General features: G+C 44.8%; 1 protein-coding gene across 2 annotated transcripts; it reads right to left on the bottom strand.

Annotated features, from left to right (window-relative positions):
• Positions 1–19168: 19168 nt before the first annotated feature.
• Positions 19169–54271, bottom strand: Gosr1 (golgi SNAP receptor complex member 1). 2 transcript variants are annotated; one of them, XM_021177314.2, is made up of 9 exons: positions 54210–54271; positions 51967–52087; positions 45550–45637; positions 45174–45281; positions 41774–41865; positions 39388–39462; positions 28595–28624; positions 25356–25438; positions 19169–21022 (listed from the first exon to the last, which is right to left on the bottom strand). In XM_021177314.2, exons 1-9 carry the CDS (start codon positions 54238–54240, stop codon positions 20898–20900), a joined length of 753 nt encoding a protein of 250 aa, XP_021032973.1. In that variant the 5' UTR covers positions 54241–54271; the 3' UTR covers positions 19169–20897. The 2 variants fall into 2 exon arrangements, with proteins under 2 accessions (XP_021032973.1, XP_021032974.1); XM_021177315.3 differs by having other exon boundaries at positions 51973–52087.
• Between the last annotated feature and the right edge of the window lie 243 nt (positions 54272–54514).

Here is a 54514-nt window from a genome sequence, read left to right as displayed (position 1 = left end):
AAGCCTGTTGTGAGTGGGGCTATTCCTTGGCTGGTAGTCCTGGGCTCTATAAAACAGCAGGCTCTGTAAGCCATGGAAGCAGGACAGTAAGTGGCACACCCTCATGGCCTCTGTATCAGCTCCTGCCTCCAGGTTCCTGCCCTGCTTGAGTTCCTGGCCTCGCTGATTTTGATGATGAACTGTTGTGCAGAACTGTGAGTGAAATAAAGCCCTTTCCTCCTGTCTTAGTCACTGTTCTCTTGATGTGAGGAGATAATATTACCAAGGCAGCTCAGATAAAAGAAAGCATTTAGTTGGGGGCTTGCTTACAATTTCAGGGATAGTCCATTATCGTTATGGGCAGGGTGGGGATGTGGCAAGGCATCACTCATGGTGCTAGAGCAGTAGCTGAGAGCCTGATCTGCAGGTAGAGGGAGAGAGGGAGAGAGAGAGAAACTGCAAAGCCCAGTCCCAGTGACAAACTTTCTCCAACAAGGCCACACCTCCTCCAACAAGGCCACACCTCCTCCAACAAGGCCACACCTCCTCCAACAAGGCCACACCTCCTAATCCTAATCCTTTAAAAACAGTTCCATTCTCTGGTGACTAAGAATTCAAATATATGAGCCTATGGGACCATTCTTATTCAAACCACTACATTTCCCCGAGTTGTTTTGGTCATGGTTTCATCACAGCAATAGAAACCCTAACTAAGATACTTCCTTTCTACACTATCTCACTCAGTGGTCAAGTTGGCTGCAAGCTTGTAATCCTCTTGTCTGGGCCTCCCATTTGCTGGGGGTCACAGGTCACACCTAGATTCCCACACTGACTTCTTTTAGTTTTTTTGTAATTTGTTATATTGGGGGCGGGGCATGTGTGCCATGGTGCACATGTAGAGGTCAGAGAACAACTTTGTGGAGTCACTCAGTTCTCTTCCTACCCTTTCGTAGGTCTCAGTTCGACAGGCTAGTGTGGGAAGTGCCAAGCCATATCATCAACCCCTATACTAATGTCTGTAACTGAAATGTCCCTGGGTTCTTCACCTCAGGTGGGATGGGGCTGAGGTCAGACCCAGGATGCTGGCCTGGGATCAGGGTAGACAGGGCACAGAGAACTGCCAGAAGTTACTAAGAACCCCACTGAGAGGAGTCCCTGCCTTGTGGGGCCTCCATCTCTTGGTACCCCTTCTCGGTTTGACTGCCCTGTGGGATCTTTGTCTCCAGGCACTTGGTAGCTCTGTGCATGTATCATGGAGGACCACTGGACTTGCTGGAGATCTCACAGCGGGTCAGCAGTGGAGTTGAATGGAAGCTGCAAACACAGTAAGAAAAGCCACTGCTCAGGGAAAACATCAAACCAGAAATCTAGGCTGGGTTTTAATGAGGCTTTCAATTACGAAGAAACTGTGAAGCCGGTGCAGAGAGCTAAGAGCCCTTTACACTTAGACTCTACTCTGTGGAAAGCCTGCGTCTGTGCTGGGGAGGAAATGGATTTCATCAGACGGACTTCAGCGGCCAGAGCTGGCCAGCTGATTCATTAACTGAGGCAAAGTTCCCAGGAACATTAAGATGGGGTGACTCTTGTATAACCCATGAAGATGAGGACTCTCGCCGTCTGGGATTGTGTTTGTCTGTTTTGCCCAACCGAACTTCAAAACTCTATAAAACACAAGTAATCATAAAAACACGCCATTAAGGCAGGGGGGACCAATGTCCCTCAATTACAGACTTTTAGCACTTCATTCAGACCAAATTTTAATTATGCTTACTAACTCAAAAGGAACTTTCCATAACTTGGTATTTCAAGGCTACAAATTCTCAGTGGCTTCAGAGATGGCCACTGAAATGGGCAGGCCCCACTAAAAGGTGACCATACTCCAACAGAGAACCCCTGAGAGGTTCTAATTTTAAACCCACAGGTCAGGGGCTGGAGGACGCTTAGCAATGTCACTGATCTTGCAGAAGACCCAAGTTTTAAATCCCTATGTATGTGTATAAGTGTTTTGCCTGCATGTATGCATGTGCACCGAGTATGTGCATGTGTAGTGTCTGTAGAGGTTAGAAGAGAGCATTGGATCCCCAGTAACTGGAGCTATGGATGCTTAAAATGGAACCCGGGTCCTCTGTAAGAGCTGTAAGTGCTCTTAACTGCTGAGCCATCTCTACAGCCCATAGATAGATAGATAGATAGATAGATAGATAGATAGATAGATGATCGGTAGATGATAGAGATAGATAGAAGATAGATAGATAGATAGATAGATAGATAGATAGATAGATAGATGATCGGTAGATGATAGAAATAGATAGAAGATAGATAGATAGATAGATAGATAGATAGATAGATAGATAGATAGATGATCGGTAGATGATAGAGATAGATAGAAGATAGATAGAAGATAGATAGATGATTGATAGATGATAGAGATAGATGGTAGAGATAGGTAGATAGAAGATAGATAGATAGATAGATAGATAGATAGATAGATAGATAGATAGATGATAGGTAGATGATAGAGATAGGTAGATAGATAGAAGATAGATGATAGAGACAGACAGACAGATCTTAAAAAGAAATGCACAGGTAGGTCTTTTAACCCCCCTTTCTTGTTACCTGCAGCCATTTGTTACCTACTCAAAGCTGGATTGGGCAGGATTTAATTCCACAGACCACACCATCACTTTGTTTTACTGTTTGGTTCTGGTTGCTAAGTGCAGGGTTTTATACTTGCTAGGCACAGGCTTCTGTACTGACTTATACATCATCCCAATTCTATTTTGTTTTGTTTTATTTAATTTTTTTTAAAGATAAAGTCTTCTATTCTCCTGCCTCAGCCTCCTGAGAACTGAGATTCCAGGCTTGTGCCAGCAAAAGCCAGTTCCCAACTTTACCGAGAAGCCTAAGTGTTCTCATCCCTGAATTCCCGCTTGCTCACTCCTCTTCTGAGCATCAAGGAGCTCCGGGCCCAAGCTGTGGCCCTGAGTGGTCCATTTACATCAGGGGCAGAGTCCTGGCTGCTCAAAGCTGTCCCTGAGGAACGTGTGACGCAGCAGGTGGTGCTCCAGAGTCCTCTGCTCTGCCTCTCTCACCCTGAGGCTTCTCCCTAGGCAGATGATGGGGAAGCCGGCCCTGGAGGCTCATCCTCTAATTGACATGTGGTCCTTCAGGGGCAGGAAGAAGTCTCCTTGGAGTCTTCTTCCCTGGTGGGAGGAAGGGTTCAGTGACACAGACATCCAGGAGCTCCCAGGATAGAGGCATGGCAGGACGTGTGGTCGGAGAGCAGAGATGAACTGATCCTCACTCACACTAGTACACAGGGAGGAGAAGGGAGCGGGACAGGGAGCCCCGCCCCCAGTAAGCTGAGGTTCATTTCCCCAACCATCTTTCAGTTAGTGCTGTTCTATCCAGGAGCTCTGATTTTCTTTATTTTTATATTTTACATTTATCTGTTTATCTGTTATTGTGGTTGTGGTTGTTGTTGTTGGTGGTGGTGGTGGTGTGTGTGTGTGTTTGTGCATTTGGGTGAGTATGGCATGTTGTATACTAGGAGGTCAGAGGACAACTTGCAAGACTCAGTTTACTGAGTTACTCACTGAGCTATCTCACTGGCTCCCTGATTTTCTTTGAGAGTTACATATGTCAGGTGTGGTGGCATCAGCCTTTAGTCCCAGAATTTAGGAGGCAGAATGGGTCTCTGTGAGTTCAAGGCCACTCTGGTCTCCATAGTGAGTTTTTAGGTCAGCCAAGATTAGACAAGGAAACTGTCTCAAAAAACCAGAGAGAGGGAAGAAGGGAGGGAGGGAGGGAGGGAAGGAGAGAGAGAGAGAGAGAGAGAGAGAGAGAGAGAGAGAGAGAGAGAGAACTTTGTGTTTGTGTTTTCCAAGACAGGGTTTTTCTATGTAGTCCTGGCTGCCCCTGAACTAGCTCTGTAGACCAGGATTGCCTCCAAGTCAGAGATCTGCCTGCCTCCGCCTCCAGAGCACTGGGATTGAAGGCATGTACCATTATCACCTGGCTAAGACAAACAACTTTTAATGACAATCTATTATATACTGCTTACGTTCACATACCTTTCATTTGAGCCTGTCTTAGGGTTTTATTGCTATGGAGAGACACCATGACCAAGGGATCTTTTATAAAGGACAACATTTAATACCAGATGGCTTACAGTTTCAGAGGTTCAGTCCATTATCACCATGGCAGAGTCCAGGTAGAGTCATGGCTCTAGAGAAGGAGGTGAGAGTTCTGTGTCCTGATCTGAAGGCAGACAGTTAGGAGTAGGATCTCTTCTATACTGGGTGGAGCTTGAGCATAGGACCTCAAAGTCCACACACACAGTGACACACTTCCTCCAATAAGGCCACACCTCCTATTAGTGCCACTTCCCATGGACCAAGGGTATCCAAACCACCACAGAGCCTCATGACTATGTATTTCCTTTAATTATAATATTTTAAAATACTCAAAAAATTTATTAGTATGTGTCACACACACACACTGTGCCCTGAGTATGGAGGTGAGAGAACAACTTTTGGGAGTTGGTTCTCTTTCATCTGACTGAGGCAGGGTCTGGTCCCTCATTTCTGTCACGTTTCACATTCCAGGTGGTAAACTTCTGTCTTTCCCTCCCACCCCCTGTAGAAGTGCTCGGGTAACAGATGCATGCCACACAATAGGGCTGTTTCAGTCCCAGGCTTTGAACTCAGGTCATCTGGCTTGTGCGGCTGTGCTTTTATCTACTGAGCCACCTCTAATCAATTTGGCTAATTTATTTATTCTCATCAGTTTTTGCAGCATTCAGATGGAATCCAGGACCATGTCCATTTGAGGCGAGTTAGATCCCCCACCAACAATGTCATCTGTTTGATTTTGTCTATGTTGAGAAAGTGTTACACTCTGTGATCTTGACTATCCTGGAACTATGTTGACCAGACTGGCCTTGAATTCACAGAAATCTGGCATTCAAGGGCTTTTAGTTTGTCCCCATTGTTACCTGCACTTGGCGCGTATCTCTTTTGTGAACAGCCATCCTAATGAGTGTGAACTGTAAGCCCATGATTTTATGTCCTGTCTACTGTCCCCAGGCACAGGCAGAATATTAAAGGACTGGGCATGAACACTGTCAGACAGACAACAAGATCAACCAATGAAAGGCAATGAAGTATTAACAAGACCTAGGGAAATGAAGAGAAATACCATGTATGTAGCATGTCAGTGGTCAAATGGCAGAAAGTGTGCTCTTACTGATTCGTATATTCAGGCAGACACAAACAAGAATACAGGAAGGTTCTCTAGGGACCTAAGATGTTCTGAAATGTATATAAAACTGCAAAGAACCAAGAAATAGCCCAGACATCCCTGAGGAAGATGAAGGGTATCTGTAGGATTTATGTCCCCACATGTCAAGATGCATCATAAAATTTTAGTAATTATGGTAATATGATGCTGACTCAAGAATAGAAAAATAGGCCACTGGCAAAGATGGAACCATCTAGAAGGAGACCAGGATAGAGTTGCTGGAGTCACAGCACAGTGGGTGGGCCAGTGCAAGTGAGCAGAGGAGGGCTCAGGTAGGAAAGTGAATCTTGCCAACTGCCTCAGAATACACAGAAGTCAACGGCAGAAAAAGTACACGCCTAACCGTGGACAGCAAAACAGTACAAGTCTGCAAGAAACCCCTGGGGCATGCTAGAGCTGGAATGTTCACTCACTGATGGTCAAATGGAGATTGGAACAGCCACTTAAAAATTATGTTTAATAGCCAGGCAGTGGTGAGGAACACCTTTGATCCCAGCACTAGGGAGGCGGAGGCGGAGGCGGAGGCGGAGGCGGAGGCGGAGGCGGAGGCGGAGGCGGAGGCGGAGGCGGAGGCGGAGGCGGAGGCGGAGGCGGAGGCGGAGGCGGAGGCGGAGGCGGAGGCGGAGGCGGAGGCGGAGGCAGATGGATCTTTGTGAGTTTGGGTTTGGCCTGGTCTACAGAGCAAATTGTAGAACAGCCAGAGCTACATAGTGAGACCCTGTCTCAAAACAAACAAACACACAAACAAACAAAACCAAAAGCCTGTTTAATGCTATATACTGAGGCTGGATATTTACATAACGCTTCTCTAGAAAGTCTGGAGCAGTATGGCTTCTAACAGTTCTGATCTGAGAGTAAAGTCTGCCTAAGCTCTGCATGGTGGCTCATACCTTAAATTCAGTACTTGGGAGGCAGAGGCAGGAGGATTGCTACAAATTTGAGCCCAGCCTTGTCTACATAATAATACTCTTTTTTTTTTCTCTCTCCCTCCCTCTCCTCCCTTTCCCCACTCTCTCACTAATACACACACAACAAACAACCCCTCAAACAGCCAACCAATCAATAAAGTTCCCAAACTCCTGCTCCTCCTGCCTCCATTTCCCAAGTGCTAAGATTACAGGCACAGGCGGTACTGGGTAGAACTCAGAGCTCCACATGCATTGGGCACATTAGCAGAGTTAACTGTTGGTCTTTTATTTTTATTTATTTATCTATTTTTGTGACAGGCCTCACTATGTAGCCCAGGCTGGGCTTGAACTGACAGCAGTCCCCCTGTTTCAACTTCCCAAATGCTGGTGGTTTTGAGTTGAAAAGGAGCCTATCCCTTTAAACTGTTACTGTAACAAAGATCCCTTGTCCAATCAATTAATTAACCAGTTGATTAATCGACAGTCTTGCTGTGCAGGGAAGATTCAATTTGAATTCACTATGTAGCCTAGGTTGTCCTTGAACTCAAGACACACTTCCTGCCTCTGCCTCCCAGGTGCTGGGCATCTGACTTTCTGGTCTACTTAAAAAAGAGGGGGGGGACATGCTCATCTTTCCATTTTAGGGTCTCCTTCTCCTTGGCCTTTGTCAGTATATCCTCAAGTTAAAAAAAATAGTTTATCATTCATTAGTAAACTGGAGATTGCCCCTCAGTCCAATTCATAAAACAGACAGAAAAGTACACGGCTGCACTAGGGGAGGAGGGTGCTGCACTAGGGGAGGAGGGTGCTGCACTAGGGGAGGAGGGTGCTGCACTAGGGGAGGAGGGTGCTGCACTAGGGGAGGAGGGTGCTGCACTAGGGGAGGAGGGTGCTGCACTAGGGGAGGAGTGTGCAGAGCAATCTGCTTTGGGGATTTTTAAAAGGAAAAGCCAATGTGGCTTACTTATTTATAATGGGCTAAAACTTGGCAACCATAGTTTAAAAGTTAGGGCTTGTCGATTTGAAAAATTAATCGGGTTCAGCCATCTGCAGAAGGAAACTCAGTGCAGCTTTTGCAAAGCATGATGCAGATGAAGAATTAATGGCTTGGAAAGTTGTGGGCACCAAGTTATCTGAAGAAACTGGCCACAAGGCAGTGCGCAGCCGGGGATTCTCAGTGACTGAGAGATGAGTTACTCTGTGAGGTTGATACTCAGCACTGGAGGGGGGGGGGGGGCAGGGAGGGGAGGGGAGGGGGAGAGAGAGGGAGGAGGAGGGAGGGAGGGAGGGAGAGAGGGAGAGGGAGGTGGGAAGGGAGGGGGAGAGAGGGAGGGAGGGGGAGAGAGAGAGAGAGAGGGAGAGAGAAACAGAGAGGGAGAGAAGGAAGTGAGAGGAAAAGATACTGTTTTTGTGATACACAATCCAATTTTGTAAAAGAAGGGAGGGCTAGAGAGATGGCTCAATGGTTAAGAGTGCTGGATTTTGCCAGGCAGTGGTGGCACATGTGTTTAATTCCAGCACTTGGAAGTCAGAGGCAAGGAGAGCTTTGTGAGTTTGAGGCCAGCCTGGTCTAGAGAGCTGGTTCCAAGACAGTCAAGGCTACACAGAAAAGTTCTCTCTCAAAAACCAGCAGAGCTGGCCCTGCTCCTCATCTGCTGCAGCAGTCAGGAGAGTGGGCCCTGCACCTTCCCTGGGCAGGGTAGAGCTGGCCCTGGTTGCAGGGAGGCGGGGATGATTGTGGGTGAGTCTGCTGGGGATGTGAGAGCAGAAGAGCTGACCCAGCCCCTTACCCACTTTGCTTAGTGCACAGTAGCGCTAGCCCCAAGGGCATGAGAACCAGGGAACTGGCTCTGGCACTTGCTGGCTGTGGCATTAGATGGGCCAGCCAGAGCAGGGCAGGCGCGCTCATGCTGGTGGTGTGGGTGCAGGGGCACTGGCCAGCTGACCGACTCAGATGCCTCTCAGGCCCAGATCTAGGACTTTGAATTGGTCCACCCCAACACTACCCCATGGATGATCTGCTGGAGTTCATGAAGCGGGGCAAGGACAGACTATCCAAGAGGAGTCGCAGTGAGAATCTAATGTTGATAGTGTAGCAGAAGCCAGAAGCCTCATACCTCAACAACTCATTGCAATGAACTTTTGCAAGCAAAGAAGTGTGGGATACATTGTGACAATGAGATTATTTTTTCTCTGTCAGGGGTGGTGACAAGAGTGGGGGTGGGGCACTAGGGGAGGGGAGATGTGTGGGATTAGGGTGCATGATGGGAAATTAACAAAGAACCACTAAAAAGTTGAAACAAAACAAACAGCACTGGCTGCTGTCCCAGAGGAATCAGATGGTTCCCAGCACTCACAAGGTGACTGATACCCGTCTGTGACCTCAGTTCCAGGAGATCCAGTGCCCTTCTTCTGGCTTCTTTGGGCACCAGGCCTGCACTTGGTGTACAGACATGCATGCAGGCAAAATGCCTATACACATAAAATAAAATTTAGAAGGTGATGACAGCCATTACAAAATGTTTGGAAATATGTCTTTATGTTTTTTTAATGTATTTTTCTATTTATTGTATGTATTCTGCCATGAATAAACATTTTTTTGTGAGGAAAAATGTAAATTTAAAATAGGAGTTGAAGAGTGGTGTGGTCCTTAAGAACTCGCCGTTCTCAATGGATTGCAGGAAGCTTTTGGTGGAGGTTAAATTTCATCCTCAACTCAATGTTGGCCACAGAGCCGAGCAGCACAGCACTGCCTCGGAGAGAGCGTCTTTCAGAAGAGTACTTCCTCAGAGCTAAGTATGAATTTGACTGAATTCCCTCTAGTGAGCAGGAGATGTACAGTTGGTAGAGGGTCTGCCTAGGCTTCCGGAGGCTCTGGGTTCGAGCCCCAGCACTACATAAACTGGGCATGGCGGGGCACACTGCAGTCCCAGCTCTAGGATGGGTGGCAGCAGGATCAGGAGCCAAGGCTTTACAGTGAGTTCCAAGTCAGCCTGCCTCAAGGAATAAAAAAAAAAAAAAAAAAGGACTCAGTCTAGGAGATGAATTTTAATTTATGTGAAAATTTTATGAACTAATTAATTAATGCATTGGATCAAAGAACAGGGCCAGAGTAGAATCACAAGGAGATCTAAGATGAGCAAACGTTCCTTGTCAGTTCTTGCTGCTGCTTCTTCTCCACCCCCCCCCCACCCCCCACCCCCCTGTTTTTTGAGACAAGATTTCTCTGTGTAGCCCTGGCTATCCTGGACTTGTTTTGTAGACCAGGCTGGCCTGGAACTCACAGAGATCTGCTGTGCTCTCTGCCTCCTGAATGCTCGCTTTCTTTCTTTCTTTCTTTCTTTCTTTCTTTCTTTCTTTCTTTCTTTCTTTTTTTCTTTCTTTCTTTTTTCATGACAGGGTTTCTCTGTGTAGCCCTGGCTGTCCTGGAACTCACTCTGTTGACCAGGCTGGCCTCAAACTCAGAAATCCACCTGCCTCTGCCTCCCGAGTGCTGGGATTAAAGGCGTGCGCCACCACGCCTGGCCCCAATGCTTTCTTAAAAGGCTATGATGACCTTGGATTAGCTGCTCATCTATTCCGGGGTTTCTCACACACCCAGTTCTGTCTCCCCTGCAAATCTGCATCAATGCCCCAGGCAGGAAGCAGAAGGAAAACAACCCAACCTTTATTTTATTTTATTTTATTTTATTTTAAAGCCAAAGCAATCTGGATCTCTGCATTTTCGGAGGTCATCCCAGCAGGAGCAGCATTCCCTTCAGTATAAACACCGCGTCCTGCTTAGAGGAACCCTAGCCCAGACATCTGCCAACTGTGCACCGCCATAAATGATTGAAAACAATCGGATGTAAGACGCTCACGGTTCCATTAACGGCTCAGTGCTCCAATTTCCTACCAGCGACGAGTTTCTGAAGCGTTCTTGGCTAAGCAGGCAGCCTCTATACATCCATTAAGAGACACGCCTTCAATACGGATGTTTTCAAAGCAGTCTTATTTCTTTTTATAAAATATAATTTAGAAGGTGCGGGGGAGGGAGGGAGGGAGGGAGGGAGGGAGGGAGAGAGAGAGAGAGAGAGAGAGAGAGAGAGAGAGAGAGAGAGAGAGAGAGAGAGAGAGAGAGAGAAAACGTGACCGAGCTCAGTGGTTAAGAGCAGTTACTGCTCCTGCACTGGACCTGAATTCAGTTCCCAGTACCCAGATGGTGGCCCAGAACGCTCTGTAACTCCATTTCTAGGGATGTCACACCCTCTTCTGACATCTGCAGGCATTGCAGGAACATGGCACACGTAAAGAAATGCAGGTAGGATACCCATACACAAAATAAAAAAAAATTAAAGTTATAAAATATATAATTCAGATTATTAAAAAAATACTATCAGTCAGGTGGTGGCAGTATACATCTCTAATCCCTGCACTACAGAGTCCAAGGCAGGCAGATCTCTGAGTTCGAGGCCAGCCTGGTCTATAGATCAAGTTCCAGGACAGCCAGGGGTATACAGAGAAACCCTGTCCTATAGAAACAAACAAAATAAACAAGCCAAAACAAACTATCTGTGCCATGTGTGGCGTTAAGTCCTCCTGTCTTTCTGGGACCTCCAGTTTGTCATTCTTTTCTCCCAGGCCACTTTGCAACCATTTTCTTGAATATCTTTCTCAATATTCTACACATAAAAAAGAATCTATGAAAATAAGTAAATTTTTGAACAGTCAAGTGGGCACTGATGGCACACATCTTTAATCAAGGCAAGTCTGATCTACATACTTGATTAGTTATTTACCAAAAAAAAAAAAAAGGTATATGGTGATAAATTTGTGAGAAGACTCAACAGTCACAACAACTAGGGAAATGCAGGCAAAGGCACGATGGGCTGTCCCGATGCATCTCACACAATGTCTCAAATGTAAGATCAGACTTGATGAGGACGGGGGTGAACCCGAGCTCTCTATATGAAATGGTTAAGGATGGAGAACAGTTTGGAATTTTCTTAGCCAGCATGTTTGCCACCATGACCCAGATGTCCCATTCAGACATGTATCAGAGCAAAGAAAGTCATTGTCCCTGAGCCCCACCATCATGGTGGCAGCTTTCTGTGCAGTAATGGCTTCAGCCAGGGAACAATCCCACTGCTGGACAAGAGCACTGAAGGGCAACGCTGAGAGGAGGCCATTAGTAATGGAGAGGAAGGGGTGTCAGTCTCCATTGCACTTTCGGGTACAGCTGGATCCTTCCGTTTCTTTCTCCCTTTCCCATATTTATTGAGCACAGACTAATGTTCACTGTCTTGGGGAATAGAAAGATGGCTTAGAACAGACCCTGAGGGGGAGACCAAGCAGCACCCAATGAATAGAACAGGATGGGACTGAGCACTATGTTGGGGGTGGGGAGTCCAGGGAACAGGAAGGAAATCAAAAAGTGTGGGGGAGGGGCAGGCCAGGAGCCTTCTGTGAATGGCCATCCAGATGTGTCTATACTGGTGTTTCCTAACCATCGCTCCTACACTGAGATTAGACCGTTCAACATGATGGTATTAAGAGGTGAGAGCTTTTAGGCAGTTAGTCAGGTGGAAGGTGTCTCCACAAGCAGTGTCCTTGTAAAAAGAGACAGGACGCTTGCTCTCCCTGTCAGGTGAGGGTACAGTGGCCTTCAGCAGGCTGGAAGGTGGCTCCTCCTTCTTGAAATGCCCATCCTTTAGAAATTGTTTAACCCACTTCATGGTAATTTGTTTTAACAGCTGAGAATGAGACACAAAGCCTTTGAAATTGAGCAGACATTCACATCAGAAAACAAATCACTTCTAAATGAGGGTATGATTCTTGTCCATTTAGAACATATCCATTATCCCCAAATGAGTGCCCATTGAGCGCATGTATCTTGTGGATGGTTTTAAAATCAAGATGCATTTCATAGGCAGGCTTGGGAAGAACATGCTGGGACCAAGGATACTGAGATTTCCATCTTATGAGTGAAGGAAAGAGAGAGCGAGGCGGGACAGAGAACGGGACAGTGGCAGAGGAGACCGCACATGACACCTCTGTCACGAAGAGTGAGGCTGGAGGACAGACCTGGGCCCACGTGAGGAATCTCATCCCTAGGAGACTGTCAGCTTCCACATGAACACATCTTGTGGCTAAGGGTCTCGTGTGGACCTGGTGTCTGCCCCAAATAGTCAGGGCTGCTCTTCACTGCCCAAGAAGCAAAGTCAAACATGTTCAAAGATGCAGAACAGAGTTACTTTGAGATGAGGCCCTGGCATAGAGACCAGGCGGCTCTGTGTAGACTCTCCGGCAGGCCAATGGCAGCTACTGCTCTGTAGGTGCTGGAGGAGAGCTGTGGATTTGAATCCAGCGTTTAATCTCATATTGTCTCCTCCTCTGTAGGAGAAAGCAACCCCACTGAACACAGACCTGTGTGTATTTGAAGCAGGTGTTAGCTCACACTAAGTGTTAGCTCTGGTCATACCATCTGCTCTGCCAGCCCAGTTACTGCCATCTTCAGGAGTTCAGCTGGGCCAGCTCGCAGACGATCCTCAGAGCTGGGCTTGTTGACTGTTGTTGTTTCCTCATAGAAGGAGAGGGTTGTGGGACCCTCACCAGGGTATTAAGTCACCCCTCCCAATCAGTATGTATGCAATTCTTGGGGTGTCAGGTATGTAGCTAGAGTGTATAGGCAGGGAGGAGTGAGGAGTCACTATCCTTGCTGTGTGTGGATCTTCCAGCATGGCTGCCTTAGGGTCACACCCACTTCTGCTCATAAACTCTCTCATTACTTTGCAAATGAGCCTGATAAAGTTCTTAGTTTTCCAGAGTGAACATCACTGGGCTCCTACCTGGGTTTGACTTTAGAGTCCAGAAGGAGGGGTACACATTGCTTTTGGTCTCTTTCAGGGAAGACATTTTAGCAATACTTGGCACGTAGCTGGCAGGAGCCAACAAAACTGAGGCTGAGTTTGGGCAGAGCAATGGTGGTGCCCCTGACAAGAGAGTGACACAGACAGCCCAAGTAATGTTTGCAGAGGAAATTCTGACATAGTCTGTCCCTGTAGTGGGGGTAGTGGCAGGCCACTTGGGTGGGGGGACGTATACGTGAGAAATCCCTGGGTGGCAGTCTTCTTCCAGATGGTGTGGAGTGGCACAGCTGTCTGATGGGTGGAGTATACCCCAAGAATATGGAGATATTTCAAAAATGGCTAAAGGCCTAGAGCAAACAGGCCAGGCCCTGGTAGTGGAGCATCGAGGGCAGAAGCCTGCACCACAGAGGTAGCCTGGTTGCTGCTATGGATACTAAGAGGCCTATCCGAGGCAGAGGTGGCTATCCAGAGGACAGATATCAGACTGTGTCTGAACTAGCAGGAAATTGAGTAAAAGAGGACGAAATGAAGGTTTGGCTTACTCAAGACTGGAAGGCAAAGGGTAAAAAGAGACCTTTGTATCTGTATTATCTGTATCAATGAGCCCTCCCAAGACCTTCCAAACCTGGAACCCATGGGAAGAGGGGAGCAACAGAGATGGATGGACAGAGCCCTCTGGTCCAGCCTTCGGTACAGAGAAAGGGAAAAATCCAAGAGCAAGCATGTAGCCAGGGTCTTCAGTGTGGCCTGGTGTGAGAGCTCATGGTCACCAGAGAATAGTCAAAGCTGGAGGTGTGCAAGTTAGGAGGAGAGCTTTGAACAAGCAGTGGCTGACTCTCTCACAGGCTGTGGGATAAGAGAAGGATGGAGTCCCTTTGGCGCTATGGACACAGAGTAGTGAACAATACAACCACACGCCTGTTCTCGACACAAGCTGTGAAGCCCGAGATTAAAACCAGGACAACTGATGGACCGGCTCATAGGAGCCATTCGATATGCTTGGTTGTTAGCAGTCGAGGTTCCCATGGATATCAGGGCTGGAGGACAACAGAGAAGGGACAGGTGACATTTCTGAGCTAGGGATGAGGGAAAGGATGCATGCTGCCCAGGTTACAGGCCTGAGAGGACGGCGTTCTCTACGGACTTCAGGAAGAGCTGGACTGGGGCTGGAGCTTTAGCAGCTTTTCCCGGCTCCTTTGGTAGGGCGGGATCTTTAAGAATAGCAAAGACTGCAGACCTAAGTGACTGAGCAGTCTGTCTGTAAGATGAGTGAACAAGGTAGAGTTGATAAGAAAGGTCTGTCTGGGTTACTTGAAGGTAAATGTGGCAAGAAGTGCATGGAGCCCCAAGTTCCTTAAGAAAACAAAACAAACAAAAAGTGGACAGAAAAGCTACGCTAAGGTGCTGCTGGAACACTAAAGCTGTCAGAACGGCTCACAGGGGCATCCAGGGACAATAACATAAGACAAGTGCAGTAGATCAAGCCTGTCCCAGGGCTGGCAATTATCCCACCAGACTAAGCCATTTCTCCTGCAGAAGGCTATCAAAGGGGCAGAGACACTGCTGAGACAGGGGCTCCTCAGTAGCCACGTGTGATGGATAGAGAGGCACCGGTTGGGGGTACCACAGTTCTAATGAGAGCACCTTCTGCCCCAGGAACCAGCCTGACCTGAGCGGCAGGGGTGGCAGGGCCTCATTCACCTCATTCGCCTGCGAGTGTGCGCTAGAGCATGCTAGAAGCAGATGACAGTGGGTTTTTAGAGTGCTTCGTCAAGGCTATCTGTGTAGTTTACTGTTCTTTATGGGATGAGGTTCAGGATCTATCTACCCCCTCCTGCCCCCCTTAAGGAAGTTCTGCTATATAGGTAGTGGTGTAATGCTAACTTTAGAGGGCTGTTCAGGAAGCTAAGTTGAGTTGCTACTTGCAGGGTTCCAGGAGAGGTTCAACAGAGAAAGGCAGGACACCTGGCCGCAGCAGCTACTGAAGTCAGGCCATGAGGACCAGGTCCAGTTTGTGAGACAGAGAATGGAGGATGTATTTATTCTAGGGTGAAGAAATGGACAATACCACCCTCATATGGAGGCCTTTAATTTTTAGGAGACAATTGTTTAAATCTTACCCTCTTGGCACTGGGTTAAAAGCAGGTACCAACCATATTCATGTGTTCCTCAAGATGTAAGCAATTTCTGCAAAAGGCTGGGTGTTTGAAAATTTCTAAAAAAAAAAAAAAAAAAAAAAAATTGGTTAAGTCGCCACCTGCTAAGAGTCACATCTCCAAAGGAGGCAAATGGAAAACCACACAGATGTCAGGACCAGTGATCAAAGGATCATTGCGGGAGAAGTAAAGTCTTCCAGTCACCATGGTAATTCATCTAAGCAGAAGGTTAAGATGTCCACACCTGGTCTTTTAGAGTCTAGTGTCTTCTGGGTTAGCATAGGAAAGAGCTTTGCCCACTGAGCAGGTCTGCTGAGCTGGGGACTGTAGCCACAGTGAAGAATCCTGTTGGCCCAGCTCAGCCACACAAATCTGTGCACAGGAGGAGGCTTGTTTTTCTCTTGGCTTTCATGCTAAGGCAAATGGCCTCAGCTTCCAGCAACAGAATCGCCACCTCTAGCCATCTCTTCTGTGAGACCTGGGCCTTTTGTGAGGAAAGGGCTGAGCAAGTGGTCACAGCAGTCGTCACTAGCAGCCACTAGTTACACACCCACAGAAGGCTCACCTTTAGAAAGGCACGACTGATGCCTTTGCTTGGATGGCCATGTTCCTGGCCAGGGGGAACCAAGGGCTATAAGAGCGTGAGTGAGGGCAGAGGGAAGCTGCGCTCTAAGTCAGTGACCTAAGCATTTCCTTTGCTGCCACTGCAGCTCACCAGATGCACAAGCCAAGGCAACAGATGGGACCTTTTGGTCAAGCTTTTGGTTAACGGCCTGCCTTTGAAATAAAAAGGCTATACAATCCTAACTGATTACTTTGAAGCAAAGCCAGTGATTTTTATTTTCCTTATTTCTTTATCTGAAAGCTAGAGTGAAAAGATTTTGTGAAACTAGTGTTAAGATTTGACTTTACTGAGCCCTCAAGAGCAGGGGACACAGCTCAGTGGTAGAACGCCTTTAATCCCAGCACTCGGGAGGCAGAGGCAGGCGGATTTTTGAGTTTGAGGCCAGCCTGGTCTACAGAGTGAGTTCCAGGACGGCCATGGATATACAGAGAAACCCTGTCTCTAAAAAAACAAAAAACAAAACAAAACAAAACAAAAAAAAAACAAACAAAAAACACTTGTCTAACATGCACAAAATCAGGGGTTCCATCCCAGCCAGGGAAAAACAAGCCCCCAACACTCAAACCCTTTTACAGCTCACTCAGTGGCTGAGCAATGCTCCAGTTTTGTTTCCAATCTGAGAACTGGAAAGGCTACCCACAGGAAAGTGCTGGGTGCTGTTTGTGTCCACATGGGAACGCGCACACAGTGGGTCACTCGAAAGTCAGGATCCCCGAGGAAGAGGTCACATGTCGGTCAGTCGGGGGGAATGACTATATGCCAAGGAAGAAAGGAGAATCTGGTCAGATAGAGACCAGAGCGGGGTGTGGGCTGCTGTATGGAGCAAGGTTTCCCTCTGCAGCGAGGCACTGCTCTCAAGGCAGTCTTGACGGTATGTAACTAGGGCACTAAGACATCGGTACAGTTTACAAGGCTGACCTTTGTTTGTCTACGTGGATCGCACACATTAATACTGTTAGTTTTTGTGGTGCTAGGACTCAAGAGCTGGGGTCTCCTGCATGCTCAGTAGGGGCTTAACCACTGAGCCACAGGCAGCCCGGACAGTGTTATCTTAAGAGACAGAAAACATGAATAAGAATGTCTGGTTCAGGGCCTGAGAAATGAACGTTTCCATGTTTTGGAGATTTAAGTTCAAAAAATCATTTAAGGAGATCGAGGACATATCTTCTGACTAAAATACACATTTTCATCATAACCCCTGACATTTTATGATAAAGACATCCTTCTTTAAAAACAAATTATGTGTGTGGGTGCTTTACCTGTGTGTATGTTGGCACCATGTCTATGCCTGGCACCCAGAGGCCAGAAGAGGGCATGACACAGTTGTGAGCTGCCATGTAGGTGCTGAGAATTGAACCCAGGTCCTCTGGAAGAGCAGCTAGTCAGTCCTCTTACCCACCAAGCCATTTCTTCAACCCCTCTTCTTCATTTTTGAGCCCAAACACCACCCAACTGTGAAGAAGTCCTTTTGCAGAAATGATGTCACAGTCCCAGAGGGGCTCAAGTTATCTCAACGGAACAGATAACCACAGACATGGCTATTTAGATATTTAATTTATTAAATTATATAACAAAGTTTCTTCTATACAGTCAGAAAATGCACATTTAGATGAGAACAAAAATTAAGTAAAAATACAATAATATTGGTTCCAAGTCTCTATTTTAAAAGCAAAAAATTAGAAAGTGCATTTGGAAAAGAATAGATTAAAAAAAAAATCTGTATTGGCATTTTTCACCAGGCGTCAATCGTCTTCCATCAAAATAAAGTATGGTAAGAACTGATTTCCCATCACTGAGAGCTACTAGGATGTGGTACAAATATTTTGGTACTAAGATTTTAGATCAGATTAAAAAAAAAAAAAACACACATTCTTTAAGACATGACTCAACTTTCCCAGCTTCTCACCAGATTATCACGTTTAGACCTTGTTTCTCGTCCCCCATTCCCTCTGAGAAAGGGACATATGGGCACACAGGGGGACGGATGAGTTTGGGGCCACAGTCGGAAATGCTGCATCCTTTTGGAGATCAGGCCAAAGGATACCCTCTACGGTAAAATAAGAATGGTGCACAATCCGTCATTTGAGTAGGTTTGTTTCCTCTGCCGCATCTGCCACAAATGACCTGGGTATGGCCATGTATCCCAACCACTTAATATAACAAGTTCAAAAGCTCAATGAATCCCAAAACTCTTACCTGGTTAAAGAGAGAAGATGAAGAGAAGTCGGAAAGGCTAGACCCATTCTTAGAAGCCACCCCCTCAGGCCGAGATCATCAGCAGTAAGACAGGACAGTGATGTGGTGAAGGCCACGGTGCCTCAACTCCACAGGGCTCACAGGGCGTCAGAGCAGTGACTGTGCTTCCCACTCACTTATCCACACCCAGCATGGAGGCCCTCAGCTATCTGGTTCCCAGTACAAGTGTCCTCTAGAGCGGCTCTTCCTCACCTGTCCCCATTTCTGATCTGAGTACCAGGAAGAAGCAGAAAGACCTTCTCAATCAAAGTAAACGCTGGTATCAAGGAGAAGGGAAAAAGCAGAGGTGAGCAGGGCAGGAGGCAGAGCATCCTTCGGCATGGGTTTGGGATCTCAGTAGCAATGGACTGCACATCTTCACTGAGTCACTGGGACACATGGGAAACTGGAGGAAGGTACTGTTTGGAGCCAGGGTTGGTGGTATACATCAGGTAGCAGTCCCAGGGTCTCAGGTAGCCGAGGCAGGAACTCAAGGCCAGCCGGAACTAAACAGTGAGACGCTCTCAAGCCAGGGCAGGCAATACACTTGGAATTTTCTGCTGTTTATTTCTGTTTTTCATATCTTTTTGTGAAGTGGGAAGTTTTGAACTGTTACCAAAAATATATTTTTTAAAAAAAGGTATTCTGTTAAAAACTGTGGCGGGGGAGCAACAGTTCACTGGGGTCACAAAGAGATCTTACCTCAGGCTCTGACAAGAAATTCCTCACTGTCCATGCCTAAGCCTGATAACTGGGGTAAGCCCAAAATGGGAGAAACGAACTTGAAAAAAATATTGAATGACATAAAACCGAGGTTCCAACGGGGTCCTGTACAGGGCAGAACTGGAAGGGGAGGAGCACTCTTCCCTCCACGGCACCACCATGGAAGGTCGGACCCCAGCCTCTACAGCTAGCATTCCTTGAAAGAACTGATCTACTCTCAAAAAGAAGACAAGCAACATAATTCCATCTGTTCATCTGAGTGCAGCGTCCTGGGGCGGCCCAGCTGCTGTGCGGTGGCGGCTGGCAGTGGAGCAGGACCATGTCCTAGCCTACGCTCTCTCATCAGCTTTAGTGAATGAAACATGTCATCAAACCAGTAGAAAAGACTGGCTGTACATTTAAATAAATAACTTTATTTACGATACTTCAGATTTCATATATGCCCACTATATAACAACCAAAGTCCCATAAAGTCTAGTTGAGGCACAAATGCCAATCAAGGCCCTTTGAAAAAAATCAAAGATAATAGAAGTGTCAGGGAAGAGAAGTTCTGTTCTCTCAAGAGAATTTAACAAATGAACTTCCCTGATTCTTTAAGGTCTATAGAGGGAAATTTAAATTCCTTTTAAGGGCATGCCCAGTCAACAAGCTGATTAACCCATATTTAGAAAAATAAACCCCATAATTAAGAAAAATATATCAAATGCCTTTCATACCAAGCATGTACTAACACTTCAACAGCAGGATGTCAAAACTGCCAGTCAGTCCCGGACGGGTGTCAGTCTATCCATGAGCTGTAAGTGTGTCAAGGTGGCCCAGAGGCACCGTCCCCCACCATAGAATGGTGAAGAGCTCCAATATCCACTCACTGCCCCTGGACAATGTGCTGGAGGACAGACACTCCAGGGTAGGACCAGCAGCCTTCTCTCTCCATGAGCACAGATGTTGGAGTCTTTACACTATCGGCTAGTTCAGTACGACAAGTTACCAATTTATAGATGCTGAGAAGTGGCTAACCTTGAGAAACATTCACAATTCTGTCACTGCCCAAAGTAATAGAGAGGTGCAGGCAGGAGTCCCAGGCCCCCTCAGTGGTTATCCGGTGCCCTGGGAGTAGGAAGGAAGGCGCCAATAGAGGAGGAAGGGATAGATCTGCACAGGGCACGAGTACTGTGACATCAGGTCACAGTGCTACCCTTGCTCCAGGCGGCACCACACTGACAGACAGGAAAGCCGAAGAGCCACCCTCTCACTGTCTCCTCGCAGTGGCTCATGAGCAGACCTCACTGAGAACCATGTCCCCTCCCTCACTTCCTAGTATTAAGCTTCACATGATATGGGACCCCTAGGGGCAATGGCAGGCGCTGATTGCCTGTCAGTGGAAATGCAATTTTATCATGTACAAGCAAATATTAGCCCAATGGAAAAAATAATAAAAGCAATGGCCAGCTCCTTTGTAAGGTCTGCCATTCTGATGTGTTGGCGGTGGTACAGCTGACGCAGCGCTCACAGCTGACGCAGAGACGAGACGCCCTTTCTACAGCACTCTCCATTTCAGACCACCTCACACATGAAGCTGGCCTACCAACATCTCACAGAACCCATGGGACATGGAATTTTTCTTGACTGCCAAGAGTTAGGGACACAAAATAGAATACAGATCACAGAGTATCAGCAAAGGACAGCTGATTACTCATCACAAGTGTTAAATAAAAGGACAAAAATTACTTTTATTCACATCCAATCTTGTGGCTGAAAGTGAAGCCATCTTTGGATGTAGAGAGCCTGGTGCTACAAGGAGTCCAGCTCCGAGGCCTGCTGATCATCTGGCCTCGCCAGTCACTGAAGCCCAGCTTCTCAGCTTCTGCCTGTTTACCTCCTAGGGAGACACAGCGACTGAAACCTTTTGTTGTTTTTAAAATTAAAAACAGAGTAATGTGTATTAGAAAAGATAGCACAGAAAAACTTCGGCTTCAGCTCAGCCCGACCAGGTCAGAGCCACGGGTGCAGTTTGGAATCCATCTGCTGGCACCCGTGGCCGGGATGGTCTTTCTCCTTGGTAGGCTCCCCAGTCCAGATCAGGCCATGAAGGTGGTGGGCAGAGAGTCCTGGGGCTATGCTTTCAGTGGAACGCATACAGCAGCAACAGGATGGTGCAGATGCCAATGACACCTCCAAGGATGAGCGAGTCACGCCGTTTCCTAAGGTTGATCCTTTGTATCAGGCTGTTCACAGCAGGAAAGCGGTCTTTGGGACACCTTGGTTAAGGTCATACCTGAGAGAGGCCTCTTTAATAAAAAGTTACAGAAATCACAAACAGCCATTAGTGCAGTCCACAAACAGTCAAGAATTCGAGACCAGTGGAGGAGAAAGGAGCAACCTGCATTCCCATCTGGGATAAACGCAGTCCACCCAGTCAGGAAAATGGAAAGAGGGCCAGTGGAGAAAATAAGACCAGCTGCCAGGCCCCACCAGAGCTCCCGGGCTTGGACCTGAGTAGGCTCGGCAGGGCGGGGACCAGGTCCCACCTACATCCTCTACATCCTCTTTCCCCTTTCCTGCCCCATGCTCCTCTCCTCAGAGACAGAAGCTCTGAAGAAAAGGCAGAGGCAGAGAGGCAGAGAGGAGGCAGAGAAGTGGCAGAGAGGCTGAGGCAGGTTTCTGTGAATTTGAGGCCAGCCTGGTCTACGGAGTGAGTTCCAGGACAGCCAGGGATTCACAGAGAAATTCTGTCACACTCCCTGCATGTGTAGACCAAAGCTGCTTCACTGGTAAACATTTCTCTGAAGATGCCCTTCTTTGTTGACAGACATTACATCAAGTTCAAAAGACCAATGACCATGTCCCTCCCTGAGAAATGCCAGTTTGTTTCCCACTGTGACGCTGCATATTGTAGGTACTGTATGATCCTGACTCTAGAACACATGCTACTGCATTAGTGCATTTCTGATGAAAGAAAAGGACAACTGACAGAGGAACAGTTCTTAAAAATCAGGATCAGGACGCAAGTGTGGAAGAGGCAAACCTTTTACAAAGTAAACACTTCTCTACAGGAAAAACACCCTTCACTCTTTCTTGCCCAAATCAGAGATAAACAAATCCTGTGGTGATTTAAAACTTTATCACCAGGGGGCTAGAGAGATGGTTTGAAGGGACTTTAGGCAGCTCAAGCATGGTAAACACGGCTCTGGCAGGCCTTGCCCTTCTCCCCATCCCCTCTGCCTTGCTAAAAACCATTAGATTACATTCCACCAAGGTCTATTTATCCCCTTATTTGGCCACTTGCTCCTCTTGAGGCTGACTACCAAGGTCCAGCTATCAAAGTATTAAAATTCAGTACTCAAAAGCCTTTGGCTCACCTAATTAACATACCCAATTAAGTTAAAACACCTCATCCTAACATGGGGTTTTTCATGTTTTCCTTTTATAAACCACCATTTGCCTATGGATATCATCTCATCGTCTCCTCTCTATCCACAGGCAGGACAAACACTCCTACCCTCTCTCTCTCTCGCTCTCTCTCTCTCATCCCCTTCTCCTTGCCCTTTATCCTCTATCTTTTGTCTGTGTCTCTTATTGTTTGCCCTCTGTCCCTATGGGGCAAATAAATCTCCTTTGGCCCGAGAACCTGGTCTTGGGTTCTAAGCTGATATTTCCTCTCAGGGCTCAGAAGTTAAGAATGTTTGCTGCTTTGCTAGAAGGCTCAAGTTCTGTTTCACACAACCCACACTGGGCAGCTTACCTGTAACTCCAGCTAAATCCTCCTTTGGCCTTTCTCTGCATGTGTGCTCTTACACACACACACACACACACACACACACACACACACACACACACACACGAAAAAGTAAAATAACATCAAGTTGTGGCATCAGGAAACCTAACCTATGGTGGATACACTCTTGCTCACTTCATCTTGCAGACGTCCCTCCCTTGTTTCTAATAGTCTAGCTCAGGAGTGAGAGTCGGAAGCATTTATACCTACAGTACAACAGCCATCCCTTGGCTAGTGGCTAAGCTAGAAATGGGCATGGTTTAGGCTGGGGGACTTGGTGACAGCTATTGGAAAGCTTATGCTTTTCCTATGGCCTTCAAGCTATGTAGCAGCCATCTCTGTCATCATCAGGAGAGATCCAGCGGAGGGCCAGGTAAAAGGTGACAAAAGGTGGTGAAGAGAGGGAGGTGACAGGGGAAACTGCCGAGTCCTGCTGACGATTACACTGATAACCACACCAGGCCCTCATGTTTGTAAGGCAGGCACTGGCCACTGAGCCATCTTTTAGGCCCTGAACACACACACTTTTGGAATGATGAGTGCTTTATCTGTAGCAGGCACTATGCTAGGGTTGGGGATACTGCTCCTTTAAGAGGACTTGGGGCTTAGGGAACAGACACATTCAGGGAGGAAAGTCACAAAACACAATGGGAACAAAACTGAATGGACAACTCAGTTTCAACCAGTATGCAGACTAACCTAACTACCCAGCGCCATTCTGTTTTTACTTTTGAGAAAGGGCCTCACTGTATAGCCCTGGCTGGCCTGGAATTCAGAGATCTGCTTGCCTCTGCCTCCAAGAGCTAAAGGAATTGTGCTACCATGCCTGGCTTCTATTTTTTTTTCAATAGTTACATAAAATACACATGCACGTTCACCAAGTTGCCTCTGTTCCTGCTGTAGTGTGACTAAGCTTATAGTTTATAATAAATAAGTACCCCAGCCTCTTGTGAGGCCGAGGCAGGAGGATCACCTGAGTAGCTTAGTCTAGGTGCTCTTAGCAGCCTGGGTGCTGTCTGCTTCTTCTTGAGATTGAAACATCCCATTTTACAGGGAGATAAACAACTCAAAGCAGCCTCAGGAAGTCCTTGAAACTGACCAGATTCACTAGGCCCCTCCCTCCCTGCCAGAGTAAACAGAGCTAACATGAAAAGAAGTCTCTTAAAACCGGCTTCATCAGGAAGCAAACCAGAAAGAAGTTAAAATTAAAACAAAACCAAAACAGACCAGCAACCTGCAAGAGGTTTAGATCATTGTCACTTGGAAAGGACACTCCCCAAGCTATTGAGCTGCCTGCCCGTTGTGCACTGTGTCCAGGTCCCCTAGCTTTTGTGAGCTGTCACCCATGCTGGAGTGGGCCTTGGTGATGCAGCCATCTGGGTCATTTCTGCTCCTTTAAGTCACCCCACATCCCTGTACTGGAAGTAACCACAGTAAAGCTCAGTGGCTCACCAAGCTGGACACTGATCGTGTCTGTACTTTAGTCTGTTGTAGGGACGTGTACTGCACCACCCCAGAAATGACTCTGTATTTGATGACCTTTATGTGAGTCCTGGAGATTCAAACTCATGTGGGTGACAGGGAGAGAAGTGGGGGTAGCAGAACAATATGATGATTTCATGGAAAACACACTGGGGGCTGAGGAGATGACTTAGTGGACAAAAGTGCTTGCTATAGAAGCATGAGGAACTGAGTCCCCAGGCTCACATAAAATGTCAACACACAGTGCAAGCACCTGTAGTCCTCATTTTCCTATGGGGAGAAGCTTACGGGCCAGCTAAGGAACAGCAGACACCCCGTCTCACAGTAGTGGAAGACAAGGACTAGTGTCTGAGGTTGGCCTCCGACTTCCACATGCGTGCCACAGAAACATGCAATGCACACAAAGAAAGAAAGATCATGGGAATTTGAAATGTGAATCTCCACTTTGCCAAACTGTCCTGGCCCTGTGGATATGGGCCAGGCCCCTTTCTTGAGCCTACTTCTTTATCTGCAAAAAAAAAATCAAAAGTCCCCACTCTCTCCCCTCTATGGGGTGAGAGTACGCAGTGTGGGTAAGGCAGTGTGCTGTGTAAACTGCCCAGCATGTGTGAGCACACGTGGTTTGGGATGTGTGCTTTTTACACTTGACTAGTAACAACATTGACAAAGGACTGGAAAGTGCCAAGCAACGCCAAGGATATCCTTTTTCTTAGGCAATTAGATATCAGGGTAAAAGTGCCCTTAAACTACTATGGACCAGATGATATTCACCTTTTGAAAATCCCAAGTTCTTCCTCACAGTCATCTGGGAAGAACCCCCCATCCCCGAGCTTCTCTGATGCAATCTTATCTATTTTAAGTTGAGAAGCTAAAATTTTAAAGCAGAGGTCACAACTGACAAGTGGAGCCTCTCCTCCGCCCTGGGACTTGTGTAGTCACAATCTACCAACAGGTACAGCACACCTGCAGTATCCCCGCCCCTTCCAGGTGCCTGCAACTGACATCCTCCAAAGTTGCAATTAAACCACAGTGTGAGGCGGGGTGGTCACGAACACATGCAGGGAGTACTAATGTGGAGTCAGAGCTTTTAAGGACAAAAATAATTTGTGAATACTTTTATAAATATAAATATCTATAATGAAATCTCTAGTGAGCTGTTCTCTAGAAATGGTGTTAAACATAAGTTTATCACAAAGTAAAGCAGCCCTCACACAATTCAATTGCTAAGGGCTCTACCAGTGTGCATAATTTGCACCTCTACCCCAATAAACGGAGAACAAAAAGAACGAGTCCTTCATCCCACCAACATCTCACAAAGGATACTGGCCAGAGTGTTCATCTTGCTGTGAATTGACTTGAGCATTCCTCTCTGGGAAGTCATATTCTCTTTTGTTGCCATAGCAATGCTTCAAGAGGAGAAAAGAGACAATTTGAGTTGGCACGGGGACACTACATTGTTCAGATCTTCACCCCTCTAAAGACAAACAGAAAGCTACAGTGAGCAACCGCTCCGCTCCTGGGGTCAGCGGTAATGGGTACCAATCCCTGCCCAGCTTCCTGCCCACTGTTACACAGGGAGTCTTGTTATGAGTCATCTTGAGTTTTCTTCAAAGTAACAAATGAAATGAGACATTAAGAGACAAATCATACATTACAAAGCTTCTTCAGTGGCTTAAAGAAACCAACCACTAAAATAATTTTAATCAGGAAAAACTGTTAAGAGGAAAGAAACACCATTAAAAAAATCATGAGCATAAGAAAGGGGCCCAAGTGATACCCACATTCAACCAGCTTTCAACATATAAACAAAGGGGGACTGAAAATTCGAGAAGAACTCAGTAGGCAGATCTCAGGATTTACTAAACACACTGTGAGAGGGGAAGAACAGCTCTTTTACAGAACAGCCATGCTGACCACCTGCTAAGAATAAGAGTTGACCCTCTTCTGCTGTCACTTCCAGTCAGGTATTTTCATAATTCGCCCCGGATAGGAGGATCCTAGGGGGTAGGGTCAGTGTCCACTTTGGTAAGTAACACAGAAGAGGAGAGTAACATAAGAAATGCAAAGGGGCAGTTTTGGTTAGATATGATCAAGAATCATTATACTCTTTTGAAATAGTCTAAGAATAAAGATAACTCTAAAACTTATTTTAAAAAGAGTCCTGGAAATGGGGGAAATGCTCGCTAGATACAATTTCCTGGTGTACTGTACTGGCTATTTTTGTGTCAACTTGACACAGCTGGAGTTATCACAGAGAAAGGAGCTTTAGTTGAGGAAATGCCTCCATGAGATCCAACTGTAAGGCATTTTCTCAATTAGTGATCAAGGGGGAAAGGCCCCTTGTGGGTGGGACCATCTCTGGGCTGGTAGTCTTGGGTTCTATAAGAGAGTAGGCTGAGCAAGCCAGGGGAGGCAAGCCAGTAAAGAACATCCCTCCATGGCCTCTGCATCAGCTCCTGCCCCCTGACCTGCTTGAGTTCCAGTCCTGACTTCCTTTGGTGATGAACAGCAGCATGGACGTGTAAGCCGAATAAACCCTTTCCTCCCCAACTTGCTTCTTGGTCATGATGTTTGTGCAGGAATAGAAACCCTGACTAAGACATGTACCTTAGGCACACTTTCTTCCGTGGAGTGTCCAGAACAAAAGCACTCACTCTGGGGAAGGACTGTTTGAATCCCTGGTTCTCTTGAAGCTGGCCAGAGGGGCTACATAAACCTTCTCAAGCAAGAGACCTACAAGGAAGCCCTGGAGCCTGGCAGTGGGAGGCTGCAGACCTGGTGGTCTCGGGGCTGAGGAAAGAACTCTGTTCCCTTGGCTCCTGTGCTTGCAGAGGGACTGAGGCCATGGGGCTTCCAGGCTCCTGGAGGAGACAATCACCCAGGCCATCCACTGGTGGCAAGCTGCTGGACATTCATGGGGAAAGCCTCACAGAACAGGCTGCTAGGTGTTTACTGAAGAGAGATGCTAGAGGGATGACAATTATTCAAAATAATTACACTATTGAGAAGAATACAATGAATGTGTAAGGAGACACATAGAAGGATATTTACTGAAGTAAAAAACCAAAACCAAAACCAAAACCCAGCAACAAAAATATCAGAAAACACCCAAAGAAGCCAATGACCTCAAAGAACAAAAGCAGAAAGGCTTAGGTTTGGTAAAGGCTGTTTGGAAAATCAAGGAGTGGCCAGGAAACAGCCACTGATGATAAGAAAGAAATGAAGAGTTACTGACAGGCACACTGGTGACATAAAGGAAGCAGAAGAATGAGACATCTTTCCTAATGCTGCCAAGAGGACCTGGGAAGCTCTCTGTGGGGCTCTGGCCAAGGAAGGTGAAGCAAGTTCGTGTCACTAAAGTGCACATATACTGGTGGTACTGTAAGTGGTCAGTTCCTTAAAGAGTGGCAGTGAGAAAGGCCAGGCAGAGTGTCATGAAGATACTAGAATCCAGGCCACTGTTTCCCAAATGCTCGGAATACAGGCGTGTGCCATGATGTCTGGCTCAGAAGAGCCTTGAAAGCATGAGGAAGAAATGAAAGCAGCAGAAGAAATGGAAATTGACCAAATTCTGCTTGAAATTACAACAAGGGCCTTTATAGTCTTATAGAAAGTAAGAGGACTCCGGCCTGTAGTAAGGACCTCTGAACCATGCAGGCCTCTGGTTTTCTGAGGGGAACCATCATTATCTCATGTGCACTTGACTCACGGTGGATATGCATTAAAAAATAATTTCCACAAAGCACTTTGTATTCCTTGGAGCCTGAATATTACATTGAGTTATTACCGTGTTGAATATGCATGATTCCCAGTACCACGTAAAGCCTATCTAGACATCCTTTCCTATCTACCCCATCATCTGGAGTTGAGCTGAGTGAAAGATAGGCTGTTATTTCAAGTTTCAAATACTTAAGAGATAAAATGAAGCTTCATATATATAGTGCTTCAAAAATGATAAATCATTGATATGCTTACTGGAACTTCAGATTTCTTACTACTATTATGAACTAAACATAACTTCCTATTTTTAAAAATTAATTTGCCTTGTATGTATGAGTTCATGTGTGAATGTGTGCATGCATGTGCCTGTGTGTGCCACAATACATCAGAGGATGGCCGTTGAGAGTTAGTTCTCTCCTTCCACCAAGTAGGTCCCGAGGATCTGGTGGTCAGATTTGGTGGCAGGCAAGTCTGTTAAGCCATCACTGTCTTAGAGCAGTGACTCAGTATAAATGTTCTGGTCCCAGAGATATAAGAGACTAATTAGGGGATCCAAGTCTTCAATATTAGTTACTAGTCATGTGATCATAGGCAAATTCTATAATTTCTTTTTTGTTTTGGAGAAGGAGTCTATACTGGTCAACGTCTATCTCATGAACCTGTCACTAAGAAGATTAGATGCGCTTAGAAAGTAAGGCCACAGCAGAAATGCATTACTGTCTAGTAAAACTGCCATCACTTAAGGAACATGACTTGACCTTCACTCTAGTGAACAGGGCTGGCTTGAGCTGACCATTAATTGTGCAAAGACAGCAGTGAAGGAGCACAAACACTACTCCTACCTTATTGTTTCTTCTATCAGACGATCAGAGCTGAAAAAGAAAGTTAAAAATTTGAATTACTAAACATATATTTAAGCATTTCTTATTTTTCTATGTGTATAAATTCTATAGCCATTTCTGTATATAGAATAATTAAGATTTTTATTTTTAGAGCATCTAGAAAAAAATCCTTAATTCAGCCATACATGAGGTAATTTACATTTTGCGTTTTATTTCTCAGCTTAAATCTTCTGAATTGTGTGTGTGTGTGTGCATGTATGTGACATTCCTTATTATTTAAGTCTGGCTAGTTTTAATGACAGCATTAAGGAGTGAAAGTTAAATCTAGATAACTCAAAGTAGTCACCACTATCCATTCAAAAGGTAAGAGTTATAACCAACTTGTTGACACAAGTGACAGATGCGGTTCTGATGCTTCTAATCAGTATCATCCAAACATTAGGGTCCCTTCTGTTTGGGGGAAATAGTATTTATTTATTTAAACTAAGCTAGACCTCAGCTCCTGACACTTTAGAATGTAAGAATGTGGACACAGACGATGAATACGCACCTCTGATCTGCAGAGTGCGTGTGTCCAATACTGCGTACCGTGTAAGAAACAGCTGCTCCAGGAGAACTGTACCCAGAGCTGAGCTTGGTAGGGGGGTAAGGGGCAACTAAACATCCGCGAGCGCAGAAGAAGTTTCCAGACACTGCCATTTTACTTAGAGTGTGCAGAAATAAATATTTGCATTGCCCCAGCCACTTCCTTCCAAAAGAGTTAATCACTCTGTTAGTTTATCAAACAGAACACTGAGGATTCGATTTAACAGTGATATAAAGTTCGGTAAAGATGGGTTCTATAAGAAGGCCAAAAATACCTTGCATAACTACAATTAAGAATTTAAAAAGCGGGCTAGAGAGATGGCTCAGGGGTTAAGAGCACTGACTAATCTTCCGAAGGTCCTGACTTCAAGTCCCAGCAACCACATGGTGGCTCACAACCATTCATAATGAATCTGATGCCCTCTTCTGGTGTGTTTGAAGCACATATAATTTATTTATTATTACATGTAAGTACAGCTACAGTGTACTTACATATAATAATAAATAAATCTTAAAAAAAGAATTTAAAAAGCAACAAAGACAGTGATTAAAAGCCAGACAGATGTCTTGGAACTCACTACACAGGTATGCACCACCATGCCTGGCTTATTTATAAGTATTTTGATCAAACATTTTGGTAGGTAAAATTTAGAGTCAATAGGTGTATTTAACTATAACAGAAGCGGAACGCTTCAGCGTTTCCACTTATTTTCTGCTATATGAATGTCTAAAAGGACTAAGGGCTGGGATGTAGCTCAGTTGGCAGGGTGTATAAACTGAGTAGTGGCCCATGCATGTAACCCCAAAACTTGGAAAGTAAAGTCAGGAAGATCAAAAGTTTAGGGTTATCCTAAGCTACCTAAGGCATTCAAGGACAACTTGGCACACTGGAGACCTTTTCTCCAACAAACAAAACCGACAAGTAAGCAAACAGGCCTGAAAACCTTTAAAACCAGATGAATCCCAACATTCTATAAAGCAGTAAGGAAGCACCTTCTAATTGGCTTTGATCCTCTTACATATTGAGTAAGAGCTAACCAGAGCTATAACTACACACACACACACACACACACTCCACCCAGCCTACAGTACGGTCAAGGTTTAAGCATGAGGCTGTCTGAGCCCATCTCAGGGACTTCTCATGTTAGAGCTCACAAGAGAGGATCTAAGCAGAAGCGGCCTGCAGATGCACAAGCCTACAGGGATGTTTGCTCTAGACCAAGGCACTTTGATGTTTCTTAGCTGCTCTGTCATGTAGGCTCTCCTTTTGCTGTAAAACCTTTAAAACGCATGTTTATGTGTGTGCTGAGCATACACAGGTACCTGTGGAGGCCACCAGAGGGCATCAGACCTCAGAGCTGGGGACTGAAAGCAGTGCTCTGAAGAGCAGCTCGTTTGCTCGCTCTCTCTCTCTCTCTCTCTCTCTCTCTCTCTCTCTCTCTCTCTCTCTCTCTCTCTCTCTCTCTCTCTCCAATCCCTCATAATTCTTAACATAAACCAGTCACATAACCCAAAGTCTAGCTCAAAAGCTGTTTCCTTATGCAGCGTCTCCACATGCACCTATGCATACAGGCAGAACTAATTCTCTATGCTATGCCCTGGTTACCACCATGAGGAACTGTTACGGAGTCACAGCATTAAGTACTTCAGATAGTATGCTGCAGCAGTGGTTCGCAACCTGTGGGTGGGTCATGACCCCCTTGGTGGTCAAACAAGCCTGTGGCAGGGATCACCTAAGACATCTGCATATGAAATATTTACATCACGATTCATAACAGCAGCAAAATTATATTTTGAAGTAGCAATGAAAATAATTTTATGGTCAGGGTTTGCCCCAACAGGAGGAACTGTAAGGGATCACAGCATCACAAAGGCTGAGAACAACTGTGCCAGAGACAGGAAAGGTTTTCACCTATGTTCTCAGCTAAGACTTGAAAACACGCTCTCTCAGAGGGAGGCACACTTGTTTACTACTCCTCCAAACAGCATGGGTCCCAGGGGTAGAGAATGACTTTCATGCATCTTTGGTTCCCCAGGGTCTAGTACAGTACCTAGCACACAGGACATGCTCATTAAATGCTTAATAAATGAACAAATAAATGAGTAACAGATATTTCTAGCATTAATAGACTAACAATCAGGATTAGCACTGAAGAAATCCTTATAATCTTTACGTTTTCCACAGCAGCATACATACACATATCCTTATAATCATAATTTTATAATCCCACATTATGACACTACCTCCATTTGAAGTCTTTTCTTTAGGAAAGTCACGTGCCATCAGGGCGCATGACCTTAATCCCAGCAGCTGGGAGGCAGAGGAGGCAAATCTCTGGAAGTTTGAAGCTAGCCTGGTCTATGGAGCAAGTTCCAGGATAGCCAGAGATACACAGAAAAACCAAGTCTCAAAAAAAAAAAAAAAAAAAAAAAAAGAGTTGTATGTCACTGAAGACAGATTTTCTTTATTTATTTCAAAATAAAGAAAAATGAGTATCTATAATAGCTCCTAACTGTAAACCAGTTGTAAGGAAAACCTATAAACCTAGTTCTTGGAAAGTGGAGACAGGAGGACCTGAAGTCCAAGGTCACCCTTAGCTAACCAGCTCACTGTGCTTTGACATTTACCACTGTAAATAACTAGACCACTCTAGAGACAATTATCTCTAGCAAGGAACCCTGAAATACTCAAGGACAGCTACCAGTTGCCAACCACTGTACAGTTCGAAGCCTGTGGTTACAGATAGTCTGTAGGATTTCAATATATAGGTTCCAGGTTTTCACTGTCAACCAGTGCTGTCTGAGGACAACTTAACTACCACCATGTCCTTCTTGTCACAATGAACTGGTATTTCAAACTACGTCTCTTGTTCTCTTTAGCTGTCTGGTGTGTGGTCCTAGCAATGGTTAACACTTATTATCAAATGTGTATTTTGTAAACATTTTCTCTCTGCCTATGGTGTTTTTCCTTGGGGTCATTAGTTCATACATGCACACACAAAAACAATATGTATGCATGTGCATAATTTATTTTACTGTAGCTACTATGTAAGCAGCAGCGAATAAGAACACGGATCCAAGGCTGATGTAAGCGTGCTGTCCAGAGGGTGAATGTGACTACCACGCAGCAGACGTCCCCGACAGCAGCCCTGTCCCAGCTTATAACATTCCCGTCTACTTCAACAAAGCTGCCTGAGCTAATGGAGTGCGTAAACACTCAAGAAAGGGAAGGCCAAGTCCTTAAATACCAGGATTTTAAATCATTTCACTCAGAGTTGTTATGCCTGACCATTATACAACATGAATTCTGTGATACGTCTTAAAACGTTTTAGAGACTTACTTTTCTATTTTAACTATGTTTATGATGTGTGCACACTCGTGCCTGACTGCAGCTGCCTGCAGAGGCCAGAGGCACTTGTCCTACCAGCCACAGCTGCGGACTCTAACTCAAACTCCAATCCTCTGCGAGAGCAGTGCACACTCTTAACTGGGAAGCCACCTCTCCTGCCCCACAGGAAACTTTTGAGATAAAGCCATTGCTTATTGTAAAGGTCACAGTATTATGAGTATTTTTTACAAAAATGGTCACGGTCTATTAGTAGAGTTGGAATTTCATTTTACTAAGACAATCCCAACATTAAAAGCACTTCAATTTCTATTAAATGAAATTGGGGGTGGGAGTTGTTCAGTTGGGAAACTGCCTGCTGTGTGCACAGAAACTTGAGTTCCATCCCCAGGACCCACACAAAAATGCAGCTATGGTGTGGTGCACACTTGAAATCTTTGCACTGAAGCAGCACACACACGCACACCCCCATCCCATATAAAAAGTCCCTTTCTCTTTTAGTCCTTACTTTCTTGCCTTTTACTGGTGAGCCGAGCCTTCCATGGCTGAGCTATCTGTACAGATCTGCTATTTACTTCTGTTAGTCTTACACTTGTTCTATTCGTTGCACTGCTGTGAAGTCTATGCCATCAGACTCACTTTGCGGAGCAGCACATAAACAACGAAGCAGAGGAGCTGGGCTCAAATCTCTGTGAGTTCCAGGCGGGCCTGTACTACAGACATAGTGATGAGACCCTGTCTCAAAAAGGAAAGAGAAAGCCTACTGGTGACATAGCGAGGCTGGCAGAGTGCCAGCCAAGCAGTCGTGAAGCTCTGGGTTCAATCCCCGGTACCACATAAGCTGGGCATGGAAGCACACACCTACAATTTCAGCACTTACAGAGTACAGGCTGGGAGATCACAGTGGGTTCGAGGCTAGCCTGGAATACACAAGACCATGTCTCAAACAAAACAACCCTACCTAAAATATTTCTGCAAAAACCTTTAGACTATACACTGACACGGCTGGTAAGATTTAAAGTTAAAATGTCAAAACCCTAAACACAAGCCTATAATGTGATATGAAAAATAGTCAACAGATTATAAAATAATTCTTCATTCACAGACATGGTTAGACCTAAAGTAACACAAGTAGTTAGTGTGGTCATTCTCCATTTTACCTGCAAGGTGGTCAACAGAACAAGAGCAAACAGGTTACCAACTAAATAGGGTAACCCATCCTATTTAAGCATGACAAGCTCTATACAATGGCTCCGTGTCTGGAAAGTTACCAGATATAAATTCTTTGCAATTTTAGAACGTTCTCAACTTTATAAAATGACAACTTCAATGGCACTCATCCTTGCGTAACACAGAGCTCAGGCCACTCTAAAAGTGGAGAACGAGAAGCCATGCGATGCACTTTTCAGAGCAACTGGTCTTTTGGTTCTCTATAAAATCAGGCCACGATGGTTCCTTGTTAAAATGAATATAAAAATTTAAAGAAACAACTCACAGGGAAGGTAGTGAGGTGTGGGACAAATACCAAAATTTAGGAACTGTGCGTTTCGTAAAAGCTGTACTATTAAACAGTTATGAGACTGCGACCTATATACTCTCCAGTTCTTGTTGTCAGTACATAGATGCCTGAGACTTACTAAAGACTTTAACTCTCTCTCTCTCTCTCTCTCTCTATCCCTCTCTCTCTCTCTCTGTGTAGCATATGCACATATGTGCGCACGTGTACACATGAAGCCAGAGGAGGGTGTCAGGTGACCTCCACTCCCACTCTCTGCTCTACTCCTTTAAGGCGGGGTCTCTCCCTGAGCCAGGGCTCCTGTTTCCAGCTGTCTAGTGCTCCTTCTATCTCCGTGCTGCAGTGCTGGGTCACAGGCACATGAGAGGCCACACCTGACTTACAGGTGCTAGGATCTAAATCCAGGTTTCACAGTTGTGCAGCAAGCGCTCTTAGTCATAAGCCACCTCTCCAGGCCTAGATTTTAAAATTTCAAAAGTATTTTACAAGGAACTCATTTTACAAAGCAGAAGATAAGTGGTTACATGAATAATTATTTCCTATAGTCCCTAAAGTTAATTTCATATTTGTGTGTGTATAGTAAGTATTCAATAGAGAATAACTGAATGAAACAAATGAGTTTTCTACACTAGGGTATAATGTATATTCATATATTTATGAAAACAAAATTAACAGCCTTGCTTATAACCACTGATTCATACAACACCTAGGTATTAAGTGTTAATGGCACAATAAGGGCTGGTTGAAGATCCAAATATTCTATGGTAGACGAAGTTCTCCCTCACAAAACATATTCCAGGAGGGTCCAGCAGGGAAGACGGACCAAGCATTACACACTGTCAGAGTGCTTTCAGGGAAACAGAAAGGCAGCTTTGTTAGTCATAGCAAGGGTGGGCTCGCTGAGTTAAGAGAAAGGCCTCCTTAAAGAGGGGCACGTGAGCACAGAACCTAAACAAGCTGTCTGGAGAGTAAAAAATAAACAAATTAAACCAACTAGATAAAGCAAAGCAAAAACGCAAGGAGGATGACGGACCTATCTTGGTGTATGTGCACTGAGGTCTGGTCTGTTGCTACGGATGGTGATGCTAAATACTGGCCCCCAAGATCTGGCTGCCTCAGGGATGAGGAAATCCTAAGTACACCTAGGCATGCTACATGACCCCGCCCCCCCAAGTATCCCTGACTGGTCAATAAAGATGCCTACAGCCTGTAGCTGGGCAGAAGAGAGGAAGGCGGGGCTTTGATTCCAGGGCTTGGTGTCTGAAGCAGAGTGGAGGAGGAAGAGAAAGAAGATGTCACGGGCAAGGGATCACAAGAACCGGCCATAAGGGCTGGCCAGTTGAAATAAAAGTGGCCCAGGTAGAACATGGCAAGTTATAGCTCAGAGTTATTGGCAGGGAAGCAGACTAAATAGCTTAGAGGGTTGATATCTGTCCACCTCCAGTGCTGTCTAAAGCTCATTATAAATATAAAGGTTTGGTGTCTTTTATCTGGGAACTAAATGATCTAAGGTGGGATAGAGACTCCCAATTGATATTAATTTTAACTATAACATATATGGGAAAGGAAACAGGCCCAGGTAGTAGGCAGCCGGCTACAAAGAAACAAAGTGACAAGAAGCATAGTAAAATGACCAACCCTACATGGAGGGCGCTACAGGCCCAGGAAAAGCTAATTCATTTGAGGGACCTGGGGGAAGAAGGGAGTGTTAAAGTAAAACCTCTTCCAGGAAGAGGACTGGGTGAGGGGGGTTCAGCTAAAGCATCCTCCGCTCTGCTTACGGTCTGCAGCCTTGCAGAAAACAGAAAGCCAAACCTGACGCTCCCAGCTGGCTGAACCATCACTGGAGCCCTGTGAATATCACATCCTTGCTGGTAGCACTCCAACTCCTCTGGCAAAGGATCATTTGTGTCTACACTGAGCTGACTCCAGTGAGCCACCTACTGGCTCAGGCACATTCGACTTCTATCCTATCACAAAGGGAACCCTGAGCTGGGTGGATTCACTGGGAAACTCCATATGTAAGAAGGAAACAACACTAAGCCCACACAAACTGTATTTCAGAAAAACAGAGAAGGGACACGGCCCAAGTCACTTAAAATAGACAGCATTACTTGAATTAAAACTCACAAAAACATTTCCAGAATAGAAAACTACATTATATTTCATAAGAATAATGCAGAATTCCTTAACGTAAATCAAACAGTTCCAATCCAATATTTCATGAACAAGTGGGACTCCAGGTATTCAATACTGGTTTAATATTTGAAAATAATGTAATTTATTACATTATAATAAATGAGGAGAAATATGATTGTTCCCTTCAATAGCTACAATTAATTATTAATTTAAAAAGTGAAACACATTCATGATAAAAACTATCACCAAGGTGCCTGGAAACAATCACCTCAGTAGCAATACAACCAAACCAACCCAACCTAACCTAACCCAACCAAACCAAACCAAACCAACCAACCCAACCAAACCAACCCAACCTAACCCAACCAAACCAAACCGAACCAACCCAACCAAACCAAACCAAACCAAACCAAACCGAACCAACCCAACCAAACCCAACCCAACCCAACTAAACCGAACCAAACCAAACCGAACCAAACCAACCCAGTCCAACCCAAACCAAACCAACCAAACCAACTCAACCAAACCAAACCAACCAATCAACCAATCCCCTCCTTACACCCAGGTCTAAGTTCCTTAGTAACACATGCCAATAAAAGAAACCCTGAGGCTGCTTAGTAAAGTGGTTGAGCTGAGGGAAGGAAAATATAACATGAGCCATGATTACTCCATGCTACCAGGAACTACAGGAAGCACCCCAGAATAACAAGGCATGCCAATGACAGATGCTAACCCAAATAAGGCCCAATGGTGTGAGCAACAAAGTAACTAGAATCTTAGACAAAGCTCACTGCATCTGAGCCCTCCTTGAGGAACAGAATGGAATATGGAGAGACATTCTTCCTTTACAGATGTAAATAAACGGACAAAGAACTGACAAGGCAATCAGAACCCTCGTGAGAGTGAGGGCCAGAAAGAATGCTAGACCTAGTGAGGACATTTTGGGTAGAGACAGTACCTGTAGAATCGCCAAGTATTTCCTTTTACATCTACTTGCTTTTATTTTCTATTTTTTTAAATCGGGGGCTGGAGAGGGAGGGCTCAGCAGTTAAGAGCACTTGACGCTCTTGCAGAGAACTTGAGTTCAGTTCCCACATGGTGGCTCACAACCATCTTGGTCTAGCACCCTCTTCTGGTCTCTTCAGGCATGCATGCAGCACCCATATATGTAGGCAAAACACTCGTACACATAAAATTACATTTTAATTTACCCTGCGTGTGTGTGTGTGTGTGTGTGTGTGTGTGTGTGTGTACACATACACTCCACCTGTCACAACATACATGCAGGTCAGAGGACAACTTATAGAAGTTGGTTCTTTCCTTCCACCATGTAGGAGTTTGATCCCTGTAGCTCGCACAGTGGAATCATAGAATAGATTCCCAAAACTTGTTCTGTGACCTCCATGTATATGCTATGACACATACCCTGCAAACACAAAATAGTAAATAAAATGTAATTTAAAGAAAAGGAGCTGGAGAGATGGTGCAGTGGTTAAAATAACTGCCATATAAGCATGATGACCAGATTTGAGATCACCAGACGCTATGGGGACACTGGGAGGTGCAGAGGACCATCTGTAACTCAAGCCTCAGCACAAGGAGACAAAGGATCCCCAGGGCGAGGTGGCCAGAAAGACGAGCATACTGGGGAGCCGTGGACTTGAGAGGCCTTGCCTTAATGAATAAGGTGGAAGACAGAAGATTATTTTCAACCTCAGGCCTCTATATTCTATTATGCATACATGCATGCACACATACATGCACATGTACATGCAAACATACAAAGATTAATAATAAAAACAAAAAACAGAATCCAAAACCAACTAGTTCTGACACTAGAAGAATCACAGCTTCTAAAAAGACCTGAATTGTCTAAGTAGGTAGTTCAGAGGTTGAGCCCTGGCCTACCATGACTTCATTCCTTAACACCACACATAGGATTTTGATATCTGCATGTGTGTATGTAAATGTACATGTGTTTGTACATGTATACTAAGACACACTCTTACACTGTTGCCCAAAGTGGTCTTGAAGTGGTAAAGTCAAAGCAACCATGCTGACTCACCTTCCTAAGTAGCTGGGATTACAGCCACGCACCACCACACCCTGTTCTGTGTTTTTATTTTATATTATTTTAATGTGTATGGATTTTGTTTGTTTGTTTGGTTGGTTTTTGTTTGTTTGTTTGTTTTTTTCAAGAGAGGGTTTCTCTGTGTAGCCCTGGCTGTCCTGGAACTCACTTTGTAGACCAGGCTGGCCTCGAACTCAGAGATCCGCCTGCCTCTGCCTCCCAAGTGCTGGGATCAAAGGCGTGCGCCACCACTGCCCAGCTGTGTATGGGTGTTTTGCCTACATGTGTGCTTGGTGCCTGTGTAGGCCAGAAGAGGGTATCAGATTCCCTGGCACTGGTGTTACAGACAGTTGTGAGCTGCCACGTAGATGCTGGGAATGGAGCCCAGGCCCTTTGTGAGAGCAGCTGGTGTTCTTAACTACTGAGCTACTGTTCCAGTCACTTGTGTCTTCATTTTAACAGTTTATATTTAAAGTGGTGGTCTTTAAAGGCAAATGAATTCAACAGTACCTTGAGCTTATCACACATAACTAATTAATGACGTTCAGTAGCAAATAGCAAACTAATTCCTAACATGGACTATTTAGCATGGACATTCAAGGGCTAACTAGATGAGCTCAGAGACAACTGTTCTGATCCTTAAGTTTTACCACAAAATACAAGCAAGAAAAAAAATCATGGAGAAAAATTGCTGACACGGGATAGGATGAGGGACTTGTTTTAAAGCACACTTATTCTTTACTCAATCATTTTCTGCTGAAATCTTAGTTTGTTGTTTTTATTTGTTTCCTCTACCCTTGATATTTGGCCTTTTTACTCTTTATGAAGTTTCTTCAATAAGGTAAGTGGGAAGAGACCATTCAAACATAAAGGATCAGTATTACTACAGTGGGTACCATCAATGGCTTGCAGGAGGGATACCAGCAGCATAGCAGCATGCTGGCTAAAAGAGAAGACAGGCAGAGAGGAGGTAAATCCTCGCAGGGCATCATGTAATCATGGCTCATGAGCTGCTGTCCACCTCCACCGAAACCCCTCACAGCAGCCTGGATCCCCACCAGCAGAGCCCTTCCGGGGATAAAGTGTCTTCCCAGGTACATGCATCAGCAAGCACGGGAAAGCAGGCAGCACTTACTTTCGAAGGTGGTCATGCTCTTTCAGAAACAGTTCCGTTCTCCTGTTGTTCACTCCAGACCCACTTTTATACGACCTACAGCAATGTCAAGAAAAGGCAAGAACGTATTTTGAAAGTGCTGCAACATCAGGTTAAGGCACTGACCCTAATGATAGCAGAGGAGAGTTCTGTGTTCTCCACAGTCTCAAGTAAACAATCAGAATAGAATGATTTTCACTCCCCGAGTGCTCCCACTACCACAGATGCACAGGATGAATTTTGTTTCTCCAGTTTAGATGTAGGGGTTTTCTGTTTTTCACCAAACTAACCCAAGCTTCTGAACGGGGGCTCCTACTTTTCCTTGGTGTGTTAACTTTCGTGTTACAACGTTAGACGAGCACATGGCACACGGGGCAAGAAGCCACTGAACCAACGTTAGTCATCACAGCAGCACGAGCCGAGGCCAAATGTTCAATGGTGGCACACGTCAGGATTTCCATGTTCATTGTCTGCACATTACAATGACCACAGGTGACCTTTACCTCTATCAATACTCTCCTTCTCCTGCTTTTCACTAGAAGTAAGTATTAACAACATTTTATTTCTTTCTTTTCGTTTCCCCCTTTCTTTTCTTTCTTTGGAGACAGGGTTTCTCTACGTAGCCCTGGCTGTCCTGGAACTCTATGTATACCAGGACTCAAGCTCACAGGGTCTGCCCACTTCCGCCTCCTGAGTGTTGAGGTTAAAGGCATGTGCCACCACAACTGGTCTTTAAGAACTTTTTTTTTTTAAAGTTCCTAAACTGTACCAATGTCTATGAATAGGGGGTCATGTTATAATACCCGAAGGTCTGGCTGAGAGGCAGGGGGTCATGTTATAATACCCGAAGGTCTGGCTGAGAAGCAGTGACAGCATGCAAGACACAGGAGAGACTGGCAAAGCAGCTGACATGACTCTGAAGTCTATGCACCACCATTATGTAGCCAGATGATCGCAGAAAGCCTCTTGACACCGACTTTTGTAAAATAAGACCTAATGATAGCTGCCTCTTTCAAAGGAGTATAATGGCACCAAAAAGGTAATCCATAGAAAGGACTGTGTTAAATGCAGAAACAGTAGAGAAAACCCCAGCAAAGCCGCCACTTAGGTGTTACTAGGCCTCACTCACTAACAAGCCCCCTCTAGCACTGTGATCATAGACTCCTTCACAGCTAAGCTGCCATTTTCACACCGACTATTTCCAGGATGTCTTGTTCATAGCGGTACTGAGACAATGGTTGAATGAATGAATGAATATATTTTATCAACATTTTTTTCAGAAACTAAAGGGTTATATTCTAGTGGTTCCCACAAGCTGTGGAAGAGCTAAATGTATAGCTATTAAAGGCTGCCTTCTGTTGGTTCTGACTGCAGTCTTCAAATTGTGTCTGCCAGGCAACTGGACAGAAATTAAAGAAGGCTTCTACACTCCAAACAACAAAACACACTCTCCCTCTTTCCTCCTTGGAATCAGAGTTTGAGGCCAGTCTGCTCTACACAGCAGGTTTCAGGCCCGATAATGCTAAGTAGAGAGTCTCTTTAGGAATGTTTTTCAGAGCACACATAACACATACCAGCTTGTGATGAGCGTGTGTTCTAGTTGATATAATGAAAATATCATAAACTATCACAAACGAATGGTAGTATCATTCATTAGATGGTCCAAAATGGGAAAACTGTCTAGGTATGGTGGAAGCTACCTACCATCTCAGCCCTTGGGAAGCAGAGTCAGGAGTGCCACAACCAAAGCCAACCTGACCTATGCCTCAAGAAAACAAAAACAAGACAGAAAATCTTCAGCATCAGTTAGATGCTCTACAGGACTTCATCAGTCAAGGTCAGTTGTAAAAACATGACTATAAGTGGAATGCTAGCCTATGCTCCCGAGGGGACGATGAAGCGATGGATGGAAAGAGCAAATCTACGGACTAAGACCACTGTAAAATGCCAGAAGGCCTTAGTCTTGCAAGGCTTTGATTCTATATTAAACCTAGAAACTCCTGCTCCCATACAAACCTAGTTCAGAATTTCAAGGACACTAACAGCTATCTGAACATAGAGAGAGAAGCAAGCAGCAGGGAAATAGAACCTTTAGACATCAGCATTCCTGCCATTCTCAGCATGGGCGGGAAGGGAATCACTCAGGCTGGACCTAAGAAAGTCAAGGCTGGCAAGGGCTCACAGGAAGCCTGGGAGATGGCAAAGTCGAATCCGCCCATACTTTAGCAAGCTTCAAAGGAAAATGAAATGGAAAATCAGAAACCCCAAAGTCTAAATCCTGGTGTTGCTACTCAATTTGCAATTAACTACAGACACAGCCTAAACAGAACACATAAACACTGCATGCAATAACATGAAGGTAACTTACTCAATATCTTTTCGTACTGATCCCATGAGATTCTCCCTTTCCCGTATTGCCGTAAAGTTTGCTTTGGTTTTATGAAATTCGTGCGTATAATCCTGAAATAAATCAACATCCGGATTCAACACAAACTATTAATTTACTTTTATCCTTTTAAAGTAGTTGTACATGCTCATTAGGCTACACATTACAAAACACTAAATGTCCTACCACCTAGTACCTTACCACACAGGACAGAATTATAAGGGAAAAAAATCTAAGACAAAATGACTTCAAACAGCCTAGGGTAAAAGAAGGGAGCGATTTCCTACTCATTGGTGTACTTAGTAAGGCTGAGAGCTTACTTTTCCAAACCCTTGCCCCCATCCCCACCTCCCCTCAGTGCTGAGGGTCCAACCCATGGCTTTACATATGCAAAGCAAATGCTCGACCATGGAGCTACACCCCCCACCCCCCGTTCATTTTTAAGAAAGTTTATATTTTTCATTCACTTTGTCTATTGTCTTTCATATTTAATATTACTTTTATGTATATTAAACAATTGAGTCTTTTGCTGTAGTTTCTGACATTAGATCTTCCTCAGTTCTTCAATGCTCAGAAATCTATAAATTTCACCCATGCTCTATTTGGAACTTGGATGGATTTTCTTTCTTCCCCTGCTTTCCTCTGCTTTTCTACATTTAAATCTTTAGGAGTGGTGGGGGAGGAGAAAAAGGGAGTGAGGGGGAAGAGAGAAAGGAAGAGAGGAAGGGAGAGAGAGAAAGAGAGGAAAATCTGCCAGTAAAGACCCATTTGTTCGCAGCTGGGCGTGAGTTTACCCTTGTCATCTCAGCAGTCAGGAGGCAGAGACAGGAGAAGCCCTATGGCTCACCAGCCAGCTATCCTAGCCAAACTGGCAAGCCCCAGGTCCTAGAGAGACTCTGCCTCAAAAACCTAGGAACAACCAACTACCAAAGGTTGACCTCTAGGCTCTATACACACAGGTACCGGCACCTGACTGAGTGGTAAAATTAAATACTTTTAGAGAGGGTTTCTTTGTGTAGCCCTGGCTGTCCTGGCCAGGCTGGCCTCGAACTCAGAGATCCGCCTGCCTCTGCCTCCTGAGTGCTGGGATCAAAGGCGTGCGCCACCACGGCCGGCTTTAAATACGCTTCTTCACTTTCAGAACTATATTACGCTTTATTCTTGGTTATTTTAGATGATATTTAAATGAACTTTGATATCATCTTGTCATTCTAAAATAAGTAAAGAAAGTCAGGCCCGGTGGTGCAGCTGTAATTCCAGTACTTAGGAAGTGGAATAAGAGGACTGGGAATTCAGGGCCAGTTTGTGGTAAAGGCAACTGTCTCAAAAATAAAATGAAAAAAAAAAAAAAAAAAAAAAAAAGAAGAGCTGACTATGGGCACAGATTGGAACATCAGTATCTGGAGGCTGAGGCAGGGGGATTGAAAGTCAGGGAAAAGTACGGATTACTAAGCCAGAGCATAAAGCCTGCCCCTAAAGAGAAATCACTTCCTATTTTCCCTTTATACATGTATATGTAAGGTCTCATTTATTCCCCAAGCTGGCTTTGAACTCCTGATCATCTTGTCTCTACCTCCGAGTACTGGGATTATAAGGTAACACCATCACACCTGGCTGGCTGTGTGTGTTTCACTTTTGGTGCCAGTGGCTGAACAAGGGCCTCATTCATGCTTGCCCTCTGCTCCGCCTGGCCTCACCCCATTTAGTTCAGTGCCCAATGGGCCACTGTGTGTACAGAGCACAATGGCTTGCTTTTATATATACTGTCTTACTGAGTTTACTTCTAACTTCTATTATTTTAATTTTCTTGGTGTGTCAGACATATATGATGTTATCATGCCACATGTTACAAATTTGCCTCTTCCTTTCAAATATTTATCTCAGGCTTTGCTGTTGTTTTTTCATTAACTGTACCAATGAGAAGCTCCAAAGTCATGTCAGACATCTACAGTGGTCGTAAATACTTTTTTCTTGCTTTGTTCTTTTCTTTTCTGAGTCAGGGTCTAGCAGCCTGGTCTAGCCTTGACTTTCTGGTTCTCCTGTGTCTTCTTTCTAAGTGCTAGGATTCTAAGCCTGAACTAGGAGACTTGGGAACTAAACTCAGGGCTCTGTGTACATTCTGACACCTGAGCTGGAGTCCCCACTCCCTTTCTCTTTAGTGAGAATGCTTCAGTGTTTTACCACTGACCGCAATCCCAACCCTCCATTGTTGGTCCTTCTCTCTGGGTGAGTGCATGGCGTGCACCTGGCCTTCTGCAGGCTGAGTGTGGGGCCTTGTGCACACTGATCACAAATCCTACCACCGAATTATACTTCTGCTCCTTGCTATTATTCCCCACCTCCACAATCCCCTTTCAAGATGAGGTTTACTATGTATCCCTGGCTGGCCTAGAATTCACTATGCATACCAAGTTGACTTCCAACTTATGGTACTCCACCTTCCTCAATCTTGCAAGTCCTGGGGTTACAGCTGTGTGCCACAGTACTCAGATTCCCAGTTGTGGACCAGAAAGATGGCTCAGTAGGTAAAGGCACTTGTTGCCAAACCTGACAGCCTGAGTTCAATCCCAAGAACTCACATGGTGGAAAACTAGAACTGAATTATATAAAGTGTCCTCTGATCTCCATACATGCACATAGACACATACATACATACATACATACATGTAAGAAAGAAAAGCTTTGGAAAACATTCCTCTTTGCTTAGGTATGTGCATGTGTGTTTCCTATGAACATGTGTGCAGAGGCCAGAAATGAACATGGATATCTTCTTCTATTGCTCTCCATCTAGTTTTTAAGTCTCTCAATGAATCTAAAGCTTGCTCTTTTGGCTAGGATAGCTGGCCAGAAAGTTCTTAGGATCATCTGTCTTCATCTCCTTCAAAGTTGAGGTTGCAGATGCATATGGCCATGCCTGGCTTTTATATGGGCTCTAGGGATTTGAACTCAGATCCTCTTGCTTTCATTGCAAGCACTCTGACCCACGAAGCCATCTCTCCTATTCCTATCACCACCACCACCATCATCTTGAGACAGGGTCTCACTATGTGGTCTTGGCTGATCTGGAACTCATTATATAGACTAGATTGGCCTTGAACTCATTGAAACTGGACTGCCTGACTCATGAGTGCTAAGATTTAAAGTTGGGTACCAATTTTTAAAGAGTTCTTAAATCACATAGTTGTTTACTTTTTTCTGTAATAAAAATGTTTGCCTTCCAATCTATACATCTGTACTTTAATACCACCTAATAAATCTTTACACATTAATGGTGCTTTGTTATACTTTTGATATTTGCTAAAAAGACACTCTAACCACGGTTAGCTACTCCTCTTCCAGCCACCTCAGTAACATGGAGACATCACTACGCCCCATACCCCACCTGCAGAATGTCTCTGTGTCGCTGCAGCGTGTGCATCAGGGCTGCATTCAGGGAGGGCACCCCTGCACTGTGGGTGTACTCTGCCATTTTGTCGTTTACTCCTGTAAGCTAGAAAGAAAAGGAAAATAGTTTAAAAGCACTAAACATAGCTCAGTAAACTCTCTGCCTATATGTCCTCTTGGCTGACAGCAAACAAGACAAGGCCAGTCACTGGCAATCCCCACAAATGACATGTTACAATTTGGATGGCTGCCATTAAAATTCAAGTGGCCAGAGGAGGAACACGCCGTGAATGAATGGATGTTTTCAGTAAACAATATAATGCAGAGTCATATCTAACAAACAGCAAACTAGCTGTTTACCCAAAAGCACTTACCCTTGCCAAAAGCTGTTCAATTTCAATTGCCATTGTCTCAAACATTCTGTCTTGGCTTGATCCATTTAATAGTGGTGTTGTGTCAGAACTAAAGAGAAGTTCAATTAAAAAAATCAATTACTTAGCCCTTTAAAACATATTAAAATAATCAGGTAATTTTTCTTAAAGAGATCAAATAAACTCCAAAACATTCTTTATCTTTCTTTAAAGATTATGATTTTATGGTCAGAGGATAAAGGTGCCTGAGCCAAGCCTGGTGACTCGAGTTCAGTCATGGGGATCCACAAGGTAGAGGGAGGGAACTTACTCCTATACGTTGTCCTGAACTAGAAAATAGCATCCTGAGTGAGGTGACCCAGACCCAAAGGACACGCATGGCATGTACTCATTGATAAGTGGAGAGTAGCCACCAAGTACAGGACAGCCAAACCCAAAGAAACCTAGTAACAAGGAGGGCCCAAGGGAGCGTGTGTGAGTCTCACTCAGAAGGGGAAACAAAACAGTCATGGGAGGTGGATGGAGGGAGGGAACTGGATGGGAGAGGGGGTGAGGAGGGGATGGGGGTAACCCTAGAGACTCCTACCAGGGAGGGATATGGAAACAGAAGTGGCCACCTCCTGTAGTCAGGCAGGACTTCCAGTGGAGGGTGAGGGAACATCAACTCACCCACAAAACCTTCAACCTAAAATGTATCCTGCCTTCAAGATACACAGGATAAGAATGGAGCAGAGATTGAAGGAACAGCCAAACAATGACTGCCCCAACTTAAGACCTAACCCATGTGAGACAACCAACTTCTGATGCTATTAATGATACTCTGCTATGCTTGCAGACAGGAGCCTAGCATAACTGTCTCCTGAGAGGCTTCATCCAATAGTGGATGGAGGTAGGTGCAGAGAGCCACAGCCCAACACCAGATGGAGCTTGAGCAGTCTGTAGAAGAGTTGGAAGGGTCAAGGACACCACAAGAAGACCTACAGGGTCAATTAACCTGAGCCCATGGGGCTCATAGAGCCGGAACCACCAACCAAAGAGCCCAAAGAGCATGCTCAGGTGGCCCTAGGTCCCCTACACATCTGTAGCAAATGTGCAGCTTGGCCTTCATGCGGGTCCCCTAACAACTGGAGCGGAGGCTGTCTCTGACTCTGTTGCTGCCTCTCCTCTAAGCGCACTGCCTGGCTGGGCCTCAGTGAGAGAGGACGAGCTCGGTCCTACTTACTGCACCTGGATGTCCCTGGGGGGAGGGGGTACTGGGGGGGGGTTGCCTTCACTGAGGAGAAGGGGAGGGATAATGAGGGGAAGGATTTGTAGGGGTGGGGCTGAGAGGAGAGGAGAGGAGGAAGGGAGGCCGCCATCAGGATATAAAGTGAAAAAAATAAATCAATGAAAAAAAACCTCTGCCAGGCGTGGTGGCACACACCTTTGATCCAGCACTTGGGAGGCAGAGGCAGGCGGATTTCTGAGTTCAAGGCCAGCCTGGTCTACAGAGTGAGTTCCAGGACAGCCAGGGCTACAGAGAGAAACCCTGTCTCAGAAAACCAAAACAAAAAAAACAAAAACAAAAAAAACCAAAAACAACAAAAAAAAAACCAACCAACCAACCAACCAAAAAACAACAAAAAAACCCAAAAATACTAAAAAACAGTACAAAATGTAAATGAAATAAAGGCATTCCAAGTGCTGTGCACCCACTCCCCAAATGATAAAGAATCCTCTAAGCAACTAAAATTCTGAAAGAATAATGGAAAACAGCAAAAAGCTCCTTATAATAGCGAAGGGAAAAAAATTGGTCACAGATTACATTATGAGGCCTAAGAGGAAATAATCTTTACCTTTTCTCCAAAAATATGGTTTCTTATGCTTTTAAATTCTCTCTTCCTTTAATGATTCTTATCAAACGGAAGACTGAGATGTAAATGACCCGAATGAACAGTGATTCAGGACTCAGCAGACAGCATTCAGGCTCACAGCTGAGGCCAGCAGGCTTTCAGACCAGCAGCCCCCCCCCCCCCCCCCCCCCCCCGCTCCTCACAACACACACCCACCTCATCCTAGTTGACAAGAATGTGTTTAACATCTCTTTATATCAGAGTAGCCAGCCAGAAATCTGACTTTTCACAGATGAAAGATGTCTGACAGATACAAATTCTAAAAGTTTCATTTGTCTGTTCTCAAAAACCAGTACCCTTCATTAGAAACCCATACTGTGCACACGATCACATGAGCAGCTTAGTACAGACCAGTTATTCCCAACAAAACCGAAACGGGTCACACTCTCCAGCCTGAGTAGAGGCTGATTCCGGCTCTAACACAGCGCTTGAATGTGGCAACTCAAAACACTAAGTCATCAACTCAATGTCAAAAGAACCTCAGTGACCATTGTCCCCTCAAATACCTGGCTGTCCTGGAACTCACTCTGTAGATCAGGCTGGCCTCGAACTCAGAAATCCACCTGCCTCTGCCTCCCGAGTGCTGGGATCAAAGGCGTGCGCCACCACGCCTGGCAGAGGTTTTTTTCATAATGAAGCCAGTCAGTGAGCCTGCTAAAGAGCTGCTAGTAAGAACTGTTTAAAAACCTCACTTATTTTACCTTATTTATGGGTGTGCTTGCTTGCCTGCATGAGTTTATGTACATCATGTGCATGCAGAGCTGCAAGAGCCCAGAGGGCACCAGATTCCCCGGACTTGGTTATAAGCACTTGTGAGGGAGGCCATGCAGTTGCTGAGAATCAACCCTAGGTCCTCTGCAAAAGCAGCTATGGCTCCAGCCCCAGATTTTTTTTCCCGTAAAGACAGAGGCTTGCCTGGAACACGTGGTCTTTCTGTTCCATTCTCTTCAGTGTGGGACTACAGGTATGTACCAGGCCTGGCTTTAATAAGGATTCTTATTTCAGATGCTTCACTAGGTCATAAGCTTTATTTCTTCTGCATACATTCCCATTTCTATGCCTTGTAACATGACATGAACATATCTAGTTCTTAGGCAGGCATGATGGTGCACATCTGTAATTCCAGCACTTGGGGGGCTGAGGTAGGAAGGTAACAGGGTTGAGACCAGCTTGGGTCACATAGTGATCAAGGTGGAGACTGGGGTCAGTTTTTTTACTGTGTCCCGTAAACCAAGGTTGTGAGGGTACCCCCGAGGGTGTACAGCCACAGAACAGCTCTCTCTGCCGCTGATCTGAACCCTCCCACAAGGTACACTGAAGAGAACAATGGGGCTGTAGAGATCAAGAAGGAAACTGCTTGTCTTCTCATACACATATGCCCAGCACCTGTCAAGTGGTATTTACTGTTCCTTAAATACTTGTTGAATGAATAAGTAACAGGGCAATCTCTTCCAATATTCACTATTCTTAGGACAGTAGAGAAGTCCAGGGAAATGGTTAAAAAAAAACCTCATTCTTATTAAAAGAAAAAAAAAAAAAGGAAAACCCCTCATTCTCAGGGCTGGTTGAGCACCGACTGCTCTTCCAGAGGTTGTGAGTTCAATTCCCAGCAACCACATGGTGGCTCACAACCATCTGTAATGAAACCTCTTCTAGTGTGTCTGAAGACAGTGACAATGTACTTACATAAAACAAATAAATAGTTCTTTTTTTTTTAAACCCCACCTCATTCTCTTTAACATCAGGGATCAGTTGGATTTAGTTCAGATAATAGGTGTGAGGTGATCCACAGCCCTTGACTCTCAACATACAGAAAAAGAACCCAAGACTCTTAAAAGAAAAGTTCTGTTCACTGATGACTGTATTTGTGCGACATGCTGGAAATCAAAACCAACACTGAGCATGTGTGATGGTTTGGATATATTTGGCCAGGGACTGGCACTATTAGGAGGTGTGGCCCTTTTGGAGTAGGTGTGTCACTGTGGGTGTGGGCTTTAAGACCTCATCCTAGCTGCTCTGCTAGCAGCCTTCAGATGAAGATGTAGAACTCTCAGCTCCTCCTGCCTGGATGATGCCATGTTCCTGCCTTGATGATAATGGACTGAACCTCTGAACCTGTAAGCCAGCCCCAATTAAATGTTGTCCTTATAAGACTTGCCTTGGTCATGGTGACTGTTAATAGCAGTAAAACCCTAACTAAGACAGCATGCACAGTCTGTCTTTATTTTCCAGAGCTGGGGATTACAGTTCCTGGACACGGAGCTCCAGCCTCAGCCTGCAACCTCATAACCTTAGGCTCTCTAGGGAAAGCAAAATCAGTCCCAGTTTGTAGCTGAATTCAGAATGTTCTCAAGACATTGTTTCTTTAAAAGGGAATCCAAGCAGAGAGCACAGGAAAAACATCCCATAACAATACTTCCTGGCAGGTTTGCGTTTGAAAATTGTATACTGCTGGAAAAAACAGATATGAGCCTTAAATCCAGAAAAAAAAAGCGTTCTGAACAGAAAACACACTCAGTAAGAAACAAAAGCAGGGCTGGTGAGATGGCTCAGAGGTTAAGAGCACCGACTGCTCTTCCGAAGGTCCTGAGTTCAAATCCCAGCAACCACATGGTGACCTACAACCATCCTTAATGAGATCTGACACCATCTTCTGGTGTGTCTGAAGACAGCTACAATGTACTTAGATATAATGATAAATAAATCTTAAAAAAAAAAAAAAAAAGCAAAAACGACCCTCATGCCCCTTACTTGGTGAATGAAAGTGTGCAAAACAAAGTCCTGCCCTGAGGTCCATGGGTGCCACCAGCTGGTGTCTAGGTCCCTGAGTCAACACATTGTACCTGCTAGCTTTGTAAGCCATAGTCCCTATGCAAAAGGACCAACACTTTGGCTAAAAAATAGCAAAAAGAGATTTGTTGTGATGTATACAGGATGTGTGTTCTGGAGATTCGAGCTCAGTTTTATTGTTGTCAATATTAGCTAGAAAATACCCACCCTCCACTCTGCTACCAATAATCTCATGGCTGGGTGTATATGTAAGTACAATCCCGGTGAAAATGTCCATAGCAACATTTATACAAAAATTTGAGAACAGAACTTCAAATACAGTGATCATATTAGCTATTAAAATTATTGTTAAGTATCAAAAATTAGAAGTATCTATCAAATAGTTAAGCCCTAACATGGTTGTTTAATATATGTAGCAAATAAAGGCAGTGACCAAATGCACCCTTGGCTGAACAATGTTAGACAATGCTAAATTTAAAAAGGCAAACTACAAAATAGCTCTTGTATAATACTAGGACTTGACTAGAAATACCAAGATCTGTAAAAAAATAGTGAGATTTCTATGTAAATGAGAAGTATAGTGTGGGATGCTACCGGGGGCTTTATTTAACTTGCATTGGTTATATTTTAAAAAGAGACACTAACAAAATAGGGTTCATGTTATTATTTATATTTCTAAGAACCTCAAACATTTCCTGTTTTTTTTTGAAACAAGTGATTAAATAATCAGAAAATTTAAAAATATAAACTTTCAGCCAGACATGGTGGCACACACGTTTAATCCCAGCACTAGGGAGGCAGAGGCAGGTGGATCTCTTATGAGTTAGAGGCCAGGCTGGACTACATGGCAAGTTTCAGGACAGCCAGGGGCTCTTTACACAGAGAAACCCTGTCTCAAACCTTGCTCTCACCCCCTGACCACACCCCCTGCCACCAAATAACCTTTCCTTGAGTTGTAATATGCTAGTTTCTCAAAACAACAACAACAACAACAACAGCAACAACCACAACCACCACCTTCCATGACTGTGAGGGTCCTGCATTAGATTCTTTCTAAACCATAAACACCAGAAAAACAGTCTGCATACGTGTATACAGTTCCACTGAGAAATCAGAAAACAAAAATATCAGCCAGATGGTGGTAGAGCCCTTTAATCCCAGCCCTGTGGAGGCAGAGGCAGGCGGATTTCTGAGTTCGAGGCCAGCCTGATCTACAGAGTGAGTTCCAGGACAGCCAGGGCTACACAGAGAAACCCTATCTCGAAATACAAAAAAAAAAAAAAAAAAAACAAAGATCATGTGGGCAGACCAGACATTTCTGTGGACTAACTAAGAATGAAATTCCTTTGGATCTGCTATGGAGCAGTGTCCCCTGTCTTTGCCTCCTAGTGCTGGCAGAAGTGTACAAGCCTGCCTTTAGAAACTTACTACTGATACAAACTCATTTTTAAACTCAAGAAGTTTCTTCCTCAGCTATCACAATCTTTGTCTAAGATCTCAAATAAATGTTAGTCTCAAGAATTAGGAAGAATTGGGATTAAAGATACACAGACAGACACACACAGACTAACACACACACACACAGAGACACACAGAGACAGACAGACAGACACATACACACAAAGATAATGACAACAAAATCAAAACATCACTAGTTTAGCAGCAGATCAGGTAACAGAGTTCTATGTCCGCGTCCTTTTAAAGCATCCCAGAGTCAGGCATCAGAGTCTGGCAGTACCTGTACCTATCGCGTCCTCCATCCCGGGTGCCGCTGTGGCTGTAGCTCGTACAGAGTTTACTGAAGGAAACGAGTTTCAGGTCAAGTTCGTTTTCCAGCTGCCGAGCTTGTTTCCTGAGATCTTTTAAGAAAATTACAAAAGTAAATCATTCGTCTGTCAGTAGACGCTAAATTCCTAAGATATTTTAAGAAAGGCAACTATGAAAATGATCACGTATTGATCTCTGATCTAGTTACTCAGAAACCAAAGGCATGTCTAAGAAAATAAGTTGGTCAAGTATTTAAAGTTCAGATGGGAGCCATGAGGGAGGCAGTTGTGGGAGACACACAACCTGTCCCTTTTCTTTCAAAGACAGCTTGACAGTCAGTGCCATAGCATCCCTGAGAATGCTCTCACAGCAACAACCAACTGCTGTAACTTAAAGGGCAACAAGGGGAGAATATAAATCACGGAGAAGTGAAGATGGTCTCTAACCCTCACATCATTTACCAGATAGCTTTCTAAGAAGCTAGCATTCTTTTTGACACATTTTTCTTTTTGCTTCAAAACTCTGCTAGGAGTTTGGGTCTTGTCTTTTCTTTTTTTCAAACAGGCAAAATACCTCAGCAATTAAACACAAGGAAAAAGTAAAAGCAAATTAATAAAAAATAAAATAAAATTGGGGGGGGGTCAGGTAAAAACAAAGAGTACACTTTGAACAAGACAAAAATACAACTGTGACAGGTTTTTTTTTTTAAAGCATATGTTTTTAAAAGTAGAAGCAAACAGATAAACTGGTGTAGAAGCTTGGTTTCTGAACGGCTGAATGAAAGGAGTCATACTTGGAAACCCAATATGTATGTATGTATGTATGTGTGTGTGTGTGTTCATGGTGGAATTCAAATGAAAGGAGTAAACACAGGAAGGAATAATGTAAGAATGTCTCAGGACTGAAGAATATCAAGACACTGTGTCATTATATTTTGCAATCCAAGGCAGGAAGCAGAATTATATGGTGGAGCGTATCTACCCAGAGACCAAATCCCACTCCTAACGTCAGCTCAGCCACCTACTGTCTTTGAGATTTACTGATGACCCAGTTCATTTAAAAACCTCAAGCCTTCAGGTTTTCTATACATGCTTAAAGCATCTGGTACAAAGATATCTTGTCAATATATTAGTTGCTTTAATTATTACAGTATAGTGTTTCAAGAACCCACAGCCTAATGACTATCATAGCAGCCACTTCCATCTACATCGTTTAAAAAGAAATTCTAGCTACGACAAGTATGTCCAAAGGGCATTTTAAATACATGGTTTAAACTATAGGCAAGTTTCTCTGTAATTCTATTTATCTATTTAGTCTAATGAAAAGCATAAAGTAGAATGTATTTTGAAAACATGACAGAACATAAAATTCAGTCCCTTAGATCTACTGGCTGATGGTGACAATACCATATTTCCCAGGGGCTTCACGGGCCAAAAAGAGGAAATAGGTTTAAAAACTAAATAAGCAAACAGTTAAATGAAACAAAGTGGGCCATTTCTGATCTTTGTGGATCACTGTGACTAGGAAGGTTTTGTGTGACCTCACTTGAGTGGACCAGACTTTCAGGAATTAAATAAGCACAACTGAAGGTTTTCCTGGCGGGAGACGAACAGCAAACGTATTCATTAGAACCTTTTTTGCTATCATTTTTAACAAAACCGATCTTGGAGTCCAGGGAAGAAGGTACAGTTATTTTCAGTATTCTGTCACCCAGTCGTCATTAAAGTCTCAATCTCAAATTGCCAGTTGGGGTCCAGGAGGAGACGACCGTCCACTAAAAATCCCTGCAAGGCTGGCGCTGACAAGTCCCTTCTCACTCCTAGTTGTCTGACAGTGACCTCAACTCCAAGGTTCTGACTGATCGTCTTCCGGGCTCTGGATCTTGTTGCTCAACACCCTCCTCCCAAGAGCTCGTCTCCGCAGCCCCATCCTGAAAGCCTCACTACCCCTCACACTTCCATCTGGAGCCTCAGGCGCCTCTTCCTCTCCATCCCGGCTCCCTCCACTCCAGGACCCAACCCCTTCCCAGGTCCGGCTCACTCCGCCCCAGCTCCTTCCCCAAGTTCCCAGGCCCAGGGCTTCTCTCGGACAACCTCATCCCAAAGTGTGGCTCATTCCGAAGCCTGGCTCTTCCCTCTGCTGCCTCCCTCAAGATCCAGCCTCATTAAGTCCACTCTGCACCCGGCGGAACCCACTCCGAGGCCTCGCCCTCACCTTCCCAGTAATTGCTGGTTCCTGCCGCCATCTTTGTTGCCCAACGTCAGTCGGGACAGGCGAGTAGAGGCCTTGAAGGCCAGAGAGTCACCACCACGCCTTCTTCCACCCCCGAGCGCCGAGGCTGATGGGATACGCTAGCCTCCTTAGACACTGCCACCTGGTGGACAATTCGTTATTTTACAGCTTTAAGTAGCTCGTTTGAAAGCGTCGTTTAGCTGTTCTGGGTGTTCATACCACATCTTTCCAGTCTTTAGTCTTCAATTTCTTCATCTCGGATTGTTCCTCTTTTCAGCAGGTGACTT

The sequence above is a fragment of the Mus caroli genome, unplaced genomic scaffold (genome assembly GCF_978045245.1).
Source record: "Mus caroli unplaced genomic scaffold, Mus_caroli_1 scaffold_13, whole genome shotgun sequence".
Classification (NCBI taxonomy): domain Eukaryota; kingdom Metazoa; phylum Chordata; class Mammalia; order Rodentia; family Muridae; genus Mus; species Mus caroli.
The sequence above is the reverse complement of the archived record's forward strand: the minus strand, read 5'-3'. Positions and strand labels throughout refer to the sequence as shown.

What these genes read in the sequence shown, in the direction of transcription:
- Gosr1 (XM_021177314.2), bottom strand. Translation starts at nt 54,240, where the DNA reads ATGGCGGCAGGAACCAGCAATTACTGGGAAG. An exon ending in GACACAGAGACATTCTGCAG is followed by an intron (nt 41,866 to 45,173) that starts GTGGGGTATGGG and finishes GATTTATTTCAG; the next exon opens with GATTATACGCACGAATTTCA. An exon ending in CAAGATGAACACTCTGGCCA is followed by an intron (nt 21,023 to 25,355) that starts GTATCCTTTGTG and finishes GGTGTCCCAAAG; the next exon opens with ACCGCTTTCCTGCTGTGAAC.